The sequence below is a fragment of the Dermatophagoides pteronyssinus genome, unplaced genomic scaffold, assembly GCF_027571235.1.
Source record: "Dermatophagoides pteronyssinus isolate colony J.1.1.1.1 unplaced genomic scaffold, Derpt_VIB-CSIC_2022.12 sq0056, whole genome shotgun sequence".
In the NCBI taxonomy this organism is placed as follows: Eukaryota; Metazoa; Arthropoda; class Arachnida; order Sarcoptiformes; family Pyroglyphidae; genus Dermatophagoides; species Dermatophagoides pteronyssinus.
The window spans coordinates 56,192-124,041 of record NW_027461577.1 but is presented as its reverse complement, the minus strand read 5'-3'; the positions used below and the strand labels follow the sequence as shown (position 1 = coordinate 124,041).

General features: G+C 28.0%; 15 protein-coding genes and 2 long non-coding RNA genes across 23 annotated transcripts; 5 read left to right on the top strand and 12 right to left on the bottom strand.

Moving 5' to 3' along the window:
- Positions 1–475: 475 nt before the first annotated feature.
- Positions 476–1,383, bottom strand: LOC142646115 (uncharacterized). Its single transcript, XR_012847110.1, has 2 exons — positions 1,103–1,383; positions 476–821 (listed from the first exon to the last, which is right to left on the bottom strand). It is a non-coding gene; the product is annotated as an uncharacterized LOC142646115 (long non-coding RNA).
- Positions 1,384–7,159: 5,776 nt separating this feature from the next.
- LOC113790481 (uncharacterized) lies at positions 7,160–7,866 on the bottom strand. The gene has a single exon (XM_027340156.2). The coding sequence runs from the start codon at positions 7,793–7,795 to the stop codon at positions 7,190–7,192; it is 606 nt and encodes a 201-aa protein (XP_027195957.2). The 5' UTR covers positions 7,796–7,866; the 3' UTR covers positions 7,160–7,189.
- A 4,461-nt stretch (positions 7,867–12,327) lies between these two features.
- On the bottom strand, positions 12,328–13,989 carry LOC113790508 (uncharacterized). Its single transcript, XM_075824210.1, has 2 exons — positions 13,387–13,989; positions 12,328–13,322 (listed from the first exon to the last, which is right to left on the bottom strand). Exons 1-2 carry the CDS (start codon positions 13,399–13,401, stop codon positions 12,405–12,407), a joined length of 933 nt encoding a protein of 310 aa, XP_075680325.1. The 5' UTR covers positions 13,402–13,989; the 3' UTR covers positions 12,328–12,404.
- A 325-nt stretch (positions 13,990–14,314) lies between these two features.
- On the bottom strand, positions 14,315–27,722 carry LOC113790510 (uncharacterized). 2 transcript variants are annotated; one of them, XM_075824207.1, is made up of 5 exons: positions 26,850–27,722; positions 25,571–26,306; positions 15,899–16,036; positions 15,438–15,837; positions 14,315–15,378 (listed from the first exon to the last, which is right to left on the bottom strand). In XM_075824207.1, exons 2-5 carry the CDS (start codon positions 26,151–26,153, stop codon positions 14,553–14,555), a joined length of 1,947 nt encoding a protein of 648 aa, XP_075680322.1. In that variant the 5' UTR covers positions 26,154–26,306; positions 26,850–27,722; the 3' UTR covers positions 14,315–14,552. The 2 variants fall into 2 exon arrangements, with proteins under 2 accessions (XP_075680322.1, XP_075680323.1); XM_075824208.1 differs by lacking the exon at positions 26,850–27,722 and adding an exon at positions 26,382–26,476.
- Positions 27,723–27,876: 154 nt separating this feature from the next.
- On the bottom strand, positions 27,877–29,765 carry LOC113790505 (uncharacterized). The gene has a single exon (XM_027340180.2). The coding sequence runs from the start codon at positions 29,662–29,664 to the stop codon at positions 28,069–28,071; it is 1,596 nt and encodes a 531-aa protein (XP_027195981.2). The 5' UTR covers positions 29,665–29,765; the 3' UTR covers positions 27,877–28,068.
- A 597-nt stretch (positions 29,766–30,362) lies between these two features.
- On the top strand, positions 30,363–31,770 carry Mdh1 (malate dehydrogenase 1). The gene is made up of 2 exons (XM_027340181.2): positions 30,363–30,497; positions 30,570–31,770. Exons 1-2 carry the CDS (start codon positions 30,461–30,463, stop codon positions 31,514–31,516), a joined length of 984 nt encoding a protein of 327 aa, XP_027195982.1. The 5' UTR covers positions 30,363–30,460; the 3' UTR covers positions 31,517–31,770.
- On the bottom strand, positions 31,589–33,286 carry LOC113790504 (uncharacterized). The gene is made up of 2 exons (XM_027340179.2): positions 33,138–33,286; positions 31,589–33,065 (listed from the first exon to the last, which is right to left on the bottom strand). Exons 1-2 carry the CDS (start codon positions 33,230–33,232, stop codon positions 31,754–31,756), a joined length of 1,407 nt encoding a protein of 468 aa, XP_027195980.1. The 5' UTR covers positions 33,233–33,286; the 3' UTR covers positions 31,589–31,753.
- A 186-nt stretch (positions 33,287–33,472) lies between these two features.
- Positions 33,473–38,688, bottom strand: LOC113790509 (uncharacterized). Of its 4 annotated transcripts, XR_012847106.1 has the most exons (8): positions 38,569–38,688; positions 38,315–38,347; positions 36,121–38,081; positions 34,731–36,048; positions 34,306–34,679; positions 33,926–34,244; positions 33,718–33,862; positions 33,474–33,648 (listed from the first exon to the last, which is right to left on the bottom strand). It is a non-coding gene; the product is annotated as an uncharacterized LOC113790509 (long non-coding RNA). The 4 variants fall into 4 exon arrangements; XR_012847108.1 differs by having other exon boundaries at positions 33,473–33,648; positions 33,712–33,862; positions 34,731–38,081; XR_012847105.1 differs by having other exon boundaries at positions 33,473–33,648; positions 34,731–38,081.
- On the top strand, positions 35,757–36,862 carry LOC142646112 (uncharacterized). Its single transcript, XM_075824216.1, is given in 3 exon segments — positions 35,757–36,452; positions 36,561–36,731; positions 36,734–36,862. Coding segments are annotated over 3 exon segments (996 nt in total).
- On the top strand, positions 36,728–38,134 carry LOC113794996 (serine palmitoyltransferase 2-like). Its single transcript, XM_027345171.2, has 4 exons — positions 36,728–36,857; positions 36,936–37,154; positions 37,230–37,694; positions 37,753–38,134. The coding sequence occupies exons 2-4, from the start codon at positions 36,938–36,940 to the stop codon at positions 38,085–38,087; spliced, it is 1,017 nt and encodes a 338-aa protein (XP_027200972.2). The 5' UTR covers positions 36,728–36,857; positions 36,936–36,937; the 3' UTR covers positions 38,088–38,134.
- A 22-nt stretch (positions 38,689–38,710) lies between the features above and the next one.
- On the top strand, positions 38,711–42,311 carry IleRS-m (Isoleucyl-tRNA synthetase, mitochondrial). 3 transcript variants are annotated; one of them, XM_075824214.1, is made up of 3 exons: positions 38,711–38,987; positions 39,053–39,179; positions 39,259–42,311. In XM_075824214.1, exons 1-3 carry the CDS (start codon positions 38,824–38,826, stop codon positions 42,007–42,009), a joined length of 3,042 nt encoding a protein of 1,013 aa, XP_075680329.1. In that variant the 5' UTR covers positions 38,711–38,823; the 3' UTR covers positions 42,010–42,311. The 3 variants fall into 3 exon arrangements, with proteins under 3 accessions (XP_075680329.1, XP_027200952.2, XP_075680330.1); XM_027345151.2 differs by having other exon boundaries at positions 38,711–38,994; positions 39,054–39,179; XM_075824215.1 differs by lacking the exon at positions 38,711–38,987 and having other exon boundaries at positions 39,070–39,184.
- Positions 42,044–44,360, bottom strand: LOC113795006 (calcium channel flower-like). The gene is made up of 5 exons (XM_027345182.2): positions 43,660–44,360; positions 43,476–43,598; positions 43,284–43,409; positions 43,093–43,215; positions 42,044–43,028 (listed from the first exon to the last, which is right to left on the bottom strand). The coding sequence occupies exons 1-5, from the start codon at positions 43,710–43,712 to the stop codon at positions 42,953–42,955; spliced, it is 501 nt and encodes a 166-aa protein (XP_027200983.1). The 5' UTR covers positions 43,713–44,360; the 3' UTR covers positions 42,044–42,952.
- Positions 44,361–44,898: 538 nt separating this feature from the next.
- On the bottom strand, positions 44,899–47,504 carry LOC113795101 (uncharacterized). Its single transcript, XM_027345291.2, has 2 exons — positions 45,317–47,504; positions 44,899–45,248 (listed from the first exon to the last, which is right to left on the bottom strand). The coding sequence occupies exons 1-2, from the start codon at positions 45,687–45,689 to the stop codon at positions 44,899–44,901; spliced, it is 723 nt and encodes a 240-aa protein (XP_027201092.2). The 5' UTR covers positions 45,690–47,504.
- Positions 47,505–47,544: 40 nt separating this feature from the next.
- On the top strand, positions 47,545–48,333 carry LOC113795175 (histone H2B-like). The gene has a single exon (XM_027345369.2). The coding sequence runs from the start codon at positions 47,681–47,683 to the stop codon at positions 48,053–48,055; it is 375 nt and encodes a 124-aa protein (XP_027201170.1). The 5' UTR covers positions 47,545–47,680; the 3' UTR covers positions 48,056–48,333.
- Positions 48,334–48,511: 178 nt separating this feature from the next.
- msps (msps cytoskeleton-associated protein 5) lies at positions 48,512–55,264 on the bottom strand. The gene is made up of 6 exons (XM_027345193.2): positions 55,098–55,264; positions 54,042–54,308; positions 52,847–53,977; positions 51,089–52,775; positions 49,636–51,030; positions 48,512–49,566 (listed from the first exon to the last, which is right to left on the bottom strand). Exons 2-6 carry the CDS (start codon positions 54,114–54,116, stop codon positions 48,851–48,853), a joined length of 5,004 nt encoding a protein of 1,667 aa, XP_027200994.2. The 5' UTR covers positions 54,117–54,308; positions 55,098–55,264; the 3' UTR covers positions 48,512–48,850.
- A 1,061-nt stretch (positions 55,265–56,325) lies between these two features.
- Positions 56,326–58,629, bottom strand: LOC113795391 (proton-coupled zinc antiporter SLC30A2-like). The gene is made up of 2 exons (XM_027345587.2): positions 57,633–58,629; positions 56,326–57,544 (listed from the first exon to the last, which is right to left on the bottom strand). The coding sequence occupies exons 1-2, from the start codon at positions 58,444–58,446 to the stop codon at positions 56,625–56,627; spliced, it is 1,734 nt and encodes a 577-aa protein (XP_027201388.2). The 5' UTR covers positions 58,447–58,629; the 3' UTR covers positions 56,326–56,624.
- Positions 58,630–60,755: 2,126 nt separating this feature from the next.
- LOC142646110 (uncharacterized) lies at positions 60,756–62,722 on the bottom strand. The gene has a single exon (XM_075824211.1). It carries the CDS (start codon positions 62,708–62,710, stop codon positions 60,842–60,844), a length of 1,869 nt encoding a protein of 622 aa, XP_075680326.1. The 5' UTR covers positions 62,711–62,722; the 3' UTR covers positions 60,756–60,841.
- Between the last annotated feature and the right edge of the window lie 5,128 nt (positions 62,723–67,850).

The window sequence follows — 67,850 nt, the reverse complement described above, 5'->3', positions numbered from 1 at the left end:
AAATTTACACATATTTTAGAAAAAAAAGTTATCAGAGAAGCAGAACTTCGTTCTGCTACCAAAATGTTAAAAGACAAAAGTAGATGTTGATCTCATTTGACTAAACAAAAATCTAGAGTACGAGAATTAAAAGGTTTTGTTAGGAAATCAGCCAACATTAGATCAGATTGTAAATTCAAAAATTGTAACGCACTTTCAAACCCAAATACACGAATTCGAAATTGAATCGCCTTTTATAAAAAGGTTCAACCTGTACAGAATTCAAAAAAAAAAAAAAATTTTTACAACTCGACACTCGACAATTGCAAGTCATGGTCGCAGTACTGTAACCGTTCACACAGAACGTTACAAACTGTGCATTAATTTGTAATAAGTTTCCTTTATAGAGTCTTCCGATGAATCGTACAAATCATTATAATTGTTATTATCTTCTTTGTCGGAATTCCTATCATCGAACGATATTCAACAAAATTGATTAAAACATATAGAATATTTTATTTAAAATTTTATAAAAATAAAAACTTTAAAAAAAAAAATTCATTTCATTATTATTTACAGCAACATTGCTGTTATATAACCAAGGATATATGAAATGATACAAAAGCAAATGATTAAAATTATTTGATTCAATTTTTCATTTGAATACAATTTCTGTGATTCTTTCTTGTAACAATGATCACCATCATCATCGCCGGCAATTTCAATGCCATTATTTTGAATAAGATTTCGATTTTTGTTTTCCATTTCCAATTTATTTTCGATTCGATTTTTGTTGTTTTCTGTTTTGTGTTTGGTATTGAGAAAACAAAGTAACACTGATTCTAAATGAAAACATTAACAATTTTATACCCCCAGAAAAAAGAAAAGATAATCAATTAACTATTTTAATTTAATTTTAATTATAAATTAATTTGAGATGGTGGACGGGATAAACTCGATGTTGATTGTTTCGAATCAGCTATCGTAGTTGAATTTACGAAAAAAAATAAGGAAGAAAACACAAAAAAACTATCAGAAGTCGGTGTTAGCGGGTCACCAATGTGAAGACAAAAGGTCAACATCATCAACATGTAATCCCCTTATTGGACAGAAAGAAATGTACCGGTGGTCAAGGACGTGATTGCTTGATTGATGGATGGTTTGTTTGATTTGAATGTTTTGTGTAGATTGGTTCAATTCGTGTTAGAAGTGTTGTACAGGTTTTTGATATGGTTTTGTATCCCATAATTGAGTGTCTTAGTATTTGATGCTGTGTAGATTCGAGCTAGATTGATGAATAGTTGATGGATAGTAATTGGAAGTTTTTATTTTCTTTGAGTTTGAGAACTAAAGATTTAGTGCAATATTTTTAGCGCCAATTTTGCAACACACCGAATAAATCACCATAATTTATATCTTTGTAGATTTCTTCTTCATCACCGTCCCGGAATATAGAAAATTTATTTTTTTTGGACGTTGATTTTCAATTTTTAAAAAATTAATTAAGTAAAAGTAATTTAAAGATAAAATTTTATTAAAAATTTATAACAATTTCATTGTTAAATAACATATTATAAATGAAATTAAACAAAACAAAACGATTAAAATTATTCGATATTTTAATTCGTTTGTATATGATTCATTCATGAAAATTAAATCGCAATACTTTTGATTATTATAATCATCATCACCATCACCAACATTATCATCATCATAATCAATGTTATCGTTTGGGATATCCATTTTTTTGTATTTGCAGTAGCAGTTGGCACTTGTAATTGTTTATTTTGTTTACAATGATTCGATAATTGTGTAGTGTGCTGAAAACTCAGTAACACTGATTCTGAATGAAAACATTAGCAATTTTATACCCCCCCCACAAAAAAAAAAGATAAACAATTAATTATTTTTAATTTTATTTTGCAGTAATGTGCAAAGTAATTTAATTAAAAAAAATTTTAAAACCATATTTAATTTTCATTTTATTCAATTATTTTCATTTTCATTTTGATCATTTTTATTATGATTTATTACAATGGAAACCGGGATATAATCTTCATCCGAAATTTCCTGTTCTGATTCCAATTGATTATGATCATTATTAGCATGGTAAACGGGATAGAAATCATCATCATCATCTTCAATTATGTTTATGTTTGAATTTTGTTCATCAACACCATCATCATCGCTGTTAATATCATCATCATTTTTGCGGAAAGTTTCAAATTCATATAAATCATTATCTTCATTATCGGCATCATAATTTGTATCATCATTATTGTAATCACCAAATAGATCATCATAATATGAAAGATCATGGATATCTTCTTCATCATCATCATCGGGAATATAGAAGATTTTGTCCAGTTGATTTTCCATTCTTTTTTTTAATGCTTGAAGATTCAATTTTTCCTAATTCAAACAGGTATTGTGAAGTTAATAAAAGTAATTCAAATGAAAATATTATCGATTTTATACAAAGATTTTAGTATTTTTGAAATTTTAAACTAATTTAATTTGATTGAAATTTATAATGAAATTGATTAAAAGCATATAGAATATATTCATAAATAAATAAATAAATATATTTATTGGAAATTATAAAAAAACATTATTAAAAATAAATATCATTATTTACAGCAATTTAGCTGTTAAATAACAAATAAAAATGGAAATTAAACAAAAGCAACCGAATAAAATTAATAGATATTTTAGTTGATTTGTAAATGATTCATTTACGAATATAAAATCACAATATTGATCACCATCACCATCATCATCTTGTTTATAATTTTGGTTGGAAATATCCATTTTAATAAATCTTGGTAGTTGGTTTTTTTTAAAAAAAACAAAGATTCTATAAAATGTTTAGTGTAATGTAAACGAACAAGTAATTCGGATTTGGAATGATCGATTTTATACCAAAAAGTTGAACAATTATTATTTTTTTTTTTAAAATTTTATTTTATAAAATAATTATAATAATTTATTGAACAAACGCACGCTGCCCGAAGGCACTAATTTTATTAACAATGATAACATTTTTTGAACATAATAAGATAGATTTCGGTCCTGAATCTTACAGAATATCGCTTCTTCTTATGGTGATACGATTCCATGTTTAAGCCATATTGAAGATTGTTTGATGTCGATAAAAAAAAATAAACATCAAAAATAAAAAAGGCAATTAACCAGGGAAGTAAATAAGTAAGAAGAAAGTGGTTTATCCAATATCCAAAAAATGTAAGGAAACATTCAAGCAAGTCCAGACGTTCAATAAGTAAGGTCGAATAAATTAATATCATTAGGATCCAGGTTGGGATTGTTGAATATTCAAGTCTTTTTGATTTTTTAACCACCAAAGAATCGGTCAACACAGATATTTATCGATATTGGATTATGCCACAAGAAATTGTATTGCGTAAGCCACACTTAAGTAAGAAAAACAAAAACACGTGGTTTTTTTTGGATGACGATCTTAATATCGCGTTGATCCGCCACGTGCTTTTTTCAAGGCTTCGAAGCCGATCGATCAAGCTCTGCGGCAGTTCGGCTCATATATTTTTTTATGAGCTCGAAAAGCGCTTAGCGAGTCGATGGCATCAGTCGGGTTTGGTACAAGAATCCTCTTCATCTGCCACCAGACATGTTCATGTCGGGTTCATGTCGGGAGACTGTGACATCCACTGGAGTTTATTGATTTCTGTGTTTTTTATTTTTTCAGAAGTAAAAATGAAAAATGAATAATGAAGAAAACGTGGACGGGTCACCAACTATCGACTTGTGTGACGAAAATGATAATGATTCTCAAAACAAACAAAAATATAAAGTGAAAAAGTTCGAAACACACACACAAGTATGGAAATAGGAAGTACATTGATAGTACTACAGGCTATCCGACTATTTTAACTAAAATAGTCATATATCGATAAAATAGATGTATGCTCAATTTCGAACATAAAATTGATATCAAAAAAAAATTTTATTGTTTTTTTTTACATCATTTATCGGAATCAGTACTTTCATTTTCAGTTAATGTATCACTTTCACTATTAACGATAGTATCATCACTATCGGTATCGGTATCTGAATCGCTATCTGTATCACTATCGCTATCCGAATCATCTGAAAAATCCTGATCATTTTGATCATCTTGTTCATCATTTTGATCTGATTGTCTTGATGATTCAATCGGTTGATGATGATATGTATTCCATACAATTTCATTATGTATAACGTATGGACGATTCGATGGTTCATTTTGTTTTTTATCCCAATCAAAACAAGGAATAAGATTAACTAAAAGTTTTAACCATTTCATTATCGATTCATCGGATTCGAATTCAATTCGAAATTTTATCGGTTGTTTATCGATAATGATCATAAGTGTTCGTTCACGAATGGATACTATATCACGAATAGTATTCAATGGTATAATTTTACCTGGAAGTTGATTTTGAGGAATTTCTCCCAGGAAATTTATCATAAAACGATAGTCAGAACCATCGTATATTTGTTGATTTTTTGGTAGATCAGTACGTTTATTGATACTGAAACTACAATTTTTCCAATGTTCATCACGTATTGGTGGTTCTACATCTAAATTGGTATAGTAAATGTCGACTATATCCATTTTTTATAAAAAGAAAAATTATAAATAGATTTTCTTGTTTGTAAGAGAAAAAGAGAAAGATTCAATAAAGAAAATAAGGTATAGTTTGTGAAAAATTACTTTTAATTGAAATGAAAACATTGCCAATTTTATACACAGATTTTCAAATATAAAACAAATTAATTTTACAATTATAAAATATTTTTTATTAGAAAAAAAAATTGTAATTAATTTTTAATTTTTAAAAAATAAATTTGATTTTTTCAATTCGATTGACTTCTTCTTCTTCATTTTGTTTATCAATCAAATTCGCTTGATACATTGATCAAGTATAAAATGATGTGCCAGATCTGAATCCCACAAATAAATTTAAATGATGCTATGCGATCATTTAAATATGATGCTTTTGCTTTTGTTAGACTTTCTAAGTCGAACAAAGCATCTTCTGAAAGCTAGAGCTTCTAGAGCTTTCCAAATTTCATTCAAATAGATTTTGAATGGCCGGATTGATTCAATTATGCAACCCTTGTAGCTGATAATGGCTTCAAGGAAAGTTGGTAATTTTTTAAATATGAACCATCTTTTTTTGAGAGAAGCAGCGATAGTTGATCTTGAGCTCTGCATCAATTTGCTTGATACATTGATCAAGTCTAAAATGATAAGCCAGACCTGAATCCCACAAATAAAAAATTATGATGAAATCAAAATTATGGACTTTTTATGTCCAACCAAGGAGTCTTCGAAAAGCTCTTCTCGTCGTCGTTGACCACCAGATTGAGAGAATGTGCCGAGCACGGTCCAAAGAATGCTCTTGAATTAACTTCAAGAATTTTTTTTTATTTTTTTCCATTCGTGTTGGCCGCATTGTCGTACGATTGAGCCCTCAAATTCTCAATTTTGAGATTAAGGCTTTTGGAAGCAACTAGTGATTGCATTGAACAAACTTGGAAGTTTCTTGAGGTGTTTTCGCAATAAAAATGCAAAATAAATCGAATCATGATTGATAATTGTTCTTTTATGCGAACAATCTGGTGTTGTGTCAAGAACAAAATAAACAAAATATTTTCAGGGAAAATTTTAGTCCATTCAGAATGTGAAACCAAATTTCAAAATGAACTTTAGAAATTCAATGTAAAGACAAGACGGAAAAAGGAAAAACGATAAAAACAAAAAACAAAGAAGAAAAAACGAAAATGAAATGCGCAAGCTCAAAACTGCTCACTCACTCAAAACAAAAATTCTAATTCATATGATGCAAGTTATTGATGATGATGATGAGTTATTTTTCGATTTTTACAAAGTTTTTTTTTACAAATTTTTCTTTTTTTTACAAATTTCTTAATTAAAAATATCGATTTTAAAAAATGGTACATTTTTTCTTCGATGATTTTTTCGATTTATCATCGGGTAATTCTTTCAATTCAATGTTTATAATCGTCGATGATGGTCGGTTGAATTGTAATGGGAAAAATTCTGGCCAATCATCATCATAGTTGTTTGTCATTTGATAACCTTGAAATATCCGTATTCCGGGATATTCAAATATTAAATCATCATATTTCCATGACAATTCATTTTGCAAGGTTAATTGTCGTTGTGCGGGGACATTGTAATTTGGATCCCAAATGAAATGTTTAACTGTTGTTTGGATCCAATGAAACATATCGATTATCATTTTATCATTATCAACAATAATACGATATTCAGTTGGATTTTTATTCAGGAAAATTGTAAAAGAATTTTCCTTCATTGTTATTATATCAAGAATCGAACTGAATGGAATTATAATCTCGGATTCTTTGTGATAATCCATTGATTCTACATTTGATTGTTGTTGATGTTTGGATTCAATTCTTAAAATTTTTATAACAAAACAGTAATCATCAACAACATCGTTGTCTCCATCATCATTTGGGATCGTTTTCGAGGATTTTACCACATTGAAATGACAATTTTTCCAGTGATATTTCACTGGTGGATAGATTTCTCGATCAGTGTAATATACTTGTACGGTTGTCATTTTTGTTTGTAGTTTTTTTGTAATTTTTGAAAAAAGAAATTATCAAAGATTCTATAGACTTTGAGAGTGTTTGTGAGCGAAAAACGGTTTGATTCAAGGGAAAACCTAGTCAATTTTATATTCATTGAAACAATTTAATAAATTTTTTTACAAAAAAATATTTTATTATTAAGATTTTTAAAAATTAATAAAATTATTTGAATTATAGAAAAAAGAAATTAAAGAAAGGTAAGTGTTGAATTTTGGAGAAAATGCAAATAATTAAATGAAAAAGTTAGTAAAAAAAAATAGTCCAACTCGGAATTTTTGTCACCAAGATAATGATTTGCCCATGTTGTAATCCAATGACTTTTGGTAGTATGGAAAATATTCATTTGTTCCACGATTAATCTGTTGTTGTTGTTTTACAAGTTTCGAATGAAGTTTTGTCAAATCGAAAGCTCAATCAACGAAAAAAAAAGGAAAACGGAAAAACGAAACAATCGAATGCGCGCAAACTACAACTGCTCACTTACTTGTTTCCGGGAACATTTTTTTCAGAATTTTTTCAATTTTTACGGGAAACTTTTTTATTTTTTTTAATCAAAATCAAAAATTAAAAATTCATTTTCATCATCATCATCATCGGCATTTTCTTTTTTCATTGATTTTTCTGAACTGGATGATGACGACGACGAAGAAGCAGAAGATTGGATCGGTGATATGTTATTGAATTTCTTTTCCCATAAAATTGAATTCTTCAGAACATAATAATCATCGATTGGATTAGACAATATTTCATCCCATGTGAACCATGGTAGTTCATTTTGAATTAAATTCAACAGGTTTTTAACATCATTTTTATCCGTAAATTCCAAACGATATTGAATCGCATGTTTATCGAGGAAAATTTCTATTGTTTTTTCTTTCAACGAAAAAATCAAATCCAGAATCGTGTCCAAAGGAATTGCCTTTACGGTTCCTTCATCATAATCAACAAGTAACGATTGTGGATTCCATTCACGAATCGTTTTACATCGTGGATACGTTTTGATTATAAAACGATAATCCGAACCATCATTACTTGTGGAACCTCGACATTCTTCTTCGGATTGATGCTTCAGATGAAGATCACAATCATCGAAGTTTAGCGTGATATTTGGATATGAATCCAAATCTGTAAATTGTACTTTTACTATGTACATTTTAATGGTTTGTAACTTTTTTTGTAATTCAAAGGATTCGATAATTCTGTTTTCTGATAGCGTGAAAGAAAATGGTCATTTTGTAAACACATTGCCTTTTATTTTAAATAAAATATTTGTAATAATAATTTAATTAATTTAAAAAAAACTTTTAAAACATTTATTTAAATCAGTAAATTTATAATTTTTTTTTCAATTTTATATTTATTGTTTTTAAAAAAACAATTATGATCAATGGGATCAAATTTTTAAATTTTTTTCGATCTATAGGTGAAGAAGTCGTGAGGCCCATAATCTGACCGATGACAAATGATTTCCATTTTAAAAGCTTGATTTCCAGTTTGTTTTTTCTTGTTTCTTAGAATCTATGAATTAATGAATGAAAAAGAAAAAAGAAAAATTCGTAAATTTCACAAAAATGAAACAAAACAAACTTTCATTGAACTTACTATATTTTTTTTTGCTATATTTACCATACGGAAATAATAATCAAAATTTATTCTTTCCGGTAAATTGAACAAATCTTGGCATCATTGATTTTATATTTCATTAGAGACGACTTTGTGTTAAAAAGAATGTTCACTCGTTGAGTGATAAAAAACGATTAAACACTTTAGTTAAGGAAAAATTCTATTTATAACAAAAAAAATGAGTAACATTGTTGTGACATTCATAGATGAGGTTACACAATAGATAGAAATGGTATCAACAAGGGAAAAACAATTCGAAATCTAAACGATTAAAATCAAAAACAAAACATTTGATAAATTTTATTCATTGTTTTGATTTAAAATAGTTTGGGTCATTACAATTTTAGATGAGCATTTATTACAAAAAGATTAATAAAAAATTTAAAAATAAAAATTAAAAGTCGATTAAAATAACGATAATCATCGGAAATAAGCCATGATCGGTTGCAAGGTTGGCCAATTCATCCGTTGAGATAACATGTTTCATCATAAAACGATGACGAAGGTCCATCCAAATCGGGCACTCCAGTTCTAGATGCTCCATCGTCTGCGGTTTGTTGCTATCACAAGGGCAGGAGCCATCTTCGACAAATTCAAATCTCCAGATGTAATGTGTCTGGTAGCACGTTAGAAAGTGTAAACATATCTTTTTTAAAAGAAAAAAAATTCGAATTAGAAAATCGAATTTTAAACGAATAAATGAAAACAAAGCAAAGTGCAAAGCAAACAAGATCTTCCTTTTCGATTTCGATATTTTAATATTTACAAAAAATTACAAAAGTTAAAGCCAAAAATCAGTATCCCATTTATCTTGATTTTCCATTTTGGTTTTGATTTTTGATTTTCTTAAAGATTCAATAATGATTTTGAATATAGTGTAAGTGAAAAAATTTGATCCAAATGAAAAAACATTGCACAAATTTATACAGGATTCAAACGATTTGATTTTTTTGGGAAAAAAATGATTTGATTTTATTATGTGAAAACAATTTTAAAAAATTGGAGCAAATATTCAATCCATGTGTTCTACATCCCAAAAGGGATCATAATTATTATCATCATCATTATCATTAGCCAGAACTAATGTTTGTTGATCATCATCGATCTCTTCTACTTCATTGAAAGTTGATTGGATCGGTTCCGATCTCGATAATACATATTTTTCTGGCCAATCAATAAACGTTGTATTCAAAATACAACGTTTTAAGTAGAATTTCATTGTTTAATTGAATAAAATTTATTCCATTGAAAAATGGAATAAAACAATGAAAATAACAAAATAGGAACGTGTGATGAACATTTGACAATACTCAAATGAAAAGCTTTTCTCTGCGACAAAATGCACATTACAATAGTGATTATTTTCAGAAGTGATACTACCGTAAAAAATTGCTGTTAAAAATCGAAAAAGATCAAGATCTTGTCTTTGAAACAATTTCGAAATGAATGAAAACATTTTCAATTTCTTTTTCAACTGAAAAAGAAATTCGAATTTTCCAAAAGAAAGAAAAAAGAAAGGATTGCCTGTCCCGAAGTTGATGGAATTTTCCCATGATCCATTATCAATAAAAAATGAACGTGAATCAATACGTTCCATTTTTTTAACATGAACTATATCAAATTTTTCTTGTTGATCCATTGTTTTTGGTTGTGGAGAGTTAAAATAAAGAAAAATCTGATAATTGATTCAATAATTGTAGAGTGTAATCGAAATGAATGAAGGAAAGATGCATTGCTAAATTTATATGGGGGGAAAAAAAATCTAACACATTAATTATATTTTGAATGTAAATTGAATTAGTTTGGATAGTTTTTTATTTCATTTGTTTAAAATTAATTTATTTACAAAATAAAATCAATGATTATGATAAATAAATTGAAAATACAAAATTCAAAAAGTTGAAATAGTTTTAAATAATTTTGTTTGAAATATTTCTTTTACATAAAACCAAAAATGACCATTTTAATTCGATATGTTCAGAGAATTCAAAAAAAAACTGATTCGATTGATTATTTGGAAGATTTGAAATATTAGATGATTTGTTTATTGTTTTCTCTTCACAAACCAGTGTACGATTTTTATATCATATTTTATTTATTTAATTTTAAAACAAAATTAAATTTGTGTCATTTGTTTTCTTCTGTAATTTCCAATCTGTATTAAGACAGAATTCAAAATGATTATGATTGCTTAAAAAATCAAAAAAAACAACATTTTTCAATTTCTTTTTTTCGATTAAAAAAAAATAAATTCGAATTTTTCCAGTTTTCGAAATTTTGCAGATCCGTCATATAAAACGTGACAAAATTTGAAAAGATAACGATGAAAAAAAAATTATAAAGGTTATAGAGAAAATATAATTTTTTATTAATAAAGAATTCAAACATTTAACATAAAATTACAAAAACAATTTACAAATGAATACAATTTTCAAAATGATTAAAAATTTTCATTATATAAATTGTAAACACGTTCGGCCATATTAGTCGTTTGATGCCAATGAAAACACGGGACACGACTTTCAATTGTTTCAAGCAAATGTTTTACAATCAGATCCTTCATGACTTTTAATATGGCAAATTGATGACCATTTTTATCTTTTTTCATAAATAAAACTTCAAAAGATTCGTTTTGATTTTCAATCAGATCATTCGAAAATTGGAAGGTATATTCAATATTTTCTAATGATAGATATATACTAACAATACCTTCGGCCAATGAACTAATCTGACGGATTTTATTCAATTCGATGACTTTCAGTGGATTTTCAAGTGGATCAAAGTTTGATGTTCGAAACACAAATCCACAATCCGAACCATTTTTCATTTCGCCAGTCATTGTAAGTGAAAAAATTCATACAAATGAAACATTCGAATTCATTTAAAAACCACCATCAATTCCAAATGTCAGTATCATCGCCAGATTCATAATGAAATGGTTCTGGTGGATTGACATATTCATCTGATAAATCAAAATCCCCATCATTGTATTGTTGATTAAATACAATATCTTCACCATTCCAAACGAAAATTTCATCGTTTATTTCCAGTTTTTTGATCATCAATATTGTATTTGTTTGTGGTAGTGGTGGTCATTCTGGCGTTTGAAAAAACATTTTTCAACTGATAAAAAAAAATTCGAATTTTTCCAGTTTTCGAAATGTTTTAAAAACTTGCGTCATATAAAACATTACAAAAATTGATATGATAGAATGTTTGATAAGATAACAATGATAAAAATTCATAAAGGTTTTTTCATAGATAAAACATAATTTTTTATTTAAAAAAGAATTCAAACATATGAAATATGAAATTATTGAAAATTTTTATTGATTAAATTATAAACACGACTGGCGATATTAGTCGTTTCATGCCAATGAAAGCATGGAACACGACTTTCAATAGTTCCCAGCAAGTGTTTTACAATATGATCATTAGAAAATTGGAAGGTATATTGAATATTTTCTAATGAAAGATAAATACTGACAATACCTTCGGCCACTGAACAAATTTTACGAATTTTGTTCATATCGATAGCTTTTAGTGGATTTTCTAATGGATCATAGTTTGATGTTTTAAAAACAAATCCACAATCGGAGCCATCATTTCGCCAGTTATGTGATGGCAGTTCTTTTGCACCAGTCAATATATTGTGAATGTGCAGAAAATAAAAATCGCATTCACTCCAGGAATGCGTTGAAGTTTCGCGAGATAGATCGCCATTATATTTGACGAATACATCTACGACGTCCCATTTTGTTTGATAATATAATTTTTCCATTTTTATAGAGTTTTATTGAGAAAGTATAGAAAAATTGGAGAGTTTTTTGTTTGTGATAAGATAATAATAATTGATTCAATAGTGATAAGCAAAAATAAAACAATAAGTTTTATCGGAATAAGTAAAACGTATAGAGTAACACTTGTAAAAAAGTAAATGAAAATATCGTTAAATTTATACAGAATAATATTGATTATTTTGATTTGAAAAACAATATGAAAAATTTCAAAATTTTTCATTATAATTTTAATTAATTAATTTTGTAAATAAATAGATTTAAATTGGAATTACAAACAAACAAACGGCAACAATATTCATAGCTTACAATTAGTTGATTTTTGATTTTAATTTTCGATGATCAATATCCACCACCACCTGGTGCAGCAAGACTAATGGGAGCAAAAAATGCCATTTGAGGACCACCACCACCACCATATTTTCCGGAAAAAGGCATCGGCATTGGTGGTGGCGCTGCAAAACCAGCAAATGATGGTAATGCACCATATTTACCACCAGTTCCCCCACCACCGAAACTACCAAAATTAGTTGATCCAATAAAACCACCACCACCATTCAATGGTACAGGTGATGGAACAAAACTAGCAAATCCTATTGGTGCTGCATTAAAACCATTTGCACCAATAAATCCACCAGTAGCAGGTGCTAATGGAATACCACCACCATTACCATTTTGTGGAATCATTTGTGGTTGAGGTGATGGGCTACCATATCCACCACCATATGATGGTTGACTACGTGCAACTAATGTTTGAATATTTTCTTCAACTGGCCGAACTTCTTGTCGAATGGTACGCATTGGTGTTATTACTTCATGAATTTCCTGTACAATTGGTTTATGTACAGTATGCCGTAATATATGTGGTTGATCTTCTGAATGTGATTCTTGTACACTACCTTGTGATTGTACATGTTGATGTTTAACATTCATTGGTGATGAATATGTACGAAACATCATTGTCATTGGTACGGATTGTGATTCAACCATTACCTGATATGGTTGTGCTTGTGTTTGTACACTTGGTATATCATAATATTGAACATTTTGTTGACTACGTACAGCTAATGATACTGGTCCGATTGGTTGTGGTGTTGGTGCTGATAATTGTATTGGTTGAATCATTTGATAGGAATTTGGTGCAGCCATTGATTGAAATGTAGCTTGATTATAATTAGGTGAAGCGGCGAATGTACGTCCACCATTTCCATAATTACCAGCTTGAACAGTGGCGATGATAACAGTGATCAACAATGAAATCTGATCATTTTTAAAGATGTTAAAAAAGGTTTAAAAAACACGGTAAACAACAATTCAAACTTACCGATTGATAAAACATTTTTTGCAGAATTTCAAAGTAAAAATTCGTTGATGGATTTGTCGTTTTCGTTGTTGTTGTTGTTGTTATTATTATTTATGGTGTCATCCTAATCATTTGATTTCAAAGACCTTTTTATATATGGGAAAAAATTTCTGTTTCTGGAACAAATTTTTTTCACTAATTATTTTATTTTTTGAAGAAAGAAAAAAAAGAGAGTATTTTCTGTTCCAAAAGCTTCTTTGCTGGAACAATATTGGGTCATTACAGCTTTGGAACAAACAAATAGATGGACCATCATCTATATCAGAAATCAAGAAAACATAAGAAAAATTTCTTTCCGATCAAAATCTACACACATCATCATTATATTATTCTGATTTAATCTTTGTCTTAAAGTCAAAGATATTTATGCAAAAAAATATAATGTGACAAACGAAACTAAATCAATTCAAACCAATGTGAAGAATGAACGAGAGGGGACACGGTCTTTATCATAACCGTTTCATCATCATCATCATCATCAATGATGATCACAATCAAAAATCAATTTAAATTTTTTGCTTTTTTTCGGTTTCAAGGTTCATCATCATATGATTCAGGCCACATCTTTCATTGATAAACAAATTGACAACAACAAGGTTTTATCATTAGAAGAAAAAATGGTTTCTTTTTTACATTTAAACAAACAAACATGGAAAGAGAGTCATCATTAAGATCGAATCAGTGATCAATGATAATCGACCATTTTAAACGACAAAATTACAACATTATTCATGGTTCAAATTTTTGATTCACCTTTTTTTTGTTTGTTGAAATGATGTTTGGACTCGTTTTGTTTTGGCGTTATCAGAAAAATTCCATCACAATAAAAAATTCAGATTCATTTTTTCAGATAAAAATTGCTTGATTGGTTAATCAAAAAAGTAAAAAATTTTTCTGTTTAAATAAAAAATGATATTTTATTCGCAAAAATTTTTTGGGTCTGTTTTTTTCATTATTTTACACAAGGTTTATTGTTAGTTTTGAAAACACGTGCTATGTATTTATATTTTATGAAAAATTTGATTCTACCAAACAAACAAAAAGATAATACAAACTGCACACACACACTTATATTTTTGTTTGAATAAAGATGCCAAAAAAAAGCTAAAAATAAAAACAGGAAATAACTAATAATGGAAAATAATATACCTGCTGAATGTTAACAGAAAAATAATTGAAAATAAATGGCTACTATAATTAGAAATTGATTTTATCATTATTAAACTTGATGATGCTGATGATAATGAGAAGGAACTTGTCAATGATTCGTATTGAGCATCATCATTATTTTCATTTTGTTTATTATCGATTAAATGGGCAACTATTGGTGGATTTTTTCCAGATTCTGTAATCATTGATTTTGTTTGATCAACAATACCTGTAGCTTGTATTGTTGATTGTCGAATACGATGTTTAGCTAATTCTTCATCACTATAACCAATACGTAAATAGGCCATCATTTCAATTTCAAATACTTTATTTGGATCTTTTGGCATTTCCATTGGTAATGATCGTTTTCGACGACGACGACGACGACCAAGTGCATATATTCCATTACCACAAGGTGTTTCTTGACATTTATCCAGACAAACATTAACCGTACCGATAAACATAACATAATTTGATTCAGGAAATTTAAATGCACGAAATTTTGCCGATATTGAATCACCACCATCATTTGATTCAAAATTACCAAAAATATATGGATCAATTGAACAACCATTCAATACAATTACTTCTTGTTGACGATTCGTATTATCGGTTACTTTCATAAAACTAGCCAATAAACCATAAACATGTTTTGATTCATCATCCAAATAAATAATCATTTCTAATGGTGTACCCGGTGCAACATTTAATGATTGATTAACAAATTTACCATTACGTTTAACTTTAAGATTCAGGTGTGGATATGGTGCACGAGCTGTAATATTATCGGTAAAATCCAATACTCTATTAATAAAAACAGAATAAATAGAATAAATCTTTTCAACATAAAAAGCATTACATACTCAGCTTCCATAAAATTTTCGGGTAAATCAATTTCGGTAAAATTTACCAAACGACCACTTGAATCTTCAATCCAAGAGGATGTTGTTTCACGTTTAATTCGTTCAGTTTTATTATGAATTAGATCAACATCATCATCATCATCTAATGGACTAGTTTCAACTTTAAATCCAAGTAATCGATCAATATTTGGCTGTGAACATTTGAAATAGATTGATCGTTGTTGTTGTTGTTGTCCATTTATGCTATTTCTATGTTGTTTTGTTTCAACAACAATTCGATTATAATAGATACGTGTACCGGTAATTTGATCATGAATTTTTGTTGTACCACAACGATAAAAATCATCCTGTAATGATAATACAAATGTTGCCATAAATTTTTCCATTTTAGGTCGACAAACTATTTTTTTGAAAAAAAATTTATTAAATTAAATTAAAAAGTTTATCATTGAAAACTTTACTTGAAAATGAACGAAGTTTTTCCAGATAAACATATGGTTCATCATCATCGTCACTGGACATTTGGCCATCAATATATAATGATGAAAGATTCACCTGTATTATCATTGAATCCATTGAACAATTTAAACGATATGGTACTGTTGATGGTAGAATAGAATAGATTCATAGATCATTGGGAGAAGGGAAAATAAACAAAACGAAAGAAAAAAAATGAAATTCATATTAGTAATTTGCCATTCGTGAATAATAGAAAAAAAATCAATTTCCATTTCAAATGCATCATCATCATAATGATAGTCATTAGGATTCTATAGAGAAAAAACAAAACAAAAAAAATGAAACATTCTTCTTCTGATGATGATGATGATTATTGTAAATGTGGTTTTCTCTGGCTGGGTTTGGAATAAATTTCTTTATATTTCCAGACAATCACATGGGAGACAGAAAAAATGTTATTTTTTCTTTGTTTCCCATATCATCATCATCATTTTGATCGAAAAAACACGGTTACACAAACAAAACCCATAGTGAAAAAAATGGAAAATGTAAATGTCTTATTTACTTACTAAACTGCAAAAAAAGAAAATAACCAAAAATGATGATGATGATAATAATAATGTCTTGTCTATCATTATTCCATTTTATTGTCAACAACAAAAATATACAGAATATTTTACATTTGTGTGGTGTGTTTAGATTCGATTTCAATTTCAATTTTGAAAAGAATAATAAAAAATTGAATTCAATTGAATTGAATTTGAAAATGGAATTGAAATCAGAGTACAGGATTGGAATAAATGTTTTTCATTTTCTTTTTTTGCATTTCTTTTCGTTGCTGCTTTGAATTTGAATTCAAACACACAAAACGAACGAACGAACGATGATTGAAATCGATTATAATCTATTCGAGCAATCGACGAGAGAAATGAAAAAAAAACATTTTTGGGTAATCGATTCGAAATGTGAATTGGAAATAAAATGGTTGGACAAAAATTCTTTATTCAAAATTGGATTTTGAAAGAAATATAGAAAAACCAAACAGGCCAAAAACATGTTTGGATATAAAAAAAATTCCAAACCGATGAAAATCAATCGATACACAATGATTGATTTGAATCAATCGTCGAAATCTAATCTCCCACCCATATCAAATAGATCAAATTGATAAGTTGATATATCAATTTTCTTGGCGAAAAAAAGGAGAAACAAAAAATCGATCCAAATAAACAATGGTTAAGTTTTTAAACTGTAAAAAAAAATTTAAAAAGAAACAAAAGGCTAAACACAATAATCATTATCCACTTGAGAATTCAACGAAGTAAAAAGCTCTTAAATTTTCTCAACAATATTTTGGCTGAAGAAAAAAACAAAGTTCACGAAGAAACAAAACAAAAAACACACATATCGAAGATATACACTTGAGAAAACGGATAAGAAAAAAGAAAAGGAAAAAAACTTTTAATAAATAAATTAGACCAAGAGAGAGAGAGAGAGAGAGAGAGAGAGAGAGAGAGAGAGAGAGAGAGAGAGAGAGAGATTGATGCTAAATAAGCGAATGAAAATTTTTCATTTTTGAAAAATTTTAGAAAAATAATCGATAAGAAAAAGAAAGAAGAAAAATCGAGAATCCTAGATCGATAAAGCAAAAATATTATTATAAATGGAAATTGAATCGGAAAATTCAAAACAAAACAAAATTCAATGCCTTTCCATAAGAAAAAAGACGAATAAGGAATCGGAATAAGAATAATTCCAATTCTTGTTTTAATTCTCATACATTTCATATATATAAATTTGTCATTCAGTCAACCAAATTTTAATTCATTTCATTTTATTTGTTGTAGCATAATGAAACATAAGAATATTCTTTATGGATGCTTGCTTGTAAAACCAAAGAAAAAGCGGGAGAGAAATGAACAGAACCAGAACACAAAGACAAATGAAAATTGGAAATTATTATTATTATATAATTATTCCATGTGAACATGCGATTCATTCATTTTCATTTTCATTTTTTGTTGATGTTGTCGTTGTTATTGGCTGGTTTCAATTAGGATCAAGATGATTTCTTTTCTTTTTTTCTGGTAATATGGTAATTTATGTTTCCAAGAAGAAAAGAATAAAAAGATTTTTTCCCAGAATTTATACTAAATTCTCAAACAGAATTCACTCTGCCTGTAGTATTCGGTAATATTCTTTATTATTTTTTGTCTAAATTGAAAATGGTAATCACATCATCATAATCATCATCGTTGTCGTTGTTGTAATGCAGAATAATATTTATTTTGGCAATTTTTTTTGAATTGAATTGAAAATGAATAAATTATGAGACATCATTCAGGATTTGGATTCACGAAAAAAACTCTAGCAAAAAAGCAAAAAAAAATGGAAAAAAATTCTGTCAACAACAACAACAATAACGAGAAAATCCCTGAAAATGGAAAATGAATGAAATTAATCCATTCAATCTATTAGCTGTCTTGTTTAACTGAATGAAAAAATGAAAATCTTTTTTTCTGTTTTTGATTTACATGGAGACCAAGGATTGTCAAAATAGAAAGAAAAAAAATGCTAAGATAAACAACTAAGCAAAAAGTCATAAAAAAGATGTATATTCTTGAGAGAAAAGAAAGATATTCTCTGTTGTTTCTCGGAATTTGTTTGTTTTCCATCATCCATAAATGATGATGATGATGATACTCAGTAAATTCTAATAATGATTATGGAACATCATAATTGATGGTTTTTTATCTTCGAGACTTTTCTAGACTTACTAAACTAACTTTCTAAGTAGAAAAAGGGTTTAAATTATGAACCAAAAAGTAAATATTTAAAGAAAAAAGAATACCAACAACAACAACAACATGCACAAGACATGAATGGATTTTATCATCATCAATTTTTTTGTTTTGTTTTGGCCATATAGAATATATGAAAAGCGATAATAATGATAATATTCTTCTGGTACATTAATATCGATAAGTATTATTTATTATTATTATTATTTTTCAAAAAATAAAAATTTTCAAAATAAAATTGATGATATGCTATCAATTTTTTCTTATTCAATATATTCTGCGTTTGTTTATTCAAAAAAAAATTTCCTTTTTGTATGATGAAAATAATAATAATAATACAGTGGTGATTCGTTTAACGGAAAATCTGTTAAAATGAAGATTTAAGTCGACGACTGACGTCTTGGAACCGAAGTTAAATGAGGTACCGCTGTAATAACTTTATGGATTTTTAGATATTTTATCTATGAATAAACACTACACACACACTACTAACACTATCATCTAATCTTGGAATAGAAAAAAAATGAATAAGAAGAAGAAGAAATTGATCGTTTGCGTGTGTATATGATTATTTATACGGAAATGAATTTCGTTTGGACATATAGAGAGAATGAAACGAGAAGAGATGAGTATAATAATATGAAAAGAATGAGGTAGATTTCAATGGAAAAAAGATTAAAGAATATTATATGAAGTTCCGAAAAAAAGCAAAAATAAGAATATCATATGTGGACAAATCCAAACAAAACAACAAAACAAAAAGTTTTCTTTTTGGAATCATCAAATGAATTGGAACAAAAAATTGATCCTTTTTTGTTTTGTTTTTGTTGTCCAAAAAATCTTTATTCCAAAATATTTTGGACTCTTTTTCGAAGTTTTTCTGGCCCACAAAAAAATCACTGTCATTGAAAAAAATTGATATGATGATGATGATGAAATTGTCAGTCAAACAATCTACACATCTGGATCGATCCAGCTTGACAATGCAAATATGCACGAAAAAACATCAATCTATTCATTCATTCATCTTATCGAATTCAATTCCAAGAATAAAAAGAGGAAAAAAAACACCCAACATTGTCAACAACATTGTAACACATATGATGATGATCAAATCAGATGAGATAAATGAATGAAATGAATGAATGAAGAAAAATCGATCAACAAACTCCAGAATAAATAAAATAGAGAAAAATAGAGTAAAAGATGTTCATCGTAATCAATCACAAACATGTTTTGTTCGGGGAAAAACGAACGAGAAAAAAAAAATTCTTGATATGGATGAATAATTTTCTCTATATAATAGATTCTTGATCATCATCATTAACAGAATTCAACAGAATTAAAATGAATATGTTGATTATTTTTCGTGGAATTTTCATTGAATTCCAGTGAATGAAAAGAAGAAAAAACAAAACACTTGTATTCAGATGATGATGATGAAGTAAAAATTAAAAAAAAATCATTTGACAAATCATTTAGTTTATTTTCGTTTTTTTTTGATTAATGATTTTGTTTTGTTTTTTGGCCAAAATACATCTGAAAATGTATGGAAATGATGACGATCATCATCATTCAATTCTTTCCAGGAATTTTATCATCATAGAAAGTTTTTCTTCTTTTCTTTCGGAAAGAATCGTGAAACAAAAAATTCAACATGGTTTTTGTTCGGGTCATCATGATGATGATTCAAAAAACATCACAAACATTCATTCACCAAGGAAAACAATTTTCGAAATGGAATTTTTGTTTTTCTATCTGGGTTATTTTTGTTTTATTTCTGGGTATTTGGGTTTTGCAAACGCATCATTTTTCTGTTGGGGACCAACCATAATGACAAAAACTTTTTTTTTGTTTGTTTCAGATTTCCGAATAAACAAAATCGAGGACAAATGGCGGGAAAAAACAAAATAAAAAAGGCAAAACAACAACCGAAAGATCAGTTAATCATTAATTGATTATGTGAAATTCACTCGGTCAATCAGTCAATCGATCAATAACAACAACAACAACAACAAAAAAACAAAAAACAAAATTGATATATGGTACCTTGTAATGAAAATTGTGGATAAAGTAAAAAGAAAAAAAAAACATTATAAATTGACAATTCACGATAATAATTTATCATTGCCAATACGAAGAAATTGAAAGTAAAAAATATAAAAAAAAATCAATTTGGTTTGTCTGGTTCGATCATCTCGATATATCACACAGAAGGAAATAACAAAGAACGATCAGCTCGAACATCGATCGATACTATCGATAATCGAATCAATAATAAAAATTGTGAAAAAACGAAAAATAAAAAATAAATCCCGAACAAACAAACAGGAACAACAACAACAACAACAAAAAGTGGGGGTCGTAAACAAATGTCGTTTTGGATTTTGGCTGTTGTCGTTGTTTCTGTTTATTTCATTTATGGTTCATGAAACACAACAAAAAAAAGAAAGAATGAGAAAAAACTAAAAGAATAATGGAATCAAAAGAAAGAATCACACAGAAAAAAAAGAATCCAAATCTAATATTTTATTTTTCACAAACGAAAATAGAAAGAATTGAAAGAAATGTTAAAGTTGGTTGGCAATTCTTCTTCTTCTTCTACTACCATCATCATCATGATTTCAAATCAAAGATTTTTGTTTTTTTTTCGATTTCATTTCGTTGATTCTTACGGATCGTTTGCGTTTTGTTGTTGTTGTTTTCTTTCTTTCTTTTTTCAAATCGAAATTTTAAAATTGTTTTTTTTAGTTCTGTTTGCCATCTCAATATTTCATTTCCAATGATGATGATGAGGAAATAATAATACCGAAAGAAGAAATGACAGAAAAAAAATCGAAAATCAAAATAGATTACACATCGGTGCAAATGGAAAATTTCATTGATAAATTTATATTCATTCAAGCAAAGAGAAAAAGAAAAATCGAAAGGATAAAAAAAAATCTTAAAAAACCAAATGACTGTACGTGCGTGCTTTCGTATGGATCGTAGAATCATATCATTTTGCTTTTGAAAAAAAAGAAGATTCTTTTAAAATTTCGGGATTCTGGTCAAAAACACATCAACCAAGCTAAACGCAGCAGGATTGCTGTGACCATAATGTTATTGACAACAAAACCAGAACAAAATTATTAGCTAAGGATTTGGAAAAAATGAAAATTTCAAGAAAAATTTCTTCTTCTTTTTTCTTTCAAAAACAAATCTAATAAAATAGAAACTGTTGCAAAACTAACATAATCAAATGACCAGATGTAATCGATGTAAATAGTCGTAATCAATCGCCATCATCATCATCACCATCATCATTAGGATTTTCAATGTTGCAAACGGACGATTAACACATAGACCAAGAATATTCTGTATAATATTTTCTGTTTTCATCTTTAATTCATTTATTACAGAGATTTTTGTTTGTTGGTTGTCAAATGTGTATCGACTGTATATAAAATGAAAATCAATTTTCAATTTAGAAAATGAAAATCCCTAAATGGGAATATTTCATTTGTATTGGAAGTCAATGAACACAAGACAAAAATTAAACATTTTTGACATTCAATAAATGAAAAAAAAATCGATATCTAATCTAATCAGATCAGATCATGGCTAAATATTTCCTCAAGGAAAATTCCATTCTATTCTCAAGAGATCAATTTTCATTCTAAATATAATCAGATTGTTTTTCTTAGCAAACAACAATATTTTGTATTGATTAAATCATCATCATCATCATTAATCGATCGATCAATCAATGAAATTGGATTAATTTAGATTGGATTTCAAGAAGCCAAACAAAACAAAATATAAATGACACGACCTAAGGGTTGAAAAAAAACCAGGAACAAATTCTGAACATTTGAAATTGATGATGACAGCAACTACATATCTAAAGAGACAAGTGGTGACTATCGATTCTATCGATTCTATCGTTCAATTGATGATCAAAAAAAGTCAAAAAAAACAACAACGAAAAAGAAGAAGAAGAAGAAGTAACGAATTTTCTTGAATAGAATCAGGAAATCATTTCGTTTATATTTGTTGATTATCAACCAAACCAACAATAACGATGATGATGATTCTTATCAAGAAAACGTGTCATCACGTATGTTGACCGATATTAAAAGCAAAACAACAAAAGAATTTCATCTTGTTTATTTGACACACAAGATGAGAAAAAATAAAACTAAACATGATCAGAATCCAATAAATATTTTCATTTTTGTTAAGGAAGATATCCGAGAGAGAGAGAAAAAATATATTCTTCTTCTTCTTCCACATTTTTTATCTAATAATAAAATTATCGAATAAAGAACGAAAATGAGAAAAAGACAAAAAACAATAGGAAATTCAATACAAGGCCGGTAGTTTTTGATTTCAATTTTTGTTTTTTTGTTGTTGTTGTTTGCCATCTTGATTTTATTATCAAAAAACCAAAGAAAAAAAATCGTTCCAAATGGAACCATCATGATGATCCCTAGTGATAGTGGAAACAAGTTTTTTTCTTTTGTTTATAGTCTTTATTTTGATAAATCAAGATTTTAGGGAACAAAAAATTCAATATCATCACCCATATTGAATTGTTGAGATGAATTTCAATGAAGAATGAATCCGAAAATACAATGTTTCAAACAAAGTAAAAGAAAAATGAAACAAAAGATGTTTAGGAAACCAAAGATGATAACATCTTAATTCATTCATCAAAAAAAAACTTTAAGCCGGGGTTTTTCATTTCATCTTCATCAGATGGAAAACAACGACAACAAGGGAAACAAAAAAAACTTGGGAATTAAATACCGCCTATGATTCTTGTTTTCCTTTCCAGAAACTTTTCCGAAAACGAAAAAATAATAATTCTTCATTTCAATTAAGACAGCAAACAAAAGATGATGATGATGATCGTGATCATCATGATGAAACCCGATTATAGGTTAGGTTTGTTTTTGTCTTAAACAGTCGATTCTATATGATAAAAAACAACAGCAGCATTCATATTCTCTTTGGTCTAATGGCAAAAAATAGAATCCATTTTTTTTTGTTGCTTCTGCTTTTGGGATTCTTTTCGTTGATCAAACAAACAAAAATGGAATGAATGAATGAATGAAATATTCCCTCATCTCACTAAACTTAACACTCTAAAAGAATCTTTAATCTTAATGAAAATGATGAAAATGAATGAATGAATGAATGAAAAACAAATGGAATTTTTTTTGTTTTTGTTTTTGAAACATAGACAATGAAGAATTCCAAATGTGAAACATTTGCAATCTTTGTTTATTTGTTGTTGTTGTTGCCCTAGTTTGTTGTTGTTGTTGTTGTTGTTTCATAAAAGTCATTTCAAAAGTTTTTTTTTCTTTTAGAACCCATTGATGATGATTGCTTGCCTCTGTGTTATATAAGGAAAATATACAAAAGGATTTTTTGTTGTTTTGGTTGTTCTATTTTAAATTGAATTTCTTTCTTTTTTTGCTGGATGTCATCATTATTAACATCATCAGCACCAAAGCATCTTAGTTTTAATAAATAAATAAATAATGTCAAACGTAATGAACAACAATGATGATGACAAAATGGAAATTCTGCATTAGAATTTCATTCTTGTTGTTGAATTCAGAACCCAAAACAACAACAAAAGAACCATATATTTTTTATATGAGAAGTTGACAAATTCTGAACCGAATCAAAAATGGAAAAAATATTTTTTGTTGTTATTGTTGTTTGAGTGTGAAAAAATAATTGAATATTGAGGAGGGAGAGAAAAAAGCATTTTCATTTTCATGTCAACAACAAATTGGCTTTTTCAAAAAGAAAATTCTTTAATTTTTAAAATTTAATAAAATGAAATGTCGAGGGAGAGGAAAGGGGAAAAAATAACCCTTTCGGTTCTTGTTAAAGTTCTTACATTGACAACAACAATAACAACAATGTTAATGAATATAATGAATGCATGCATGGAATGAAAGGAAAAAATGATGGAAAAAAATTTTGAAAAGCTAATAAGTTCCGAGAAGGAAAGAAGTGGAAAAAAATCTAGGAAAATTTTAAATTAAAAATAATCCTCGAAAAAGAAAAATTTTGTAATGTGATGCATCGATTTTTTTTCTTTGCTTGCTTGCTTGCTTGTTTAAAAAAAATACTGCAACACTTTTTTTTCACTATTAACTAAACTAAACTAAACTAACTAAATAACAGGGGAATTCTCAGCACAAGAATAATTCCCCCCCTGTTCCAATTGAAACAACAAAATCAAATTAAAAATTTCGTCGTTTTTCAATAATAATAAAAAAAGTACAGTGAAGTGAAGTGTGAAAGGCAAAAAAAGAAAAAGTTTCTCAAAGAAATTGACAGCTCAATTAAAAATCGACAACGACAAATTTGGGATCAATAAATAATGGAAAATAAAAAAAAACTTTACATTTTATTTTATTTTTCTTTGAAAAATCAAAAATTGTTCTGATTTTTAAAAGAAATTCCAATGATCAATGGCAAGAAAAAAAAAGTTTATCCGAATTCGTTAAGTACAGCATCATTTTGGGAAAAGTTCCGAAAACAAAACGAAAAAATTTCCCATAATGAAAAATTTCGGAAATTTTTTTTTATTTCCGAAACCACACACACACAGAAACGACAAAACATTTGAAATATTAGATGTTCGTAATTTATGGTTTTTTTTTAAATGTAAAAGCCATTCATGTCAGAATAGCGCAACTGTGAATGAATCACATTAAAATCAAAGAGATTCTACCAAAAAAACAAAAAACGGAAATTCTGAATTTTTAACAACAAGAAGAAAAATTTGGAAACTTTTTCTTTGTTGCCGGAAATAATGAAAATAAATAACGGGAAAAAGAAAAAGAAAGAAAGAATAAAAAAACTTACATTGATTATGATTTCCATCACTATTTACGGACCATTTATTCTTATGACTTGTTTTTGTCATCATTTTCTTTGTCGTTGATGACAATGTTGTCGTTGTCGTCGTTGTTGTTGATGTTGGAACCATTACTGTTGCTGTAGTCGATGACATTATTGTATCATTATTATTATGATGATTATCATCAACATTTTTATTATCAACAACAACATCATGATGGGTAGATATAGTTGTCGTTGTCGTCGTTGTTGTTGTTGTTGTTGGTGTTTGAATATTGATGTTACCAATCGTTAATGATGATGATGATGATGATGATATTGAAATGGGTGTTGTTGTTGAATTGATATTTGGTTGAATCAATATTTGATTCAAGTTTGAATTTGGTAATAATGATGATGATGTTGTTGTTGTTGTTGATGATATTGATGGTGATGGTGGTAATATCGATGGTGATGGCAATAATATCGATTTATTATTTAAATCACTACTATTTCCGTTTATAATAATATCATGACCATTTACAATATCAACAATGACGACATTGATGATGATGATGGTGATGGAAAAAATGTAAATATTTGATTTCATTTTGAAGGGAAATTCAGATTCGAAATGTAGCCAGAAAAAAAAATTCAAAAAATGTTTTTTGTTATGTCCAAAAACTGTCTCTCGGCCACCAAAGAAACCCGATTACCGTTAATCTACATAATCTTTAAAATTGGAAAATTTTCCAATTGAAATCTAGAAGAAGAAGAAAAACAAATGCAAAAAAGGGGATTATTTTTTTCGATTAAAGAAATGCGACATAAAACATACAAACAGAAAATCTTAAAATATTCAACGAGAAAAATGACATTGTAAAAAAACATTTATCCTTTCAATCAAACAAATCAAATCAGAAACAAATCAAAATATTTATAAAAAAGTGTGGGTGTGTGTGAATGGGGAGAAGCGAGAAAATATGGAAATTAAATCCAAATTAGGCTTTGTGTAGGGAGCAGAAAATCATTTCGAATCAAAAAATAGTCCCACCTTGTGCAAAAATGAAAAATGGAATAAGGATGGGCCCATTACAAACTTTAAAGAAAAACTTTTTTTTCTGTCATAAAATTTCTGGCTTTAAACAACAACAACAAAAATGAAAAATTGAATGAAAAAAAAACAAATTTTACAGTTTGTAGGATGCTATAAACAAAACAAAAAGAACAGCCAGATAAATGATGTTTGGTGTGTGTGTTTCAATAGCAAACAAACAGGATGTTTCTGTGTATTTCAGCTACTTACCCCTTTTGTTGTTGTTGTTGCCTGATATGTATCTTTTTCTCTCGGTGATGATGATGACTTTTTATGGCAAAAATGGTTTTGCAAATTCAATTTGTTTTATTCAAAACACAAATAAACACACATACATTTCTTATTTTGAGCAAAAGATACATATTTGGAATACAGCAGACTTGATGATGATGGAACAACAGCTGAGACAGTTTGATTGAAAGTTGGCAAAAAAACAAACAAACAAACAAACAAATCACAATGGAAAATGCTGGAAGAATACACACTGTGTGTATTTTGATTCAAGTTTTGAGTTTTTCTTCTTTGTCTCTCTTTTCACCTAACAACAACAACGAGGATGTTCCAAGATTAAAGATAGCCACGGTACCATATCACAAAACTTTAAACAAAACAATAGCCCCAAAATACAATTGAATTTTCTTTTTTTTCTGGATGCGGAAAATGTGAATGGGAAAAAAATTTTCTCATGTTTTTGTTGTTGTTGTTGTTGTTGGATGATGATCATCATCATAATCACAAAAGATGATTTTCTTCACTTTTTTCAATTTTCTTTTCACTTTTCATTCATTCATTCATTCAAAATGAATAATGTTTTCGGAAACTTTATTTACACCGACCGACCAAATTCACAACCAGGATGAACACAACAGCGAAAAAAAACCCAAAATTGAAAACAAAAACCGGCGTTCAAAAAAAAAAGTCAATAAATAATGTTGTTGGCTGTTTGTTTGGTTGTCGGTATTACCGATGTTGTTTATTCCCGCAAAATAACTGAAATGATAATAAATTCCCCATCATGATATCCGAGTCGAGTCGGGTAAATTCTGAATTTGTTTTCGGGTCCCGACCAAAAATATAAAAAAAAACATTCGAATTCGATTTGCGCATGTTTTACAAGTGTATAATTTATAAATGATAGTAGTATTCAGATAAGATAAGAAAAAAAGTAGAAGAAGTGGTTGATAAATGTGTTGAGATATTTTTTTTTTTTTTAATCGAACAAAACATTATTGCCATCTATCGGAATGTTTGATTTACCTTTATTCAATTTTTTGTTGAAAATTTTAAAATTTCAATTTTTTAAAATAATTTTTTAATTTATTAAAAATGATCTTCATCATCATCATCAACACCACTACCACGACTATTAATACCTTTAGAAATTTTATCAAATATTCTTACCAATGAACCGGTTAAATTAGCTGTCCAATTATTTTTTTTTTTGATTTAAATTTTGTTGATTTTTTGTTGTTAAACGAATACTATTATCATTATCATTATCATCATTTGGATTTGATTTTGATTTCATTGATATTTTTTCTATTGGTGATTTAAAAGATTTTTGAAAATTATCAATTTTTTTATTTGTTTTACCATTAGATTCTTGTTGCTGTTTTTGTTGTTGCTGTTGTTGTTGTTTTTGATTATTTTTTCCAATGGATTCTTGTTGTTGTTGTTCTTGTTTTGGATTATTTTTTCCAATGGATTCTTGTTGTTGTTGTTGTTCTTGTTTTGGATCATTTGATTTTACAATCATTTTTTCTCCACCACTAATCAATCCAAGCATAAAACCACTAATAACTGGAAATCCACCACTATAACCATAAATTGGTAATGAATTTGATGTTGAAAATGATTCTTGTTGTTGTTGTTGATTATCTGATTTTGGTGTTGATGGTGCTGTTGATTTTGGTGGTGATATTGATTTCGGTACGAATGTTGGTGTTATCAGAATCTGTTTAATAACCAATGATTTTCTTGATGATGATTTTTCTTTTATTAATTGCATTTCTGGTTGTAATTTATTTATTTTTGGCCGGATTATAAATGTACTTAAATCATCATCATCTGTTATTTTTATTTCAAATGGTTCATCAACATTTCCAGCACCTTTAACTGTTGTTTTCATTTCAATTTCTTCTTTTTCTGTACCATCTTTTGATTCTTTTTTACTTGATTTATCTAATTTTTTTCTAAATTTTTTCGATTTTTCTTTTTTATCACTCATTGATGATGATGCTGATTTTGAACCATGTTTTCTATTACGTCTTCGGCGTTGTTTACTTTTTTCATTTAATTTTGAATTTTGATGTTGTTTATTATCATTTAATAATTGTTGAATTTTTTGTGCCAATTCTTTTGGTGTTTGATCACGGCTATTTTTTGAATCATAAATTGGTTTTCTTGGTGAAAATGTGTCACTCAATGTTGTTGTTGTCAAAACTTTAGTTCCACGTCTTTGTCGACTTTTTGATTTTGATTTTGATTTGGATTTTGACCGTGCTGTTGATTGTTGTTGAAAATTACTTGATGTTGTTGTTTGATTATAAAAATTATTCATTGAATCAAATTGTTGTTGTTGTTGTTTTTCTTTCATTTTCATTTCAGCTGCTATTAATTGTACCATTGATTCATATAGTTCTGGTGAACAAAAATGTTTACTTGTTTGTTTATAAACAGGATAACCTTGTGGATGATTTTGCATCATACCAGGTATAAATGGTGGTGGTGGTGGTTGTGGTCGATATGGATTATATGGATTTAAAAAACCAGGTGGTGGTGGTGGTAATGTTGAAAATTCTGGTATTGGTGGTGGTGGCATAAATGGATTTTGATTTGGATATCCTTGTACAATTGGATAACCCGAATAACCATAAATTGGTACGTATTGTTGTTGTTGAAGTCTATCTATTCTACTTCCTGAACGTGATCTTCGTCGTTTTTTATCCTGATTATTTTGTGGTGGTACCATTAATATTTGATATTCAGGTTCTTGATTCGGTACTATTGAACATTGGCCACCCATATTTTGTTGATTTTTTTTTCTTCGAATAAGTTACAATTTTGAAATATAAAAAAAACGAAAAGAAAAACCACTATCGAATAATTTTCGAATCGTTTTTATAGTCAAAAAAATTTAATTTAAATTAGAAAAAAAGTAAAAATTTTTACAAAATTTAATTCACAACAACAAAAAATTAACTGAAAAAGAAAGTGATGGTCGTATGCCGAAAAAAAAACATTCGAACATTCGATCAAACTATCGCGATATTATCGATTGTTGCACCCAGAAAATTTTACTGCTACTACCATCTTTGAATGAAAAACCAAAAAAAAGTTGATGATGATGTTTACATTATTTTTAGTTACTGCAGTTTGTTGTTTACGAAAAACGATTTGACATTGATAATTTCATAATATCCATTTTGTACTTTATAGAAGCAAAACGAGCAACAGAAAGAAGAACGAAGAACGAAAAAACAAACAAAATTCCTTTGAATTTGAATGTGACATTTCTATTCATTTTCTGCGTTTATCAGACGACAGCTGATCAGGTGATAATCAAAATTTTTTTTTCACATATATTCGCTGTTGCTCGCTCACTTGCTTTGAACAACCAAAACATCATCTTAAAAATCATTCGGTTATAACCAATTTTTTCTCAAGGCGTTTTCATTATCATCATTTTGATTTGATTTAAAGATCACGTTCAAATCATCATCACAGTATCTTTTAATCAGTTTTTTTCATTCATTCAGTGGAAATTTCCGAAATTTTTTCTTGTCCTTCGAAAAATTATTGTTGAAAATCAATCCGCAATTATGAGCTCATCCGATGTTGTTCGTGTTTTAATTACCGGTTTGTTTTTGTTTTTGTTTCTAATTTTTGTTCGGTAATTTTCTAATTTTTTTTTCGTTTCCGAAATAACAGGTGCAGCCGGACAAATCGGTTATAGTTTAATACCGATTGTAGCACGTGGTGATGTATTTGGCCGACAACAATCAATTGTTTTACATTTATTAGATATACCACCAATGAAAACAGTATTGGATGGTGTTGTTATGGAAATAAATGATTGTTCATTTCCATTAGTACAATCGGTTATTGCTACCACTGATGAAGCTGAAGCATTTAAAAATATTGATGCTGCATTTTTAGTTGGTTCAATGCCACGTCGTGAAGGAATGGAACGTAAAGATTTATTAGCTGCTAATGTAAAAATATTTGCATCACAAGGACGTGCATTGGCTAATCATTCAAAACCAGATGTAAAAGTATTGGTTGTTGGTAATCCGGCCAATACAAATGCATTGATAGCGGCAAAATTTGCATCGCCAAAAATTCCTGCACGTAATATAACAGCAATGACACGTTTGGATCAAAATCGTGCACAATATCAATTGGCTGCTCGTCATAGTTGTCAAGTTTCGAAAATTCAACGTGTTATTATTTGGGGTAATCATTCATCAACACAATTTCCCGATATAAGTAATGCAACATTAGATGGACAACCAATAAAATTTGATGGTCATGATGAAAAATTTATTCAAACCATACAGAAACGTGGTGCTGCTGTTATTGCTGCCCGAAAATTATCATCAGCAATGTCAGCTGCAAAAGCAGCTGCTGATCATATGCATGATTGGTGGAATGGTTCGAATGGTAATTGGGTATCAATGGGTATTATATCCGATGGTAATCCATATGGTATTGCTGATGGTATAATGTTTAGTTTCCCAGTTGAATGTCAAGGACGTGATTGGAAAATCATACCAAATCTTCAATGGGATGATATTGCTAAACAACGAATTCAAACAACAGCCGATGAATTATTGGCTGAAAAACAAGAAGCATTAGCTGAAACGGAAAATGCCTGATCATCATCCTGATTATGGTTGATTCGAAACTTCGAAATGAAAAGTCAAAAAGAAACTAATTTTAGACCAAAATTTCCAAAAAACAAAGCCACAAACAAACAATCTGTTGATTTAATTTTTTCCTTTTTTAAATGGTTATCACAAAAACAAAACAGAATTTTATTTTTTTTTCTTGTTAAATTTTATTTTTCCATTTAACCCATCTCTCCCCTCGTTGATGAATAAAAAGAATTCTATTTAACCGATTTCTTCAATCAGTGGTTTTAATCCTTTTTGTTGTTGATGATCGTCGTCGTCGTCATTATCATTGATTATCTGATTATGAATTTGCTCGATTTCTTGTCGTAATTTTTCCCGGTGAAATTCCAATGCATCCAACCAATGTTGTCGTTGAATTTCTCGACCCATTTCTATAGCGAAGCTTATATAGAAACGGATTTTTTGTTGTAATAATTTCAATTGTTTGTGGTGATGATGATTTGATTTTTGATCGGAACGTTTTACTTTGGATCGAACATTATCAATAATACGATATAAATCACTTAATATTAATAAAATTGCTTTTGGTGATTGATGATTAATTTCATCAGTGGTAGTTTTGATTAATAATCGACGACCTGGTTGATTCCAATCCAGAATAATTTGAAGATCATCCATTATTTCAATGATAATCTCTTTCCGTTGATTAATATTGTTCAAAAGATCATTATTATTTTGTTGTTCATCACAATCGATTGTTAACATTCGATTTATTAATAATTCGATTGTATCGAACGGTTTTTCCGTTTGTATCGATCGATTTGGTTGTAATTCCGGAACAATATGATAAAGTTTATCGATAATTAACCATTGATCACCATCATTATCAATGATTAATTCACCATTATATGATCGATATAGATAACAATATGCAAAACAAACTGAAACAATTGAATGTATTAATAATGGTGATGCAGTTTTTTGTGATAATAATTTTGAAATTGGTTCAATTTTTTGATCATCAATTAATTTCGGGTATGTTTTTTCGGCTAAATCAATTTCATTATCAATATCTTCAACAATTGTTTGCCATTCTTTTTGTAACCACCATGGTTGACATTTAGGTATTATTCGATTAAAATAATCGGGATTTGTTTCGATAATTTCAATAAATTCTTTACGATCTGATTCGGTTAATTGATCTGTCCAAATAGATTCTAAATCAACATTATCATCTAAACAAATGGACATTATACGTTCCATAAATTGATGCATTCGATCATCATTGATCCAATCAAGATCAATTTCTTCTACTTCATCGTCGTCATTATCATCATCATCTGATGTTTTCAACATATCAACATAATCAGCAGAATTTTGATTTCGTCGTAAAATTTCCATAAATTTTTCTTTATCATTCGAATAATGATCATTTTTTAATTGTTCCAATACCATACGTTTATAAAATTGTTCCGAACAATCTTGATGTGTTTGTGAACGAAAACAATCAATTGAACAATATGGTCGATGACATTGGGAACATTCATAACGACCATTTTGATTGGAACAGCTATTCAAATTTTGAAAAAAAGAAAAAGATTATTATTTTTGGAAGGAAAAAACTTTCATTCAGAATACATACAAATGACAACATCGATTCCTTGAGGCAATCGACGTGAAGCGTTTTGGTTTTTTCGTTCTCGGTTTATGATTGAAAATATTAAGATTAAGATTCATTCTGGTGAATAATTCTTTGGATTTCAAAAAAAAAAAAAAAAAAATCTGTGCAAAAAAAAAAACAAAAACATGAACCACGATGGTTTTCGGATCTGTTTATTTACACATCCATCTAGTGATGATCAAAAGAACTACAGTTTTAAATCAGAAACGCTTTTTTTCTCATTAATTTTTTCTCATCCATTATTGATTGAAACTATTTTTTTAATTTTATTTTTTATTAATTTTACATCATTTTGGATCAATTAACAGACTTTTGCAAAAAAAAACGAAAACTTATACAAAAATGAGCCCGGCTAACGGAAAAGTACCAAAAGAAATAATCAAGAAACAAAAGAAGATTTGGGGTCTTCTGTTTTCATCCATCATAAATTCTGTGATTTTTTGTCCAGGTCTCCATAGTTCATTTGAAATTTCTATAATAGTAATGAATAATAAAAAGATAGGTTTAATGAAATTGATTTGAATATGAAACACACATTTACCTGAAATGTTCAAGTTTCCACAAATTGCTAAAAGTTCCAAAAGTTTCGCCATCAATGAATTTCTTTGCTTCAAAAAATAAGCCTTTTTCCAATAATATGGATCGAACAATATTTTTATTCAGAGGGTGTGGCTCAACATTTACACCTTTATCAGAAATGAGAAAATTCAAGCATCAATTTAAAGTAAATTATGTTTGATTTAACAAACCATTTGAACATTCAAGTGCTTGATTGTTGGTTGATTCAACATCATTATTGAATATCCAAGATTTATGAAATTATTTGAATTCCTTATCATGCATTTGAGCATCCAACGCTCGAAACGCAGAGCATGATAAGGAATCAAAGTTCCATAAAATTTTATCATCTCCGAATAGTGCTCGGCGAAATGCACTTTGGGAGTCAAGATCAAATGATGTGGGGGAGAAGACTTTAAATATGATCCGCCGTACGATCAAATAAAGTTGTGGCGGATTTTCCACCCAGGTTGGAAACATTTCCAACATTCTTACCAAAAATTCAAATTTCTGTAAATTAAAATCTCAATGAAAATTATATTCTATGTAAAAGAATTTGTATAACACATACTTGGGAACCTTTCCCTTTTAAGCTGAGATCTTTTTTGATTTTGATCTCACCATTGATCCAATTGATTGATTTTATTCTATTTAATACAATTGAATTGGAATTCATTTCTTGTTTCAGTAGATGACGCGAAATTTTCGGGAAAAACCCTTCACTTCCGTCGTGGAAAATGGGTCGGGTGGTGAAATTTGAAATATATTCAGATTAAGATTCGATAGGCATGATCTGGAAGTTATTCCAAATTTACTTGAATATTTCGTTGAGGTCATCACCAATACTTTGGCATTAGAATACAATGTAAATGCAACAGTACCCGGTTGCAAATGATGAGGAATTTTGCTCAGTATTTCATCAAATCGAACGGAAAATTCGTATTTCTTATAATGAGAAGTTAATATGTGAAAATTTATGAAAAAAAAAAATATTACCGATGCCGCTGTCCCTTTTATTTTAAACGATGATAGCTTTCCACGATGTGAGCCGATAATTTTGACTTTATCTTCTTTAAATGACACAGTTTGCATCGCTGTGTTGATCGATGAAACTTTCACGATTTTATCCAACTTGATTGTAAAAAACTTGATTTTAGAAAAGAAAAAAAACAAGAAAAGGAAAAAACAAAATTCTGACTCATTGCTAACGTTGTTCATAGACGGCGTTACGATTTTTTTTCCCGAATTCGAATTCGCAAAAGATTCGGGTCAATTTTTTCGGGTTAATAATCCTGTGTGATTATCGTCCATCAATAATTTTATCCTAGTTTTGTTTTCGATGAATGTAATTTGAATAAAAAACTTTGCTGAATCATTTTTTTTTTTTTTTGAATCAGCTAAATGAACAAAACAAAAAATTCATTTCCCAGACCCAAAAGTTTCATCCGGGTTTTCAGAAGGAAACATTTCCGCGAAAAATTCATCCTGATTCAATGATTTTTCATTGATCTTGGATTATAAAAACCGAAACAAACACAGATTTTTCAAGAATTCTTCCTTCATCTTTTTTTTCAATGAAAAATTCATCGAAACAACGCAAAATAATAAAACAACAACGATGGTGGTGGCTGAAAGAAAATTCGTAAATTCATCATTCAAAAGAAAGAAAAAAATTGAATCATGTAAAGGTATGATTGATTATTCGAATGATTAAGCAGATAATTATCATCATAATCATCATCATTGATGACATCAACACAATCCAAAATCCGTTAAGTTGATTCGTTTTTTTTTCATTTTCTATTTTTGATCTTTCGTAACTAATTAAAACGAAATCAAATCATTTTTCCTTTTTTTTCATTCAAAGTCAATGTTTTGATTCAGTTTTTGGTAATTACCGATATATTTTTTTTTGCCCGAAAAAAACTTTAGATTTTCAACGAAATTCCGATACGATTATCGGCTTTGTGTGTGTGCCAAAGTTGTTCAACAAAAAAAGGTAATTTCAAATTCCCGAAAAAAATGGTTGCCAGTGAAGCTGGATTTGAAATCTGTTCGGACAATGAACAACAGCAACAACAACAATATGATGGTCATCAAGCATCATGTTTTAATGAAAATTTTGATAAAAATTTTCAATCATCAATGATGACAGCAATTGATTCATCCTCATCATCCGCATCATCGCCACCACCATCACCAACATCAATATTACGAACAAAAAATCTGGAACCGGATTCAGAATCATTACCAGAAGTTCCAGAATCATCAAATTCATTGTCATCCGTATCATCATTTTTGGATCCTTATCATACTGTAAATAATAATCAGGAAAATAATCATCATTATAATCATCAATCATACCCAAAATCATATAAATTCTTACATAAACGACGACGACAACAACGACGTAAACATATAATAAACATTAATAATGATAATTTCAATAAAATTGATCAAATAACGGATACAATTTGCGATGATCAACAACAACAACAACAACAAAATCATAACAAATCAAATAATTCGAATGATTCAATACAAACCAGAGATGAATATTATTCATATGATTCACGTTCAATGATTGAACCATCATTTGTTATAAGATTTTTATGCTATTTTAGCTATTTGATTCTGATAATTTTCGGTTATTTTCGTATGTTTATGGAATGGTTAAATCTTGGTGATTATAATACAATCATCGAACATAATCGAAAGGTTTGTTTGTTTTTTTTTTCGAATAGGGGAAATGATTGTTTCTATATCGATAATATCGAACCAAAAACAATCGATTAATTTTTTGTTGTTTTTTTCCCGTTCGAAAAGGATTACCGACCATTATATAATAGTTGGCAAGCATTTTTTACCCGTTATATTTATCGTCGTGTTGCTGATATATTTTCCATACCAATAACCGGAAATCCTGGTGGAATTGTAACAGTTTTAGAACGAAAATCGAATGATCGAAATTTTACATTTAAATTAACTGGAAAACAAAATATAATTGTATTAATCTGGCATCATATGATTATTTGGGATTTTCACGTCAAAGTTCAAATGATCCATCAATTGAACAAGCTATACGAAAATATGGTGTTAGTGTTAATGCTATACATGAAATTGGTTAGTGATAATTTTTAAAAATAAAATTTTTTTTTAAAAAAACGTTATCCATTTTCTTCTTTTTTATCAATTCACAAGGAATGTTAAATTTACATCAAGAATTGGAAGAAAAATTTGCCAAATTTTTACAAGTAGAATCATGTATTGTATTTGGTATGGGTTTTGCAACAAATTCAACAAATATTCCATCATTAGCCGATAAAGATTGTTTAATATTAACTGATCGTCATAGTCATGCATCAGCAAAATCTGGTATCTATTTATCTGGAGCAAAATTTGATTATTTTGAACATAATGGTAAGATTTTTTTATGAATAAATAAAATAAAATATAATCAATTAATCAACATTGTTTTCTTTTTTCCCCCATTAGATTGTAATGATTTAGAAAAGAAAATCTGTCAGGCAATTTTGAATGGTAATCCAAATAATAATGGAAAACCATGGAAAAAGATAATCATTATTGTTGAAGGTGTTTATAGTATGGAAGGAACTATTGTTGATCTACCCAGATTGATTGAATTAAAACGAAAATATAAATGCTATCTATATGTAGATGAAGCACATAGTATTGGTGCTGTTGGACCAAATGGTCGTGGTATTGTTGATTATTTTGGTTGTAATCCTTCTGATGTTGATCTTTTAATGGGTACAATGACAAAAAGTTTTGCTGCTGCTGGTGGTTATTTAGCTGGACGTAAACAATTAATCAATCATATACGACAATATTCATTATCAAATTATGCTGGTAGTATATCGGCACCGATTGCTCAACAAATAATCAATACATTATCAATATTATCATATAAAAATCCAAATGAAATGATCGATACTGAAGGTTTGATTTATTTTTTTGGTTGTTATTTTGATTTTGACTATTTTTTTTTTCTTGACAGGACAACAACGTATTGCACAATTATTATCAAATACACATTATATGCGTGATCGTCTTAAACATTTAGGTTTTATAATTGCCGGTCATTATGATTCACCAGTTATACCGATAATGATTTATATACCGGCAAAAATTGGTTCAATTGTACGAATGGCTGTAAAAAATGGTTTAGCATTAGTTTGTGCTGGTTATCCGGCTACATCATTAACAACAAATCGTATACGTCTTTGTATGACTGCACAACATTCACGTGAAACATTAGATCAAGCTATACAAATTCTTAGTATGATTGGTGATGTTCATCATATTAAATATCAACGTTATGATGTTCTATGAAACAAAACAAAACAAACAAACAAAAAAAAATATTTACAAAAATTAATAAAAAATAAAAATTAAATACAAAAAAACTAATTTTTAAAAGGTTTAATTCGGTCAAAATTTCAGTCAATTTTCAATTCAAATCAAAGATTATCAGATAATGTAGGTAAGGAATGAAAATGATCATCATGTTTTTGTTTGTTGTTGGAAATGTCTTAATCGAAAATCAATTCAATACATACTTATTTTTTGGTTTTTGTTAATCATTTGGAATCCTAAATACAAAATGAACGAGAAAAAAAAGAAGAAAATTTAACAATTTCAAATCACAATTTTCAATTTTAAAATATAAAGTTATTATTAATGAAAATAATCAGAATAATTAAGTATGTTTTTCCATCAATACATAATTCAGATAATGTAAGTAAGGAATTGACGATTCATCATTTTCAAAGAATAAAAAGTTTAATTTTTATTTTTCAAAAAAAAATCTTACTTTGCTCAAACCAAACACTGCAACAACAACAAACCACGTGGAGGAAATGAATCCAGAATTGTTGGCGAGCTCGCATGCAGGACGAATTTCGCAGACGAAAATTTAATCGATTGTTGATAATCGATTCTATCATGCACTTGGGATTCGATACCTGGTATTCGGCATCTGTATTCGGCAATTTTTGAATTGGATTTTTTTTTTCCAAATGATTCATTTTTTCAAAATTTTTTGCCAATTTTAATTAATTTCGGAAAAATGTTTAAAATCCATAAATATCAATTGATGGCCATACGTTCATGGCTACGATTATATCGTCGATTTCAATCGTCACAATCCTATACACAAACATTAAATTTACCACAAAGTAATTTTCCAATGAAACATTCACGTAAATTAGAGCTTGAAATTGAACAACAACAACAACAGGTAATTTATTTGGTTTTATCATCACCAGTTCAAAATAATTTTTATTGTCTTTTTTGTAGAATATAAAATTTGAAAATTTATTTGGAATATCATCATCCGAACAACAAAAATGTGGAAAATTCGTTTTACATGATGGTCCACCATATGCAAATGGTGATGCACATTTTGGTCATGCCATCAATCGAGTTCGGTGTTTGTCTTTTGTTTTTTTTTGCATTCATTTCTTTTGAATTTTGATTAATTTTTTTGTTTTTGTTTTCTTAGATTCTCAAAGATATTATAGTCAAAAGAAAATTAATGGAAAATTATGATGTTGATTTTCGTCCCGGTTGGGATTGTCATGGATTACCAATCGAATTGAAAGCAATACCGAATTCAAATTCAAATTCAAATGAACTGGATCCATTGGAAATACGTGATCGTGCACGACGTTTAGCATTCAATGCAATCGATCGTCAACGACAAGCATTTAATCAATGGTTTTTATCGGCCAATTGGTCCGGTATTTATCGAACAATCGATCTGGATTATTCTATTCGTGAATTGAATGCATTTTATTCAATGTACAAAAATGGTTTAATTTTTCGTGATCGTATGCCTGTTTATTGGTCACCATCCACAAGAACTGCATTAGCCGAAGCTGAACTTCAATATCAACCAGATCATTTATCTCGTGCTGCATTTATACGATACCCAGTTGTTGATCAACAATATGATGCCTTAATTTGGACAACAACACCATGGACATTGTTGGCCAATGAAGCAATTGCTTTTGGTGAACGAATGAATTATTGCCTTATCCAAATTGAAGGTGATAATAATCAACGTCCATTATTAGTTGCACGAGAAAATCTTCCAGTAATTCAGGAAATGTTTAAAAATCGCCATATTCAAATTGTTAAAGATTCAATTTGTGAATTTGAAAATTTTCATTATCAAGATCCAATTAATGGTAAATGTAAATCATTTATATCAAGTAAATTGGTAACATCATCAAAAGGTACTGGTCTTATTCATATTGCACCCGATCATGGACAAGATGATTTTAAATTAATGCGACAATATTCGAATGCTAGTAATCAAGAATCGATTGTAAAAGAATCGATTGTTGATGATGAAGGTAGATTACGATTATCGAATAATCAATCTTCTATATCAATAATCGATGATAATCAAGCATCAAATTATGTTCTACAGAATTTATTACCAAAAGAATCTATTCTATATGAACATGATTATTTACATAGTTATCCATATGATTGGCGTAGTTCAAAACCGGTTATTATAAAACCATCGGATCAATGGTTTTTAAATTTAGAAAAATTAATTCCAAAATGTTTATCAGCATTAAATGATGTTCGATTTTATCCGGAATTATTACGAAAAGAAATGTTAAATCAATTATCAACAAGACCTAATTGGTGTCTATCGAGACAACGAAAATATGGTGTACCAATACCAGTATTTTTTGATCAAAAAACTGGCCAACCAATTTTGAATGATAAAATTTTTCATACTTTAATGAAGAAATTCATACATGAAGGTTCATTAGATATATGGTGGAAACAATCACCATCTGAATTATTGGCCGAATGTTCAGATTGTAATTCATTGGATCTAGTCAATTTGAAAAAAAGTGAAGATATTTTGGATATTTGGTTTGATTCGGGTTGTAGTTGGTTAACTGTTTTGGATTCAAATCAAAAAGCCGATCTTTATTTGGAAGGTGTTGATCAAATACGTGGTTGGTTTCAATCATCATTAATTACATCGGTTGCATTACGTGGCCATGCACCATATCGTTCGATTATAATACATGGATTTGCACTTGATGGTGATGGTAAAAAAATGAGTAAATCAGTGGGAAATGTTATCAATCCAATGGATATTGTTAATGGTAATGCATTTCAAACGAATCAACAACAACAACAATCAAAGAAGAAACAATCCGGTAATGATTGTGGTGTTGATGGTCTACGTCTTTGGATTGCACGTAATGCATGTACACATAATGATGTAAATGTTGTTTTAAATGAATTTCAAAATGATATTCCAACAATTTTAAATCGTTTTCGTAATACATATCGATTTATACTTGGTTATCTGACAAAATATTCACCATCAGATCAATCATTTTTAATTGATTTTTCAAATAATCAACAACAATCAATACCATTGATTGATCAATATCTTTTATATAAAACATTGAAATTTGATCAACAAGCAAGAAAATATTATGATGATTATCGTCTGGGTGATCTTATCGAAACGATGATACATTATTTTAGCTATGAATTTTCAACATTTTACCTTTCAAGGATTAAAGATCGTTTGTATTGTGATCCAATCGAATCAATGGATGTTCGATCAATTTTAACTGTTTTTCATTATGTATATCATACTATTGGATTTCATATGGCACCAATATTACCACATTTAATTCTTGAATGTCAAAATTATTATCCATTCGATCACCAAGCTGTTGTTGGTAATGATAATCGAATGATGATGAATCCAGATGAATCAGAATTATTACTGAAACAATTCAAATTAATACAATCAATAATTGGACGTATCAATGAATGGGCACAATCAAAACATCGTTTAATCGATTTGGATTGTTATTTATCGATAACGAAAAATCATCCAAATTCAAATGAAATTTTCGAAACATTTCAACGATTTCAACCGAATTTATTATCGAAAAATATGATGGAAAATCGTTCAGATTTAGTTGAATGTTTACAAGTAGCACGGGTATCATTTGGAATTGATGAATCGAACGATAATAATCGATACGGTGAATGTCTGGAATTACGAGATACGATACCATCGAATACTATCGATTCGAATCTTAACGGTAATGATGATGATGATAATTGTCAACTTCGAATCTATTTAAAACGAACCGAAAATCAACAATGTCCAAGATGTCGTCGTTTTTCAATGATAAATGCTGATAATAATCAAAATCTTTGTGTTCGATGTAATTTTATAATGTTACATCATAAATGATCAAAGAAAGAAAGAAAAAAAGTAAGCAAAAATCATGTTCACACTACACACACAAAACAAAAAAAAACAAGATTTTTTTGTTTGTTTTTTTTAATTTTCAAAATTTAGTTATTTAAAATCATTATTATCATCATTTATATAAATTGTATAAATTACACAGCAAGCGAACAAGAATAAGAGGGAAAAGAAAAAGAAGATTACTGGGGGATGAACAACAACCACCAAACATGTTAAGGAATGTTTAACGAAAAGATTTTCTTATAAATAAAATAAAATAAAAATTGGATAGGTGTTTGAAGGAATGATTTGTAAAGAAAGATTTTTTGTTTGTTTGTTTGTTTGGAATTTTTGAAAATTAATAATTTTAAAATTTTTGACGATCAAATTGGATCGGCAGTGATATTGTTTTGTTTTTTTCTTATTTTTTGATGAACAAGATGATGATGAAAATGTTTATTTTGATAAAACCGTTGAAGACTAGGTTATTATTGAGATGATTATGATGGATGAAATGAATGAATCATTGAAAAAGGATGATGATTTTTGTTTGCAGTGTGTGTGTGTGTGTGTGTGTGTGTATGGTTCTTTTTGTTGTGGTCCAGCCAACATTACATGATTAAAGAAAATCGATTTGCTGTCTCAGTGTTTCTGTCATGATTTGGAAAGGGAAATTTTGTTTTCTGTTTTTTAGTTTCAATAAAATTCAATAAAATTGTTGTTCAGTGTTTTTTTTTTGGTATGTGATATGCTGGATGTTGAATGTTGAAGATCAAGAAAACGAAGACTGAAATAATTTCTTTTTTAAAAAAATGATGTTCCTACAGAAATAATTAATTATAGAATAGAAAAAAATTTTAAAAAACATTGTTTTGCTTGTTTTTTGTTGAACTAATCATCATTGCCGTTGATTATTATTATTGATGTTTTTTATGGTTATTAGATTTTAGGGACTTGTTGGTGAATATGGTTGTTGACCGGTACCACCACCGGCTTGAAATCTCATTTCATCTCGATTTGCTCTGCAAAATAAGAATGAAAAAAATTTACTTGTGATACAAAAAGAGAGTGGGAAGTTGAACTTACTTTCGTCCAAGAACAATTTTACCATAAAGTGCTGCAATAGCAGCATTTGCCAAAAAACCAAGTATAAAAAAGAAACCCATACAACCGAATGATAGGCCAACAATGAATGGAATGAGAGCCAAACTAAATTGAAAAAATTGGATAAAATTGATTGATTGAAAATGAAAATTAAAAAAAATTCATCAACTTACGCTGCATAGAATGCTCCTTTAAACCAATATGGTTTGCTTTCAACAAACATACCAATTGAACGAGCAAAGGCTAAAAATGGTACAAATGATGGTGCTTCAATCGATAATATTATACCCGATGCAATTCTAAATCAAATTATGAAAAATGATTAATGAAAATGGGAAAACTTTTAAAACAAGAAAAAAACATACAATTGTAATACACCGGGTAAAATACAGCCATAATTAATCGGACTAATTGCTGTTATAATACCACATATGACCAAAAATATTGCCAATCCTGTTGTTATTTGGCTTGACCATGATTCAACCCACCTGGTTAAGATTCAAAAATAGAATCAAAAATTAATTAATTTTGTAAAATTTTGTATCATACCATGTAGATTGTGGTCCTTGACCATTAGCATTCGGTGACATTGGATCCATCATTTTTTTTTGTAATTTTATTTTTTGGTTTGATTTTATTTATTTTTCAATAATAATTTATGATTGATCGATTTATAAATAGAACGATGACTTTGATGAAACACGTTTAACCAAAAGAGAGCTAAAAAATATAGAGCAGTGACATACACAAAAACAATGATAATGTGATGATTTTGTTTGGCAGAAAAAAAGGCAGAAAAGTTATTTTATCGTTGATTTTCAATGTTGAAAATTATCAAAACACCAAACACAGATTCACAGAAACTAGGCTGATTGACTGATTGAATTTTCAAACAAACCAAAAACCAAAAAACGAAAAAAGAGGAAAAGATAAAAATCAATCGATCAACGCCAATGAACAACACAGAGATCAGATAGATCAGATATCAATGATGATGATGATATTATCAGATCATTTACCACCCACACAAACCAAAAACCAAAAAAACAGACAAATCAATGACACAAAGTCTATTGGAATTTTTAATGTGTCGATGATGATGATGATGATGGAATCAGAATCAGAATCAGCAGCAGCAGCACATCCAATGATAAAAATAATGAATCCAACAGAAAAAATATTGTCAAAGTTTTTTTTTCAACAAAAGAATACTTTTTTTTTATTATAATAAACACCACCAAACAGACAGAGAGATAGATGGACTGACCGAATATAAAATATATAATTTTTTTTTTTTTTGCTGTTAATGAATTTGGTAGTGGTATTTGGAAATGTAGTAACCGGGAGTGGAATGGAGGGGTAGCTTTTTTTCTTTTCTTGGATGATACCCTCTCTGTCTATTGATTTACCCGTTTGGATTATTTCCCGGTAGTAGTGGTATTGATATTCGATATGTAAAGAATCGTAGTAGTAGCAATAAAATATGAAAAGAATTGGTTGTTATGTAATTTGAAGATGAACTGTTATTTGTTTTTTTTTATTAAAAAAATGAAAATAAAAAGTCCTGTTCATAAAGTAGATGAAATTTGAGTTTGTAAAAAAAAAGTTTTATTTTTAAAAAAGAAATTAATTAATTATATCACATTTAGAAAGTTTACAAAAAAAATAGATGATAATATTGTTTTTACAAATGATAATTTGTTACAAAAATTGAGTGAATACAAAAAAATAAAGACAAAATTACAAATTACAAAGAAAAAAATTACAAATTACAAAAATACACACAAATCAACCAATACAATGAAAATCTTCATCCGAAACAAGTAAACGTTGACGACGTAGAAAAAAAATTGTTTTCAATTTTTGTTTCAAACGTAAACGTTTAAATTGTTTACGTTGTTGTTCTTGATTATCAATAGATTTTACAATACGATTTAAAAATAGATTGAAAAATGGTTTTAAATCTTTTGTTGTTGATCCACTATGAATGATGAACGAACGTGTACCAGTTGGTAATGATTTTTGTACATAATCATTAAGTAATTGTTCACTAATATCACGACGATATAATTTTGATGTTTTTGCATATGCCAATATGTAGATTGGTTTTTGATAATCAGGATTATTGGATAGGAATTCTGTTTTTGGGTTAGCGAAAAAAAAAGATTAATATCGGGTAAGAATTACAAAAAAGAATACAACTTACTTTCAATCCAATATTTCATTTTTAAAAATGAACCAACCGAATGTAATGAACAAACACCAACAATTGCTTCAGTATTTTGCCAATAAATTGATGCTAAACGATCATAACGTTCAAAATTGATGACAAAATTCCATATATCCAAAAATATATGATTATTTTGATGACGATATGGTATAGTGTTTAATTGTACACCCATTGCTGGTTGTTGTCCACAACGATGTTGACCAATTGCACGACAATTTTCATAGGCGAAGAAAAAATTTAATTTCGATGAATTCGGTAATGCACCAAGTAGCAATATTTTTGGATTTTTCGGACAATCGGTATTTCTTGATGATGATGATTTTCGGGATTTGAAATTGAAGATAGTCATTATGACGGAGTATAAAGAAAATGATTTTGACGAAAAAAGTAAAAATGATTTGCAACGAGAAACGTAATGTGACTGGTTGAAATGTGAAATGATAAAACTGACCACTGGACCCAGGGTTTATATATGAAATTTTTAGTTTTTGGTCAAATGTGATAACGAATCATAAGCGTACGTACAGTAGATTCTTATCGCACACGTACGTACAGTAGGCGATTCTTATCGCACAAGCACACACACACACTTTGACCTTATCATGACATGATAACGCATATCAGCATATCGCTTATATCAGCATATCGATCCATTTGTTGATTGTGCATGGCTTCATAGGGTTAATAGGTGATAAGAATTAGGATAAGAAATGAGAAAAAAAAAGTACAAACGTTTGATCCACACACTTAGATTAAGATTAGCAAGGTTTTTATTGCTTTGTTCGTTTTTTCTAAAACATTTTTTTCTTAAAACTTTAGACAAAGCAAAAATCGACTGGCGAATATTCGATTGGCGCCTAAACCAAAGGAAAACAAAAAACAGAAAGCAAAAATCAAATTGCGTAATCCATAGATGCCAAGATGATGAAAAAAAGTAAGAAAAGAAGAAGGCAAAAACCAGTTTTGATTGGCGCCAAAAATTATTATTGTATTTTAGAATTTGAAAGGCCACCTAGCGGCCATACTTTTAAACATTGTTTCGAAGCAATGTTTTTTGGGCGCCGGTTTTATTTTCGCGCGCGTTTTTCACTTGCCATGTGAAATCATAAACACAAACACAGACACACGTTTTTGATTTGTACAAAAACAAAAACCCGAAACCAAAAGGTTTTTTTACCGGTAAATTTATTCTGATTTCCCCAGCCCAATTAATAATAAAAATTACAAAATATTAAAAAATTCAAAGATAATCAATAAGTAAATTGCCAAACCCAGTGTTATAACAGTGAAAAAAGTATCCCAAATTGAAATTTCAGCCAAATTCTTGAAAAAAACGTAAAATTTGTAGCAAATATGGATTCAAATCTTCAACCGACGACCAAAGATTATTGACCATAATGAATTTTGATGATAACATAATCATTGTTGATGAATAATAAAACGATTCTTAATGAATTACCAATGATGATAAACCGCGAATTGATGATGGCCCAAAATCGATGATATTGAAAGAAATATCGGGTAGTTTTACATAAGTGGTAGCGGCGAAATAATTGAAAAAAAATAGAAGAATAATGAAAGGCAACGATACCAAGTTGAAAAAGTAGAATTAGTTTTTTTTTATTTAATTCAAAATCTTGGAGATCCTGAGTGAAGCTGTTTTTCGATTCGATTCGATTTGAAGAATAAAAAGTTGAAAATCTGATGAAAAATTCGATGAAAGAGTTGAACACAATTAGAAAAATTCGAGATCATCCGTTCGATGCATTTGATGAGAAAGGAAGGACGGAAAAAGGAAACCGATGATATACCCGGGATGATGATGAGAATAACCGTGGAAAAAAAAAAAGAAAACCCCCCAAGATTTTGATGTTGATAATGATGAAGAATAATGAATTTCGAATGTTTTTTTCGGCTTTTTATATACTCACGACAACGACGATGATGATGTAATTCGAAAGATGTTAATCTTTAAGTGGGAAAACTGATTCAGGCGTGGTCAAATGATGATGATAATTTCAAATCAACCAATCCGATCGATGGGCGGTAAAATTAAAAAATGCGCCAAATTTTTTTTTGCTAAATGTTTTTACGCATGCGCAGATATACGTATTGAAATTGAGTAAAAATACTTGAATCTGATTGGTTAAACGTTTGTACACCATTTCTGTCTGATTTTTTTTCATTTATAAAGCCAATGACAAAATTGCTCACTCTTTTGATTTTCTTTTCATTGTTGTTTTGTCTCTATCCTGAAAAATTCATCTTTTTTTCGATTTTTGAATTCTTACTTTTCACCCGAATTTATTTGTTGAATAAATTTTTTGGCATACATTAATTATGGCACCACCAAGTACCGGAAAAGCTGTTAAAAAATCGGGTAAAGCACAAAAATCTGTACGTGTTACGGATAAAAAGAAAAAACATCGCCGTCGTAAAGAATCATTTTCAATTTATATTTATAAAGTTTTGAAACAAGTACATCCAGATACTGGAATATCATCCAAAGCAATGTCTATTATGAATTCATTTGTTAATGATATTTTTGAACGTATTGCTGCCGAATCATCACGATTATCGCATTATAATAAACGTACTACAATTACAAGTCGTGAAGTACAAACAGCCGTACGACTTTTATTGCCTGGTGAATTGGCTAAACATGCTGTATCCGAAGGTACAAAAGCTGTTACTAAATATACATCAAGTAAATAAAATTCTTTGGTATAAAAGATATCGCGGTCACACATCTTCAATTCTATGCACACACATACACACACTCAATTGCCACGATCATTGCTAATTTTTTCATTTGATTCTTTTGGACCATTTTCTCTTGTCGTCGTTTTTTGATTTTCAACAACAAAAACAAAGGCCATTAATGGCTATTATTATCTAATCTTTCCCATCTTTTTTTCCCTTTTGATTTGATATATCTAATTACTTGATTTAATATAATAATAAATGTGAAACAAACTTTTTTTTCTTCCAAATTTTTGATTTTTCAAAAAAAAAAAATTTAAATGTTAAGAAATTGATCAGAAAAACAAAGAAAGGTTTTCTGCCCTGCTCAAATCTATATCTACCTGAGCGGGTCATTGATTTGGTTGAATTAGACAAAACAGAATTTTCGGGTTTTTTCACCCGAATTATCAACCTTGGTAATGGTGGTATTATACTAATACAAATTTTATTTTATTTTAATTTTTTTTGAAAATAATTTTTAAAAAGATTCACAAATGATAATGATGATAACAATGATAAGAAAATTGTGTTTAGAATTATTGATAATGATGATGATGATCAACATTTTTAAAATAAAAGAAATTCGTCAAATTATCGATTGATCAATTTTAGATTATTCTTAAAAATTTTACAAAGAGAAAAAAAATTTAAATATAGTGATTTTTTCTGTTGAAGAGAATGTGAAAGACCAAAATTGTCAGGAAAGGTGGGTGAATAGTTGTGGTTGGTTTGATGGTGTAGAATATGAGTGAATTTTTTTCTTCTTCAATGATTTGATGATGGCTGATTAATATTTGTTTGATCATTTTGATTATTATTATTATTAAGATAGGTTTTAAAATGTTCCAAACGTTGTTTAGCTAATTCTACAGAACGTTTTCCATCATCAATTTTACGTATTCGTATTGGTTGTTGTTGTGATTGATAATAATTACGAAATTTTTCATAACGTAATTCATTTATCTGTAATTGTTTAGCTGTATGATCACAATAAACTTGTAAATCTTCATTATTATCAATGATTGGTATGGTTGTTGTTGTTGTCGAATCGATTTCAGTATTATTAATCTGTCGTACACGAAGTGGAAAATCTTTCATTGTTGTTCGATGTATTAATTCGGGAATTCGACATTGTTGTTGTTGTGGTGAATGATGAATATGATTTTCTTCACCATTCGTAGCTCCATTATTATCGAATACGGTTAATGGACTTTTTACTTCTAATTTTGAATCATTTAACAATGATACTGATGATGATTGTTGTGGTGTTGATGTTGCTGTTGAATTAGTTGTACCTGATTTATCAAATTTTTGTCGTAATGCTTTCTGAACATAATATGATAATTCTGATTCATCTTTATTCTGTATGAGTGTAAAATGATCCAATATTGCATCACCTTTAAGGCTTACAATAAAAAATAGAAGCGTTTTGATTGTACGTAATGGTAGATCATCTTTATGATTTAAATTCCACCATGATCCTTTTGGAAAAGGAAAAAAAATTAAATTAATAAATTATCAATTTTAGACAAACCAAAAAAAACACTTACTTGGATAACTTTTGAAAAATAAATGAGATTCATAAAGAATTTGATCAATATTTAAATGTTCATAATAACGTTCTTCCAATGTTTTTGTTACACGCCATAAAAATTTCATTGTTATACCAAGATATTTATCCGATTGTTCAACACTTGGTGAACCAACATAATCATGTAACATACGTATTAATGCAGCAAATAGATTAGTAGCATCAGCACCAGCCATTATAATACCGATCAAATAATTGGTTGAATTGAATATAGTTTGATTATGACGCATACCAGCAAAATAACTAAGTAGATGAGTGATCAATTCACGAACAGTATCACGGCTAACTAATTTTCCTAATGGTGAACGAAATACTTTGTTCAATAAAGATGAAATTGTTCGAAATAGATGTATGGCACGTTCACGACGTTCAGCCAATAATTGATCATCACTTGATTCGGCATCACAATTTTCATCGGTTGTTTGTTGTTGTTCTGGTGGATAATGATTCGATAGAAATAAACGAAATTGTTTATTACAGAGAATAATTAGTTGATCAATTTTCGGTTCCAAATATCGTTGATTATTATCTAAATCTTTCATGGCAACATTTAATAATTGGGCTGCTTCGATAGCTTGTTGAAGATCAGCAGATCCAAGTTGTTGAAATAATTGATTAAATTTTCTTAATAATTCGGGATTTAAATTCGTTGGTGATCTATGATTGATGCCACCATTCATTCGTAATGGTGTAATATGACCATTCGAACGATTCGAATCTGAACTTGATGAACGAACAGTAGAAGCATTAGTTGATGGTGATGATCTATTTGTTGGACGATAACGAATAGATTCGGGCAAATTTAATGCATGTTTGATACGTTGTTGTAATTCATTATCATTATTATCATCATCAGTTGTATAAACATCTGAAGTTTCCGTTCCACTTGTTAATCGGTGATTATTCGATACATACGAATCAGAAGTTGCTGATGATAATATTCCAGGATGATGATCAACACCATTTTTTGTTGGAACAATCATTGTTTCTGATTCAGTTTCAGTATCTGTAGTAGTTGTTGTTGTTGTTGAAAATGGTCTTGTTGTAGGCGGTGGTGGTGTTGAAAATTTTAATTCTTGTTGTGGTTGTTGTAATTGAGTACGAAGACGAGATGGTGTAAAATTTCCACCACTTTGGCCACGACGTAATAGATTTGATGGTGTTTTCGATGATTTAGTTAATGTTGCACCATCGTATAAAAGATTTGAAGAATTTGATGGTGGTGTCATTTTTGATCCTTCAAAATCTGTAGGTGCTGCAAGACCACTACCACGACTACCATTAGTAGTACCTATACGACCAGATATTGTTGGCAATCCGGATGTTGCGGTACCACCATTTGATTGTGAAGGTTCTATTTGAGAATATTTTTCGAAAAGGTTATAAACAAAAATAGAATCAGTAAAACTAACCTGATGTATGATTCGAATGTTGAGTTTGAGCTGAATTAGCCGATGGTGGTGGACGATTTTTCGATGCACGTTTTATTCGTTCTTCAACAAGACTCATATCTTTATCCGAAAGTGAACCAATCAATTTGAATACACGTTCACCTTCGAGAAAATATACCTGTACAATACAGGATAAAGCACCATTTCGTACACCATTATCACGTTCGGAAATAAATTTAGCCAAATCTTTAATCATAGCTAAACTATTTGGTGGCTGAAATATTGACATTCCACGTTGTTCAATAAGTTGACCAATCTCTTCCAAACAAGTTGCTCTTTGACGAGAATTTTTTGATTGAAGTCCAGTAAAAAGATGGCCAAATATTTTTGATGCCGAATAAATATTTCGCATTTTGGCAATAATATCATGCACTTTATGTCTAACAGCATCTTTTGGATCACCAAATTTCAATACCAAATATGGTAGAAAAGAATTGGCTTCCATATCCGATAATTGATATTGATATGGTTCAGCACATATACTGAATATAACCAACAATAATTCTAATGCTTTAGTAATGACCGATGGATTTGTATCGAAAAATCTTAAGGCAAACCATTTGAGAATTAAATCCAAGTTAGCAATAACAATCGGATTATCTTCGGAAGAATTTTTATGAAAAAAATCTCTCATCAAATCAATAGCTTTGATATGAAATTTAAAATCCGAATGAAAACAATAAGTAATCAATTGTGGCTGCCATTCAGCTACAGTCATTTGTTCACGAAGAAGTTGATAAAATTCTTCACGTGGTGTAGTAAAATTCCAACGTAAAACTTTCAATGCCTTTTCATCAGCAAATCGTTGTTCTTTTGCTTTCAATTGTCCATTCATTAATGGACCTTGTGAATCGGATTCATTTTGACCGGTTTTCTTTGCCGATGATGTTGAACCTGAAGCAATGGAACTAGCCGAACCAGATTCACCATTACCACCACCAGCACGTAAATTAGATGTTGATGAACCTTTCTTAAGACGTGATCCACTTGAAGTTTTAGTAATACCACCACTTCGAATTGATTTTGTTGTCGATTGATTATCTGAACCAGAACCACTTGCCGAATTAATGGCACCAATTCGAGATTTAGCTGTTCCAGCAATTTTCGATTTCATTTTTGTTGTACCGGCTGATTGTGATTGTTGTGGTGGTGGTGGAAGATCAAGATCATCAAGTGATTCACTGGATACATTTTTTGGCATTGTTTTTGCAACAGGTCTACTTATTGTTGCTTTTTTACCGGCTGGTGCTGTTTTTGGCTTTACACAAGCCGATGTTTTAGCTGAATTGGTTTGAGTTGGTGGTGGTGGTGCAGCAAATTTTTTCACCTCAGCTTTATCACGATATTCTTCAATTTTTGTCATTTTCAATTGTTCCAAACCATCTAATAATGGTATCATATTACGATCACCTTGTGCTTTTAATGCTGTTCCTAAAGCTTCGGCTGATGATTCACGTACAACAGCATCCGGATCGGATAATGTTTTCAACAATGCTGTTGTTAATGTTTTTAATAATTTTTTCTGAATAGTATGTGGATTTGTTTTGGTAAAACTACGTGCCAAAAATAATGCCGTTTCACTACGTATTGATGGATTTTTATTATCTAATGATGTTATTATATCTTCACTTATGGCTTCTAGATTTGTCTGTTTTGCATAGAATTTTAAAAGAAAAAATTATTAAAATTTCCAAAAAATAATTTCGGAAAATAACTTACCGAAAGATAAACAGCATCGATAGCATCACGTAATGATTGTACAACATTTTGTTTTTTTTCTTTAAATTTTTCCAATAAAACTGGAACCGATTGACCAGCATGATGATGAAATGTTTTTCTCAATCCTTGTGCTAATTGTCCAAGACATTTAATGGCCAATGTAACAACAACAATATTCGTATCTTTTGCAATAATTTTTCTCAATTGTTTTACTAATTCTGTATAATCACCATTTGTAGCTAATTTAGGATTAGCTTCCAATAATTGTTGTAATTTTTCCATTCCATCTTTACGTTCGGACCATTTTTTTGCTTCGATTAATGTATAAAAATCTCCCGGTAATTTTGTTAATAATTCAAATGGTTCAAGTAAATCAAATGGATCTATTTCAGCATCAGCTTCTGAAAGACCACCACCATTACTATCACCAACTGTTGCATCATCATTAGCTGTTCCAGTTGCCGAATCTAATTCTTCTGCTTGTCTTTGTTGTTGCGATCGTAACAAACGTTCAGGTGTTGCTTTCATATCTTTATATTTATCAAATTCTATTCGTAATTCTTGCAATAATATTGGCTTTAATGAACTAAGCTGTGGTACAAGTGCATCTTTAATCCAACGATATATTTCAATGGTTAATTGTTTAGTTTCTTCACGAACATTTGGATCACGTTCTTCAAGAAGTTTGGCCAATATCGGTACAATTGGTTTCAAACTAATTACTTTATAACCAAATTGATTTAAACATTTACGTATCATTGCAATAGTAGCGGCAACATTTTTCGGTGTTTTTTGTTCCAATGCTTTAATCAATTCTTCAACAACAATATCTTGTCGTTCAATTTCAACGCACATCAATACAACATCGGATGCTAATTCTTTAGTTCGTGCACGTGTTGCTGTCAAACATTTGGTTGCAACACCGGCAACAATATTTTCAACATATTTACCAGCTTGTGGACAATAATCAACAAATGCTAATGTTGCAGCAAGACCTTTTTCCTGTGCTGCTGCATTTGTATCGATCACAAATTTTTTCACTAACGGTGCATAACGTTGAAATTCACGATCTTCATATTGTGGAAATAATCGTATCAATTCTTCATAACCTGAAAGTCTTGCTTTCCAATTCTAATTTTTTTTGTTTGAAAAAATGAATGAATAAATTTCATTGAAAAAAATCAAACAAACAAACCTTATGTTGAATACGATCTTCAATGGAAAATTTGGAAAAATCTTGATCCTGTGACGAACCAGGAGCATCATCCATTTTTGTTTTGTTGTGGAAGTTTTTTTAAAAGTATCTGTGTTGTACGAAATTGTCAAATGAATGAATGAAAAACCAAATTTTCAACAACAAAAAACCAGAATTATGTCAATATTTGATTTAAGTAGATTTTTTTCGACAACAACATTCGATAATTTTGTTGTTGTTGTTGTTGGCAATAAATATTGAATAAATCTAATGGGGGGAAAAAATATAAAAAATTCAATTAGTAAAAATAGATTATCTCAATAAATATTAGGTCGAATAATTGAATTTAGAACACAAACCAACCAACCGAACGAACGAACGAAACAGACAGAGAAAAAACACCTATTTTAACAAAACTGACACAAACATCAAGCACAAATCGAACAATTATTATATGACATTTAGGCCGACGAGAAACTTTGATTTTTTTTCTTTTTGGTTAAAAAACAAGATCAAAGAAAAAAGCATCATCAAAAAAAAAAAATCAAATGGACATTTTGTTTAGTTGCCAATCGAACAACTATAACCACACAATGAGAGATAGTGAGAGAGAGAAAAGGAGAAAATCAAGATCAAAGGGAGAAAAACTGGCTTCAATGAATCACATTGATGATGGTTTGCCGAAAAAAAAACCGGAAAGTAATCGAAAAAAATTGACCATAATTGTTATTAGACATCGAATATATCATGGGAAAAAAATGAAGCGAGAGAGAGAATATTATATTCAAGAATAGGTCATTTTTTTCCGTTGTTGTTGTTGTTGTTCTGTAGATAAAATTCAACCAGTTATTTCATTACAATTCACATACAAATCAAATCAATAGCTATAGGATAGGAATGGAATGGAATGTCTTGACCTTTTCTTTTGATATAATTATCCTCACACTAATGATGATAATATAATAGGGATGGGTAAATTGATGATGATAATGAAGAAAACAAGATATTCCCATAAAAGAATTGGATTAATTGAATTTAATATGACATTTTACACACCTAAATCATTGATTTATGATGATGATTACAGATTTTTGGTTGCTTTGTCGGAACAAAAATATCTTCTCAACAAAAATAATTCAATTTTGATGATGATGATGATGAGCTTATGGACAAACACAAATCACCAACGAAAAAGAAAATAAATGAATCATTCAAAGATCGTTTTTTTTTGTTTGTTGCACTGAAATAAACATTTAAAAAAAAATTAACGATCAACAACCAAACAAACCAAACAAAACATTGGTGAAAAATATATTAACCGAAGCAAATGAAGAAGAAGAAGCGAACACAAACTTTAACCGTCTTCGAACATTGTTTATTTTTTCTGTTTCGGATATAGTAGTGGTCGTTTTGGGTGTATCATTTTTGTTTTTTGCTTCTTTTCATCAATCAATGCTACTACCTTTTTTTTCTGTGATGTGTGTTGGCGTTATTAAACAAATGAAATGAAATTCATAACGTCTCTGTGTAGTCATAATGGATTGTTTGACAAAATCAAACATAATGAACATAATGAATTTACTCATTGATTATTACCTGACATAACCAAAAAAAAGGGGTAGCCTGAATGCTTGATTTCAGCTTACAGCTGAATATTGTGACCAATTCGATCACATAACGAATTTTAAATTTTATTTTTAATCACAAAAAAAACAAAAATTTCACTTCCCGACTTTTTTTAAAATTATTAATCATCATTTGGTAATCATTTGGAATTTCATTGCCAATTTGAAATTTATTTTTGAATAAAATATTCGTTTGAAAAAAAAATTCAAAAATCAAAAATTTTCTCATTATGGAAGTTATGTAATAATTTTCCAAATACGTCTTATCTGAATGATTAGAAATCGAATCATTTTCAACAAAAAAAAAAATACTTCCTTTCTGTTTTTTTTGTTTTGACCATTTTTGTTTTCATCGAATGTGTCATATTCATTTTATTTTGTTTTTGTTTTTCAGAATTGAGAAAAATTAAAATTACAAAAAGTTTTTCATCAGAACAACCAACTCAACAACAAGATCCGAAAAGAGCAAACAAGGATCGTTTGCATTTTGTTGTTTTTTTTTTTGTTTTGGCAGACTTTAAAATTCATTTTATGAAGAGGCGTTCGAATTGAAGACAAAGCCGTCATTCTTTTTCTTCATATAATATTTCTGGAAACAAAAAAAAGACGAAATGAAAGAAAATCAACACTGCCTATTGACATGACAAATTACTAAATTTATTGTTGTTTTATTTGAAATTTGATATGAAAAAAAATGTTAATCATAATTTATCATTTACAAGGATGATGATGATGATACACACGCCATTTCATCATTAAATCACAAAATAAAGACATTAAGAAAAGTGTTGATGAAGATGATACATAAAATAAAAAAGTTCAATCATCCCCAGTTGGATCACATTAATAATATCATCATTATGAAAACAACAAATGTAAACAAACAAACAACAGGTTTGGATCATTATTATTTTGTTTTTCATTGTCATTATATTATTATTGTATCTTATTTGTGTCTTTATGTTTTCGGTCCAATACAATGGCTACAATTTTGAATCATATCAGGTCGATGATATTCAATCTGTATGGTTGTCAATGATATTTGTAATTTACTTCGTATCAATAATTCAGCTTTTTCTCTTATCAATTCAAATTGATTACGGTCATTATGATCATCGGTATTATCATCATCTGGATAATCAACAGTCAAATGTACAGCCAATACATTACGACCATGTGTTAATGACCAAATATGTAATGAATGTACATTTTTTACACCGGGAATTTGTTCCAATAACATTTGTTTAACCTGTTCATATTGATATTCATTTGGAAAACCTTCCATCAGAATATGAAGACTATCTTTCATTATTGAATATGTTGTAGTGAATACTAATCCGGCAAATAATAATGTACAAATTGGATCAGCTAATTTCCAATCCGGACGAAAATGTATTATAATCGATGCTATTATAACACCAATTGATTGTATACAATCACCAATTATATGTAAAATAGCTGCACGAACATTCATATTTATATGTGAATGACCATGTTGTTGATGATTATGTTGATTATGATTATGTGAATGATGATGTCCATTTGTTTCTTGATCTTCTTTTTCATCATTATCACCATAACAACAACATTTTGATGATAATGTTAACCACATTACAAGATTAAATGCTAAACCAATCGATGATACTGTCATCATTGTTATTGAATCAATTTCAAATTCATTCGAAATAATACGATTGATTGCAAAATATATAAGAAGACCGGTCAGAAACCATATCAAGAAAACGCTAAATAGTACACCGATAACTTCTAAACGTAAATAACCAAATGATTTTGAACGTGTTGGTGATTTTTGTGCCAAATAAATAGCAATCAAACTAATTGCAAAACTTATTAGATCACTAAATAAATGTGCAGCATCTTTATCGATTGAAAATACAACAAAAAAACAACAAATCAATATTTCAACAACAAAAAAAAATGTCAACAACAAAAAAAGGTCTTTTACCTGTAAATATTGCCAAACTATGTGATAGATAACCACCAACGATTTCAATTATCATAAACATCATACTGATTATAAGTGTAATGATTAATTTTATCATTGCTTGTCGAGCAAATTTCCTTTGATTATTATCCATTTGTAAATCATGACAATGATTATTTATCGATAATTGTTGTTGTTGTGTCGTTGTTGTTGTTTGATTATTTTCAATGTTTACATTACGATCAGATGAATTACCATCACAACTTTCTTCTTCTTCATCATCATCATCATCTTCATCGGACATTGTTTGATATTCAAATGGATTTTTATTCTTCATTTTTTCCTTTTTCTTCTTCGACTTTAATTTTTTATTTTTCAACGATATTTGATCAATCATTATTGTCGATGTTGTTGATAATGATCTGGATGATTTATTATCTGGATTTTGATTTTCAAGAATAATATTCATCGATGTTGATGATGATGATGCAAATCTGTTAGAATCAACAACCAAATCACCAGACAATAATCCAACCAATAATTCATCTTGATGATGATGATGATGATTATGACGTTCTGAATTGTCTTTCAATGTAGATGATGATGATGATGATGAATGAATGTCATGGTTAAATACATCTGCTATTTGATTATTATCATTATTCACAACATTATAATTATTGTTTTTATAATTTTCATTCATAACCTTGGTTTGAATTTTGTTACCATCATCATCATCAACAACGTTATTATTATCATTATTTACTGTCTGTTGATCATCATCTTGATTATTATAATTTCTATTTGAATTATTATAAATTGATTGTTTTAACATGATTTTTTTTCAGCACACAAAAAAAAACTAAAAATTTTGGGATATTTTAATAATGATCATTTATCAATCAGATTTGTTGATGAAATGACAATGTTTTTTTGATGCTGATGCTGATCGAGCCAAAAATGATTTTTTTTTTTGCCATTGGATAGGATAACAACAGCCATCGATCACACATATACACATCACCATGACTATATCCAAAAACAAATTGAATGGTTTATAAACAGCAACAACAACAACACTTGTTTCCGATTTTGGTGTTTATTTTGATACATATCTTCTATGTGCGTTTTAGTTTTTTTTAGGGTTATTTGTTTTTTTTATTGTCTGGCTGGTTGATATTAAAAGGCTTTAATCGATGATAATTTTTGGCGTCAAAGATAAACAAACATATTTGAGTTTTTTGGATATTCTTATCGATTTTTTTTTCTAATAAGAATTTCTTTTATGTTTTTGTGTGTTCAGTTTGTGAAAGATTTATCTCTCTCATTGTTCTATATTTTTTTCCCGGTATTACAACATTTGATTGCAATAATCCACAAAAAAAAGATTTATCAAAATTATAAGATTATTATTACAAGGATGATTCTTCAAATTATAGATTAATCAAATAGAATCTTCAATTTAAATGATAATAATTTCCGTATAACTACCACCGTATAGCTTTTATTGATTTACAAATTTTTAAATTTAAAAAAAAAGAATCAAGTTTTTTTCATTGTAAATTTTTTGAAATTTGTTTTTTCTTTTCTCTTGTTTGTCTTTTTCGATGTTATTGATGATGTGGATGATGATGATGATGATGTGGAATTTGGCTGTTGTAGTTTTTTCTGTTTCGAATTATTATTATTACTATTATTACAACTATTAATTAATATTATTGATGAAATTATAATTATAATTATAATTGAAATATAAATTATAATTGTTGTTGATTTTGATTTTACAGAATTATCTTTTTTGTTGTTGTTGTTGTTGCTGTTGTTGTTGTTGTTGTTAATATTTTTTCGGTTACATTATCCTGATGTTTATCGTTTTTATTATCATCATTTTTGTCTTTGTTTTTGTTCTTCTTCTTCTTTTTAGATAAACTATCATTACAATGAAAAAAATCATTATAATTATAATGAAAATATTGTACTACATTTTGTTCCTTTAACATTACATCACCAATATTAAATGTTAATAATTTTTTCTTTTCATTTGAAAATAAAAATGCAATATATTCTTCTTCATTCATTGTTTTCCTGTTACCATTATCATCAATAATAACAGAAGTTGTTGGAAATGAAAATTTTTCTATAAAACCATAACGAAATTTATGTTGTACAAATACATTCTGTATATTTATTCTTGAATGTTCAGATTCTTCGGATAATTCCGGAATTGTTAAACGTTCATTTGATGAAACAAATTTTTCCGGTTGTGAATAATTTAAATATAGAAAAAATTTCAAAATCGGTTCTTCCATTATTGTTTCGATTGTAATTGCATTTGCTGTCATTATATATGATATTACAATCGATAATTCATTATCACTTATAACAATCATTTCGGCTGGTATATTTTCAAATGACATTATAAATTTTTGTAATTGTTTTGTTTCATTTGTTTGACTTGAATCATAAACAATAACAAAATGTTTTGATAGATATGATGTTTCATATAGAATGAATTTTATTTGATTTTTATCATTATCGTTATTATTGTTTGTAATTATAATTATTGCATTAAATTTTTCAGATAATTTTTCAGTTTTTATAATTTGTTCATCATTATTTGGATCATGTTCATAATATAATTCATCAAATAATAATTTATGTATATTTTTTTCAATTATAATTTGTTCATCAAAATAATAAATATAACCATTGGATAAATCCATTTTATAATTTATAATTTTTTGATTATCATTTTCAATTTGTTTTTTTGATCTACCTTTTAATCTTTTTTGTTTATTATTATAAATTATTATTTGTAAAATATCATTTTTTTTAATAATTTGATAAATTTGATCACCAACCATTGATAAACCGATTGTATTTGGTAAATATTCAATACCACAATCGATAATTCTTGATTGATCTGGTTGTTGTTGTCCATAAACATGATAATCGTTTGATAAAATCAATAACAATATTAATGATGAAAATTTCATTTCAAACTTCAAACTTCATACTTTTTTTTTCTAAACAAATTTTCAAATTCGCTTCGTTGGTTGTTTATAAAATTGATTTTTTTTTGTAAAAAAATTTTTTAATTAGATTTTTAAAAATAGAATAAAAAATTACAAATTCCATTGAATGTTGCAAACAAAATTGGTTTTTTTTTGTTGGTAATTCAATCAATTATAATTTGAATTAACTGTTGTAATTGTTTCAATTTTGTAATTTTATTTTGGTAAATTTAATGATAAATTTTTTTTCTTTAATTTCAATGATAAATCTCTCTTTAATTTCATTGATAATTCTCTTCTTAATTTTAAACTATAATTATCTATTTTCGGTGGTGATAACGGATGCGGCAATGGTGGTGGCAACGAAGGCGGCAATGGTGGTGGCAACGAAGGCGGCAATGGTGGTGGCAACGGAGACGGTAGTGGTGGCAACGAAGGCGGCAATGGTGGCAACGGAGGCGGTAGTGGTGATCTTTTTTCTAGTGATGACTGTGGCGTTTTCGCCAATGTTGTTATTGATGATGATGCTGATGATGATGAAGCCGATGATGATGCCGTTGATAATGATGTTAATGGTTGTGATGGTAATGTTTTTTTCATTAGTAATGAATCAATTTTTTTGGGTATTAACTTTTTCATTTCATTTTGCTTTTTTCTTTGTAGTTCTTGCTGTTGTCGTTGTTCTTGCTTTTGTCGTTTTAGTTGTTGTTTTCGTTTTCGTTGTAATTTTAATAAATTTTGTATTCGTTGTTCATGTAGTTCTTGTTGTTTTTGTAAATTATCATTTCGAAAACATTGATGACAAAAACTATATTGACAATAACCATAATAATAACAAATCATTAATATTATTGATAATAATGGAAATATTATAAATATAATTATCATTGATATAATTATAATATAGATTATTAATTTGGATTTTGTAAAAAATTTTTTTGGTATTCTTGGTTTTGGCAAATTTATATCGAAATTAAAAATATCCTTATTTGGTTTATTCGGATTATTATTATTATCATTTGTTTTATCAATATTACAATGAAAAAAATCTTTATAATTTTGATGAAAAAATGGAAAATGTTTATCCGCTTCATCCATATATAAATCACCAATATTAAAATATAATATTTTTTCTTGTTTATTTGAAAATAAAAATAAAATATATTTTTCTTGTTTTTTATTACCATAAATATTTTTAAATTTTTGTATAAAACCATAACGAAATTGATAATTACTAAAATGTTTTTCAATTTCCATTTTTGAATATTGAAATTCTTTTGTATGTTCATAATCTCTATAACGATAAATTGTTGATGAAAATTCATTTAAAATTGATTGATTACAATATAAAAAATGATTAAAATCTTTATTATTATTACGTGTTTCAATACGTATTACATAATCATTAATTAAATATGATAATTTTATTGATGAATTATAATCATTATTAATCATAATTAATTCAGCTAAATTATTAAATTGTATTAATTTTGTTTGTATTTTTTCATCATCATTATTATTATTATCATCATAAACAATAATATAATGTTTTTCTAAAAATGTTGTCTCATAAAATGTTAATGTTAATTTATTATTTTTATTATTTATCGTTATTATTGCATAATATTGATCGGATATTTCATCTTTTTCAACAATTTTATTATATTGATTATGTTCAAAACGTATTAATGTTAATAATTTTTCACGTTCATTTTCTTCGGCTATAATTTCATTAAATTTTTTATAATAACCATTTGATAAATTTAATTTATAATGAATTTTTTCATCATTTTTATCCGACGATATACCTTCGATTCGTTGATTTTTATTATCATAAATTATTATTTTTATATTATTAGTATTATTTTCATTTATAATTTGATAAATTTGATTATTAACCATTGATATACCGATTGTATTTGGTAGATATTTTACACCACATTCAATGTTTCTTGATTGATCTTGTTGTTGTCCATAAACACAATAATCATTCGATGATGAATTTAAAATTACAAAAAACAATATCGATGATAATAATGATGAAAATTTCACATTGTAAAGCATCATTTCATCAACAAAAAACATACACTTTTTCAAACAAAATTTTCCACTTCACATCGATGTTTATTTATATAAATCGTCGTTCATTAATTTTTTAATTAGATTTCTTTAGTTTGTAATTCAATAGATTAATAATAATGGATTGTAATGAAATTATTTTGTATTTTTATTTTGAAAAATGATAAAAATTCTGTTATTATTGATATATTAAATTTTGTCAATTTTCAATGGATGTTTTCGTTTACGTTTTAATTGTTGTTTTAAGTTTTTGTAGTTCAAAGAGTTTTTTATTGTTGTTGTTGTTGTTGTAAATAATTTTGATTGATAAAATCGATTAATAATTATATTATAATATTTTTGATAAAAAATTATCATTATTATTGGTAAAAAAATTGCAATCATAATCGATATTACAACTGCAATTTTGATTATAATTTGAATTATTATTGGTGGTGGTGATGATTCTTGTTCAGAATAATCAAATGTTGTTGTTGTTGTTGTTGTTGTTGTTGTAGATATTTTCAAACAAGGTCTTTCAGTTTTATTATCATCATGATGGACATCAACCTTACCATCATGGCCATTATCACCATGGCCATTTTCGTCACCATTATCATCACCATGATCATCACCATTACCATTAAAAATATCTGTATTATTTGTTGAAAAATTTTTACAATAAAAAAAATCTCTATAATCTTGTTGATGAAATGGAATATTTGTATTTGTATTTGTAATTTCATCTGATAAAATATTATTAATATTAAAATATAAAATTTTTTTCTTTCTATTTGAAAACAAGTATAAAATATCTTCTTCTTCTTCTTCTTCTTCAGTTTTTTTTCGTTTATTACTATTATTATTTTGATGATTATCATTATCATCATCAATGGTAAATGTAAATTTCTGTATAAAACCATAACGATATTGATGTTTCGAAAATAATTCTTTTATTTTCTTTTGTGAATAATCTTTATCCGGTAGTGGTAATTCTTCCGTATGCAAATTTGCTGTTGAAACAAATTGCTTCGGTTGACGAGAATCAATATAAAAATAAAATAATCTTTTCATCGGTTCCTCTGTTGATTCAAAAATTGTTTCAATACTAAACATATAATCATTTAGTTGATTTGTAATTGCAATTGTTTTCGATTCACCATCACTTATTATTAACATTTCAGTTTGATATTTATAATTTTTAATATATCTTGCACTTTTACTACGAAATAGATCACATTCAATAATATAATGATTATAAAGAAATGTTGTTTCATATAGTAAAAATCTCATATGTCTATCATTACCTAATAATAATAATGAATTATAATTTTTTGATAAATTTTCTAATCGTATATGATAATCTTGTTGATTATGTTCATAATGTAAAAAATATAATATTTTTTCACGTTCATCATCCGAATAAATTATTTCATCAAAATTATAATATTCACCATCCGATAGATCGATTGTATGGCGATAATCATTTTCATTTTCATTTTTCGATTGTTTTGTTGATTTTGCTTGTAATCTTTCATATTGATTTGAATATTTTATAAAACTTATTGTTTCATTTAATATTATAAATTGATAAAGTTGATCACCAACTGTTGATAAACCGATTGTATTCGGTAAATATTTTAAACCACATTCAATTATTATTGGTTGTTTGGATTGTTGTCCATAATGAACATTTAAAATCAATAAAAATGAAAATTTTAGACTAAACATTATTTCATCATCACTCACTCACTTACAAACAAACAAACAAACAAACAAACAAACAAGCAAGCGATTGTAACAAATTGCAAATTTTATTAGATTTTCTAGAACAAAAATTCAAATTTAATTACCAAAAATCAAACGTTGTTATTCATTATTATCGTTTTTTGGTTGTTGTTGGTTGTTTGTTGTTATTGATGGAAATTAACAATGAAAAAAATCACGATAATCTTGTTGATAAAATGAAACATTCATTGTATTCATATTTTCATTCGATAAAATTTCATCAATATTAAATGATAGAATTTTTTCCTGTTTATTTGAAAATAAAAATACAATTTCTTTAAATTTATCATTATCATCGACAAATGTTTGCATAAAACCATAACGATATTCATGTTGTACGAATATTTCTTGCATTTTCTTCCTTGAATAATTTTCATCATCAACCGATAATTTATTATTACGATAATTTTTTGTTATTTGAAATTGTTTCGGGTTTTTTGAATTTATATGTAAATAAAATAATAAATTTTCTTCTTTATTATTATTATTATCATTGAAAATTGTTTCCATACTAAACATACTATCATTTATAAGATGTGTTAATGCAAATGCCGTTGTTTGATCATCACTAATCATTATTATATTGGCTGGATTTTTAAATGTTTTTGTATATTCAACAAAATATTCTTTTATCAAATCAAATATTATAATAAAATGATTATGTAAATAACCCGTTTCATATAATACTAATTTTAAATTATTTTTACTATCAAACAAAATTAATGAATTATAATTCATTGATAACTTATCTTTTCTTATAATATCATCATCATCTTGTAAATTATTATGTTCATAATGTAATTCTTTTATTGTTCGATCACGAACATTTTTTGATAATATTATTTGATCAAAATAAGAATATTTTCCATTGGATAGATTCATTTTAAAATAATTATAATTTTGTTTTGTTTTAAAACGTTTTTGTTGATTATCATAATCCATTAAATCAATTTTATCCGATTGTATATATTGATAAATATGATCATTAATTATTGTTATACCGATTGTATTTGGTAAATATTCAATACCACAATCAATGTTTGATGATGGTTCTTGTCGTCGTATTCGTTTTCGTTTTTGTTTTTTACCATAAACATCATTTGTAAAAATCAATAAAAATATCAACGAAATTACTAATTGAGATGAAAATTTGTAAAACAGCATCGTTTCGCACTTTTTCAAACAAATTTTCCTTGATGTTAACAAACAAATTTGTTTATAAATCAGGGTTTTGCTTGGATTTTATTCAATAAAATTCGGTTTTTTTTTAATTATAAATTAATTTTGTAATAATCAATTTTATTTCTGAAAATTTTTAATGAGAAACGTAATAATTTTTTGTTCATTTTAAATTTTATAAATTTTTGGTTTTGCCGATGTGGATGTTGATGATTCTGTTTTTGTTGTTGTTGTTGTTGTATCTGCTATTGATTCAAATTTTTCTTTTGAATCAATCGTATCGGATATTAAATTTTTCAATTTATATGGTTGTGGTTGTTGTCGTTGTCTTTGTCGTTTTGATATTCTAATCATTTCAGGAATATCTTGTAATTTTCTTAATTCTTGTAATTCTTGTTGTCGTAAAAGTTGTAATTTTCTTGATTGTTTTCTTGATAATTTTTGTATATCTGGTGGTTGTAATGGTTTTCGTGAATAATTAAAATCCATACTTTTATTTGTTTGACAAAAACATTTTTGATAACAAATCATCGTTATAATAGCTAATAATGGACAAACTATAATTAATATTCCAATTATAATTAAAATATAAACTGCTGATAATGATTCTTGATCGGGATTTTCTTGTTCTTGTTCGGTTGTTATTTCTGGATTTTGTTTAGCTTCGGTAACATCATCATTATTATTGTTATTATTATCAGGATGATCAGTACTTTTAACATTATCCTTATTATTACAATGAAAAAAATCCTGATAATTTTAGTAGAAAATATGGTATATAAATTTCATTGGAAAATATATCACCAACATTAAATGTTAATATTTTTTTAAAATTATTTGAAAATAAAAATAAAATATTTTCTTCAATTTTTTCTCCATTACTACTACCATCATCATTATTGAAAAATAAAAATTTTTGTATAAAACCATAACGATAATCATATTGACCAAATATTTCTTCTAATTTTAACCGTGAATAAATTGGTAATTGTAAACCACCACGTATTTTTGTCGATATAAATTCATTTGGTTTTGGTGAACTTATATAAAGGAAATATAAATTATCTTTACCTTTTATTGTTTCAATACTGAACATTGTATCATTCATAATATGTGATATTAATAATGTATTCTGTTCACCATCACTGACCAATATCATTTTATCCAAATTTCTATGTATTTTAAATGATTTTATTATTTTATTTTCGGATATTTCTTCATCAAAAATAAATACCAAATGATTTATTGAATATTTTGTTTCATATGTTAAAAATTGTATATGATTATTATTACTATTTATAATTATAATTGAATTCATATGTTTTGATATTTGTTTTTTAAATATAAATTCTTCATTTTCATTATCTTCTTTTTGTTCATAATGTAATGTTTCATATATCTGTTCACGTACATATTCATTTATAATTATTTCATCAAATTGATAAAGATAACCATTTGTAAAATCCATTTTATAATTATGATTTTTATTATCATCATCATTATTATTATGTTGTTTTGTTGATCTACCTTTAATTCTTTGATGTTTATTATCATATACTATCATTTGTATTGTTTCTTTTATTAATAATATCTGATAAATTTGATTATTAACCATTGATATACCGATTGTTTCAGGTAAATAATCAATACCACAATTTATTAATCTTGATGGATCTTGTCGTCTTAATCGTCGTTGTCCATAAACAACATTTGATGAATTTATAATTAGTAAAAATAACGATGAAAATAATGAAAATTTCACATTATAAAACAGCATTTTTTTTCATTAGAAAAAACCACACAAACTATAGTCGAAACAATTTTTTCTGTTTTACAAAATTTGCTTTTAAATCAATTTTAAGAATGTTTTTTTTTTTGTTTGTAAAAGTTTTTTTATTAATTTTATTAGAATTGTTTTTGTAATTAAAAATTTGATCGAATTTTTTTTTTTTTTTTTGTAAACGAATTTTCATTTTCTTAATTTGTATTTGGTGTTTGGTTTTGTTCGTTTTGGCCGAATCAATGTTGATGTTGGCGCTTTTGTTGTTGGCGTTGTTGATAATATTGATGAAACATTACTATCCATCATCATTGAATCAAATACTTCAGATATAATATTACCAAATTCATATGGATTTTTTTATTTGTTTTTGTAATTTTTTTTATTCGTTGTAATTTTCTTTGCTCTTTTTCTTGTTTT

Coding starts and splice junctions, on each gene's coding strand:
- LOC113790510 (XM_075824207.1), bottom strand. CDS start 26,153: ATGAAATCAAATATTTACATTTTTTCCATCACCATCATCATCATCAAT. Junction 15,838..15,898: donor AAAACTTCGTTCATTTTCAA/GTAAAGTTTTCA, acceptor TCAAAAAAATAG/TTTGTCGACCTAAAATGGAA. Junction 15,379..15,437: donor GAAAATTTTATGGAAGCTGA/GTATGTAATGCT, acceptor TTTTATTAATAG/AGTATTGGATTTTACCGATA.
- LOC113795175 (XM_027345369.2), top strand. CDS start 47,681: ATGGCACCACCAAGTACCGGAAAAGCTGTTAAAAAATCGGGTAAAGCA.
- LOC113790505 (XM_027340180.2), bottom strand. CDS start 29,664: ATGGGTGGCCAATGTTCAATAGTACCGAATCAAGAACCTGAATATCAA.
- LOC142646110 (XM_075824211.1), bottom strand. CDS start 62,710: ATGTTTTTTGTTGATGAAATGATGCTTTACAATGTGAAATTTTCATCA.
- LOC113790481 (XM_027340156.2), bottom strand. CDS start 7,795: ATGTACATAGTAAAAGTACAATTTACAGATTTGGATTCATATCCAAAT.
- Mdh1 (XM_027340181.2), top strand. CDS start 30,461: ATGAGCTCATCCGATGTTGTTCGTGTTTTAATTACCG. Junction 30,498..30,569: donor TGTTCGTGTTTTAATTACCG/GTTTGTTTTTGT, acceptor CCGAAATAACAG/GTGCAGCCGGACAAATCGGT.
- msps (XM_027345193.2), bottom strand. CDS start 54,116: ATGGATGATGCTCCTGGTTCGTCACAGGATCAAGATTTTTCCAAATTT. Junction 53,978..54,041: donor AAGATCGTATTCAACATAAG/GTTTGTTTGTTT, acceptor AAAAAAAATTAG/AATTGGAAAGCAAGACTTTC. Junction 49,567..49,635: donor ATTTTTCAAAAGTTATCCAA/GTAAGTGTTTTT, acceptor CTTTTCCAAAAG/GATCATGGTGGAATTTAAAT.
- LOC113795391 (XM_027345587.2), bottom strand. CDS start 58,446: ATGTTAAAACAATCAATTTATAATAATTCAAATAGAAATTATAATAAT. Junction 57,545..57,632: donor TAGTTTGGCAATATTTACAG/GTAAAAGACCTT, acceptor CAATCGATAAAG/ATGCTGCACATTTATTTAGT.
- LOC113794996 (XM_027345171.2), top strand. CDS start 36,938: ATGTTAAATTTACATCAAGAATTGGAAGAAAAATTTGCCAAATTTTTA. Junction 37,155..37,229: donor TGATTATTTTGAACATAATG/GTAAGATTTTTT, acceptor TTCCCCCATTAG/ATTGTAATGATTTAGAAAAG. Junction 37,695..37,752: donor TGAAATGATCGATACTGAAG/GTTTGATTTATT, acceptor TTTTCTTGACAG/GACAACAACGTATTGCACAA.
- LOC113790504 (XM_027340179.2), bottom strand. CDS start 33,232: ATGAATCTTAATCTTAATATTTTCAATCATAAACCGAGAACGAAAAAA. Junction 33,066..33,137: donor AGGAATCGATGTTGTCATTT/GTATGTATTCTG, acceptor AAATTTGAATAG/CTGTTCCAATCAAAATGGTC.
- LOC113795006 (XM_027345182.2), bottom strand. CDS start 43,712: ATGATGGATCCAATGTCACCGAATGCTAATGGTCAAGGACCACAATCT. Junction 43,410..43,475: donor TTACCCGGTGTATTACAATT/GTATGTTTTTTT, acceptor AATTTGATTTAG/AATTGCATCGGGTATAATAT. Junction 43,216..43,283: donor AAAGGAGCATTCTATGCAGC/GTAAGTTGATGA, acceptor TTTTCAATTTAG/TTTGGCTCTCATTCCATTCA.
- LOC113795101 (XM_027345291.2), bottom strand. CDS start 45,689: ATGACTATCTTCAATTTCAAATCCCGAAAATCATCATCATCAAGAAAT. Junction 45,249..45,316: donor AATGAAATATTGGATTGAAA/GTAAGTTGTATT, acceptor ACCCAAAAACAG/AATTCCTATCCAATAATCCT.
- IleRS-m (XM_027345151.2), top strand. CDS start 38,824: ATGTTTAAAATCCATAAATATCAATTGATGGCCATACGTTCATGGCTA. Junction 38,995..39,053: donor TTGAACAACAACAACAACAG/GTAATTTATTTG, acceptor TCTTTTTTGTAG/AATATAAAATTTGAAAATTT. Junction 39,180..39,258: donor TTGGTCATGCCATCAATCGA/GTTCGGTGTTTG, acceptor TTGTTTTCTTAG/ATTCTCAAAGATATTATAGT.